The 72,089-nt window shown below is 46.2% G+C and overlaps 1 pseudogene across 1 annotated transcript; it reads right to left on the reverse strand.

Annotated features, from left to right (window-relative positions):
* Positions 1 to 31,137: 31,137 nt before the first annotated feature.
* LOC309556613 lies at positions 31,138 to 31,916 on the reverse strand (annotated as a pseudogene). Its single transcript has one exon. The product of its transcript is annotated as an uncharacterized misc_RNA (transcript).
* Positions 31,917 to 72,089: the final 40,173 nt, after the last annotated feature.

Genomic DNA, 72,089 nt, shown 5'->3' on the forward strand with positions numbered 1-72,089 from the left:
TCAGGGCTCAGGAGGCATGCTTAAAGTGATCCAGGCAGTGGAGTCACCATTACGGGCGGATCAGCTGGTGTTTGGTGAGGAGAACTTACCTGACAATGTGCCTGATAAGGTAAAACCTAGCAAGTCACAAGTGACTGATAAAACTATTTTTGTGCCATTTAACACCTTGGTTAATGCGGATGTTTTGCCCAATGACACCCAGGCTGGTAATTTTGTATCCAGCAATATTTCAGCTGCTGATGTTTCCTTGCAGGAAAAACTGCGTTTAAAAAATGACATTGCAGCAAAGGAACTACAAGAGCCTGAACAACCCATTAACCCCCCTTTTGCTGAGCCCAAGGCTGTTTGTCCAGTCACAGCTGTTGTTCAGGACTCTACACTGCAGCATCAGGCCACCTGTGGTACTACAGCAGAAACTGTGATAATGAATGGTGATTGTTATGATTCTTCTATTTCAGGTGTTCTGAATAGTGCTGCCAATATGTGTGCAATGGACAATCCTGCTGGCTCAGTACAAGAAGTTAATAATAAGGATAGTAATAGTAATGTACCGCCTAAAGTTACAACAGTGTGGGGTCTTGGCCCTGATAAGCCCTCTTTTGCTCAGGTGGTACGCTCTGCACCTGGTAATATTATTAAGCCAGGGCTGCAGCCAATGAGGAACCCTGCTTCCAGGCAGAGACTTACACCACAGACTGCCACTTTGAGCACCCCTGGTTCCGGTCTTGGGTCTCTGGCTTCTGCTGGGGGTCCAAGGCATAATGTAGTCATTCTTAAATGGGAAGGTGGTGCAGTCTCTCTAGCACGGCGTGTGGTGGTGGATATGATTTTGGAGATGGGCTTTGGGGCGAATGACCTTTATGCCCTAACGTAGCTGGGAGCCGGGAGTACACAATCAGCTTCACCAGGCCGGAGGGTCTTGACCTGTTCTGGGAACAATATGAGGCTCGGTGCAGGTCAAGACCCGAATGGGAAGATCTGGCACCAGTTGCTGTTTCACAAAGATCAACGGTTAAAAAAATAACCATCATCCTCACTAACAAGAGTGTTCCTGCTCGGGACTTGGAGGTCTGGTTAAGGAACTATGGTGAGGTTTTGACAACGCCAAATAAAATCCTTGATGAATGTGGCATCTGGACTGGGGGTTGGTCAGTAACGGTCAGGTTGGCCAGGGATGGGAATGTTGTCCGTCACCTGCCCTCCTCGGCTTTCATAGGGAGGGATAGGATGACTGTTTTTTATCCTGGTCAGCCAAAGCTGTGTCACCGCTGTGGAGAAAAGGGGCATTTTAGCTCCTCCTGTTCAGCCTTAATATGTTCGGTATGTCGGGGACAGGGTCATGTGGCCAGGGACTGCACCCAGGCGATAAGGTGCAACCTGTGCCTGCGCCTTGGCCACCCCTACAGCCAATGTCCGGAGGCCTGGCACAATATGGAGAAGGAGGTAATAGATGAGCTGTTGAGGCTGGACGGGATGGAGGATGAGGTCCCTGGTGTACCATCCTCCTCTGCGGTGACTGACCCCCCAGGTCCTGTTCAGGATCCCTCCCCAGTTTCTGTAGCCAACCCTCCTGTGTCTGTAGGTATTCCTTCTGTGGCTGTCTCTGTGTCCCCCCCAGCCTACTGTACCCGCTCCTCTTGTGTCAGAACTTTCCAAGTCTGTGCCCCCCGAGTCAGTCTTACCCCATGAGTCTCCTAGGTCTGACTTAAGGGAAGGTCCCGGTGGCAGGCGCAGAACTACAAAGTGCCTTATGCGCTGTGGCATTAGAAGAATTGGATCTCTCTGACTTCAGTCTAATCAGACTGTCTGTTACTCTATAAATTCCTCTAATACCGTTCTATGGAAAGCAGTAGGTTTAAAGAGCACACCAAACGCTTAAAATATCTTCTTTATTAACTTCAACTTTTCTTCATAGATAACACTGACACTTTGCAGCAGACAGTCCATGTACAACATGTGCTGAATACAGTATAACAAATAGTGGATATATTTCTCTCTCTATTGCTGTTTGAGTTTGTTTGCTTGGGTTTGGTTTTGAGTTGTTAGAGTTGTTTGGGTTTGTTCGATAGTTTGAATTCGATATAACTTTTGAAGTTTGATAGTTTGTTTGTTTGATTTCGTGTTCGAGTTTGTTTGGTGGAACTACAAGTGAACATATAACTAGTTCAGTATACAGCTCTAATCACATTACTAACAATAGGAACATGTATAACTGTTAATTACCTATTTTTGGCCACTTGCTTCCATAAAACTGCTCTGTGGATCTGTGTGTCTATTCAGTTCTCTTGCTCTGTAGTGGAAAATGAGAAGGCTGGCTGAAGCATGAGGCTTCAGAGAAAAAATGGGTGTAAGGCTGGCTGTGATTGGCCAAGACTGTTGCTGAGTGTGAGATTGGCTGTGATTGGCCATAAACTCCTTATGGGTAATAAAGTTTAACTCTGTGCTTTCTGGTTTCAACTCTGCTGTGTCTGAGCTTACCTTACATGCATACAAATGAATCTTACAGGCATATTTTTCCTTTGCTTCTGTGAACACAATATACAATTGTTATGTGACATCCAAACATGAAATCACAGTAAATAACTGCTTTTGTCTCTCACACATAAACATATGCACTGTATTGAGGTTATTAACAGGTCTAGCTGTATATACATGTAGGTCATATTAGCAACCTAGGACAGGTTCTAGCTGGCCAGCTACACTCCCACCAAAATTACCTATAATTCTATGTTCTCTATAGTAGGATTTGAACATGAATTTGGGGAATTTTCTATCAGGTTCTCAACTTCCAAGTGTCTTTTATCACTTTCAAGTAGAACAACTGCCTGCTGTATAGGACGTTCCAACTTGAGTGGAGTAGTGAGACGTTTTCCCTTTTTGTCAAGTTTTGAGTCTCCTATTTGTAACAACGCTCTTCTTACTAGTCTGATTGCAGATTCTGTGGACTCTAGACTTATAAGACCATCATCTACATAGAAGTTTTTATTAAGAAAATTTGCTGCTGATGGGCAATTCCCTTCATTTTTGTTGGCCAGGTACTTCATACCATAATTGGCGCAACCTGGAGACGATGCTGCTCCAAACAAGGGTACTTTTATTCTGTATTCTGCTGGCTCTGTATCTGTATCTCCGTCCTCCCACCATTGAAACCTCAGGAAGTCTCTATCTTCATTCTTCACATGAAACTGGTGGAACATCTTTTCAACGTCACACATGACCGCTACAGGATACTTTCTGAATCTACAGAGTACTCCAGGCAGAGTGTTTGTAAGGCCTGGTCCTTTTAGTAGATGATCGTTCAATGCAACACCATCATACTTTGCTGAGCAATCAAATACTACTCTAATCTTATCTGGTTTCTTTGGGTGGTAAACACCTTGATGTGGGATGTACCACACTTCTCCTTCTTTAGGTTGGTTATTCACCTTCTCTGCATGTCCTTCTTCAAGGATGCCTTCCATGAATTTAAAATAATCTTGCTTGAATTTGGGATCTCTTCCCATCTTTTTCTTCAGGCATTTCAATCTTGCTAGGGCAAGATTTCTGTTATTTGGCAGACAAGGTCGTTCTCTAAAGGGTAAGGGCATTTCAAGATAACCTTGTTGATTCTGCTGAATACTTTCTTCTAGAGTGTGTACGAACTTTATGTCTTCTTGAGATACACTCTTTTCTTCAGAACTTATGTCTGCAAAGTCAGACTCAAGGATCTTGATTACTTTTGCTGAACTTACAGTTGGTAACTCTTGGACGGATATTCGATGACACAATCCTGTCACCTGTCTTGAGTTTGCAATCTGCTGTTTTCCTCCAACAACACCCCATCCTAGATCAGTTCGAACAGCGTAGGGTTCACCCTTTCCTCCTGTGATTACCTCTCGTGGTACCAAAGCTTCGGGACAATCGTAGCCTATCAACAGTCCAACACCAAACTCCTTCAGCGGGGACATTTCATGTGATATGACAGATAGGTGTTCCCATTTATTGTCTGTTTCACAGGTAGGTATGCGATCTCGATCTAGAGGTATATCGTCTTTCGTATAGGCTGGAGGTAGATTTAATGTGAGGTTTGAATGAAGTCCTCTAACTCTCAATCCTTTGACTCTTTGACTGTTCACCAATGTATCTCTCCCCGTCATTGTGGTGAGTTTGAGCTTCACTGGTTGTGTAGCCACTTGTAATTTCTTGCAGATTTCTTGATCAATGAAGGTAACATCGCTTTGGGCATCCAATAGTGCATAGGCATATACCTTCTTATTCCTCCTTTTAGGATTTGAAATGCACACTGGTACGACCATTGATGTGCCGTTGCTTTCTCCTTCCCTTACTCTGCAAGAGAATACAGATACTTTCTTTTCTTTCTCAGCATCTTTAGGTATTGAGGATTCATCCTTCTTTGGACATTCTTCATGTAGTGGTGTCCTTTGCAAACACTGCATGTGGCCCTTTTCTTACACTCCTTAGTAATATGTCCTTTTCTTAGGCATCCAAAACACAGTTGATTATCAAGTACAAATTTTTTCTTTTCATTTGAGGACTTCTCTTTCAATTGTTGGCACTTGTGTATGGAGTGGTTCTCTCCACAGAACATACACTTAAAGGTAGTCTGAGGATTTGTCAGTTCTGTCTCTCTACTGATCCCAGTAGTGACTTTGAACTTGCTCTCGTAGGTATCTAGACCTTTAGCTGCTGTGTTGGTTGCAAAGCTAGCTGCTCTTGAACGTCTTATATCTCTCGCAGGCCTTTCTTCTAAGGATTTTAAGGCATAAAATGCTGTTACTGGGTTACATGCTATTCGTGCTTCCTTATTGACAAACTCAGAGAACTTTTCAAAACTTGGGAAGTCCTTATTTAGATCTAACTGTTCAGTCACATAGCAATTCCACCTAGAAGCCACTCTTTCAGGTAGTTTAGCTAGCATCCTGTGGTTTTCCAGATAGTCGTTCAGTACTTCTAGTCCTCGTACATGTGGGATGGCATTGCTGCATGCTTGCAGGAAGTCACCATACTCTTGGAGTTTGAAATGTTCTTTAGGACCTATCTTAGGCCAGTTATTCAATTTCTCCCTAAAGGCTCTTTGTACTAAGAAAGGATGACCATATCTTGCATTTAACTTTTCCCAAGCTTGTTTGTAGGCTTCTTCGTCTGTTCTATAGAAGTTACCTTCAAGAGCTTTCTTTACTTCTCCACCAACATATTTTTGAAGGTAGAATAACTTGTCAACTGGCCTGGAGCAATAGTGCTCAATGATCATTTCAAAACTCGCCTTCCACTCTATGAACTTCAGTATGTCTCCTGAAAATACAGCAGGTTCTGGAACGGGCAGTCTTGCTGGGACTGTTCTCTTTCGTCTTGCTGGGACAATAGTTGCAACATTTTCCTGATCATTGCAGTGACATCTAGGAATAGGATCATCTAGTTTTATTTTCTCACCTAGTTCTGAATTAGGTAAGTCTCTCTCTTTGTCTTTCTGAGCAGGGATAGAAGGGCATTGACTTTTTTCTTCACTACATACAGGTGATTTCCTTTCATTCTCCTGGGCGTATGAAAGGAAGTAGGAGCCTGTATCTTCACTTAGTACAGATTTGGACTTATGATTACTATTCAGGTCCTCTTCGTGTACTCTCAGTCTGGCTTCTATAATCTTGACTTCTTTCAGCCTTTCCAGACTTTCCATTTTAGCTTCCATTTCAGCTTTTCGTAGGCGCTGTGCCTCAATGGCAGATTCCATCTCAATTTCTGCTTTCTTGACAGCAAGTTGTTCGACCAGTTCCTTTCTTTTGGCTATTAAGGTACTTGAGGACTCTGATATGTTACTGGCACTTCTGCTAGTGAAGGAAGTCCTTCTTTGAGATTGTGGTTCCCCCTAAGGACCTAGCATAGTCTCTCATAAAGAGCTCGTTCATTCTCTTTCTTGCCTTAACTTCATCATAGTTAGCTTCAGATGATAGTTCTCTCATGAGCTTTACTAAATCTTTAGTGACTGCAGTACATGTGTCCATGTTCCTTACAATATCCTGGGAAGGTGTCGTGGATGACCGCAGATTGACACATGCTGCCATGAGCTCTGATTCAGATTCTTCTATCGTCTCTACAATATCACTCAAGTTTCCTTTTATACTTTCTTGCTTTAGCCTTCTACGAACACCTATAATGTATAATTTCCACTTATCATACATTCTGGTGAACTTTTTTCCTTTTAATGCTGCTTCTTGCTCCAAATTTTCCAGCATCTTTGCGGTCGGTTTTCTGATACATTCTGAACGTCTTAGTTGGTCTGGTTGGGATATATCAGTTTGGGGCAAGACTAATGCTGCATCTGACTCTTCTACCTCAGACAGGTTCCCTTGCTTTTCACTTTCTATCTTATCCATCTTTGTATGCTCTAACAGTGGCATAGCAATACTAGACTTAGACATTTTTACTCTAAATGCTATAACACTCGATAAGAATATTAAGAAGACTTTCACTTTAAATGCAATAGCAATAGGTACAGGCAATAAAAATGACTTTCACTTTAAATGCAATAGCAATAGGTGCAGGCAGTAAAACTGACATTCACATTAAATACTTTAGAGTCAGTGTACTACAACTGCCCCTTGTTCTTTACTTACAGTCCTTTTATTCCTGAACACGAAAATGTCTCTTTTCTTGTCAAGCCTATGTGCAATGATAAGTAATAAAGGAAAGTTTTGACCTTATTCCGAAGAGCAGGATACTGCGATCTGTAGGCTGCTGGAACAAATATCAGTCTTAAAGGAGACTTGTCTTTTCTTGATCTGATGCTCTATGCAGACTTGCGATGCTTTGCGCTGACTTGCGATGCTCTGCGCTGACTTGCGATGCTCTACGCTGACTTGAGATGCTCTGCGCTGACTTGCGTTGCTGTGCGCTGACTTGCGATGCTCTGCTCTGACTTGTGATGCTCTGCGCTGACTTGCGATGCTTTGTGCTGCAGGCTTTGGGCCTAGTGGCGGGAAACTAGCTGGCTGCAGTACGTGGTCTCTCCGTGGGTAGCGGTGCAGGCACTCTAGCTCTGGACTTTGGCCTCCCACCATGCGTCTCTTCCTCTCTCTAGGAATCGCAGGAGGGTTGGTGCTCTTTCTGTGTCTATCTTGCCTTTGCCGTTCTGCCACTTTAAGAGTCGGCTGCAGTTTGACTAAAACCACACGTTATGACCTCTATGTAGCTCCGCTGCTCAAATGCGCTCTTTACTCTGCAAGTTGAGGAGCACTATTATTTTGCCCTCAAAGGGCTAAATAGTTCCACTGTGGCAGGCGCAGCACTACAAAGTGCCTTATGTGCTGTGGCATTAGAAGAATTGGATCTCTCTGACTTTAACTGTCTGTTACTCTATAAATTCCTCCAATACCGTTCTATGGAAAGCAGTAGGTTTAAAGAGCACACCAAACGCTTAAGATATCTTCTTTATTAACTTCAACTTTTCTTCATAGATAACACTGACACTTTGCAGCAGACAGTCCATGTACAACATGTGCTGAATACAGTATAACAAATAGTGGATATATTTCTCTCTCTATTGCTGTTTGAGTTTGTTTGCTTGGGTTTGGTTTTGAGTTGTTAGAGTTGTTTGTGTTTGTTCGATAGTTTGAATTCGATATAACTTTTGAAGTTTGATAGTTTGTTTGTTTGATTTCGTGTTTGAGTTTGTTTGGTGGAACTACAAGTGAACACATAACTAGTTCAGTATACAGCTCTAATCACATTACTAACAATAGGAACATGCAGGGCCGCTGATAAGCCAGTACAACCAGCCCTGTTGTACCGGGCCCTGAGTCCTCAGCTCAGCAGGGGGGCCCGGGCAATCTAAAAATCAAACACATAGTGCAGAATAAAAAAAAGCCTTTCTGAATTAAAACCAGGCAGCACCTCCTAATGACTTAGCTAGGTGAGTTTTTCCTTTTTCTGGGCCCCTCTGCAGTGATGTGCTGTCAGGTGTGGGAGGGACTACTTCTCCTATTTCGGGCGCATGTCAATTCAGTGTCTGCTCTGCATGGGATTCTCTGTATATTGCCTTCCCTGCCCTGGCGGAGTGATCTATCTTCCCCTGCTCACAGCACTCAGCTCTCCTCCCCGTGGAAGCTGTGAGGTGGAGAGGAAACAGCTCAGCCGACATTTCTCCACAGGAAGCAGCACTGCAGGAACTGAGGAGGTTGGTGATGGTGGGGCTGCCAGTGCCTAAACAGCAGGTGTGTCTGACTGTCTGAAGACACATTTATTTCACATAAAGTCAGGCAGGGCTATAAAGGAAGGAAAGTCCAGATTGTCTCTTTATTTGTTTAACTTTGTGAACATTTGCAGGATTGCTGTACCTAAATATGTGTTTGCCTGTTATTATTTCCCAAGTCAGCCTAAAGGCTTCTATAGTAAATAGAAAAAAGTTATGCTTTGACATGTGTGCTTTTCAATCAAGCTGTCTGAAAACAGAAACGTTTTTTTTCAGGTGGGAAATAAAATGCTAAATAACCATATAGCAGTGTCATTGAATGCATCCTGTCACTTCTGTTACAAGGGAAAGTATCAGCAATTCAATATGTAATGAATGAAGAAAGAGGGTTCTCTCTGCCAGAGGTGGGAAGCATTGTGACTCTGCCCTAAAAATCACAGCTTTCACTTTATCTAAAAACTCCGATCCCAGACAGAGAGAGATAGATATATAGATGGGGAGAGAGATGGAGAGACAGAGAAAGAGAGATGGAAAGAAAGAGATGGAGAGAGACAGACAGAGAAAGAGAGAGAAATGGAGAAAGAAGGAGAGAGAAAGAGATGGAAGGGGAAAGAGACTCTGAAAGCCACAGATAGAGAAAACAAGATATAGAAAGAATTACAGCTGGAGGGGCAGAGAGAGAGACAGATAGATAAATATAATATATATTGTATAATATAAGATAAAGATGGAGAAAGAAGCAGAGAGGTAGGGAGAAAGAGAGGGACAGAGAGAGAGAGAGAGAGAGAGATAAAGAGAAGAGAGAAAGAGAGAGAGAGAGAGAGAGGGGCAGAGATGAAGATAAAGAAAGAGACAGAGAGATAAAGATTATATAATACAGAATAAAGATAGAGAGAGAGAGACTGAAAAGATAGAGATACAGCAGAGATAGAGAAAATATATATATAGAGCGAGAGAGATGGACAGAAAGGGAAAAAGAGAGAGCAGAAAGATATATGAAGAGAGAGGAAAGGATGAGATAACGAAAGAAAGAGGAACAGAGTGAACAAATAAGGGAGGGAAGAGGAACAGAATGAATGAGGGAGGAAAGAGAGAAAGAAAGACAGAGAACAGAAGAGAGTTCAGAGAGGAGCAGTGAGATGAACTGCAAAATCTATATACAGTATCTGAAGCATCAGCTTTTATCAAGAGAACATGAACTTGTATAGAAGGCTGTATACGGTGGCACCTGTAGCTCCTCGGGTGCAGACATTTTATGCCCAGCTTATTTTTAGCCTCCATGTATATGAGGCCTGAGTTCCCATCACCACTGCTTTAAAATGGGGTAGGGATAGCACTGGCGGCAATTTATTTCAGAGCCACCCCAGTGCAATTTCAAAACAGCTAGCTTACCCTCAGCATTTTCTGTGTGCCCCCCTTTGGATTTAGTAGGAGGCCCAAACAGGGAGGGGGCTTAGTGATGAACTCTTCCTTCAGCAGCTGAAAGCTGGTCTCTCCCTGCTGCCAGCTTTTATCTTCTGAGAAAGAGACAGTTGTCCCTCACTAATCCCCCCTCCCAGCCCTGGCTCTAATGTTAGCTCTGCTCAGGAGTTTGTTATCTCTGTACCTTTGTTTCTCTCCCTCTGTCTCTCTGATCCAGAGCTCTAACTGCCCAGCCTGTATATTATTTTCATCTTCATTTTTATTTATTAACTCAGTTTTTTCTTTTAGATTTAGCTGGAACTCAGTGAGTTATGTTGTATTTGTTTCTGCTAATAATGATTTTATTGTACTTAAAGCTAAATATAGCTTTAATATTTTCTTGGGGGCCCTGTCAGGTAGTCTGTGAGGGGCCCCGCGATTTCTATCAGCAGCCCTGGGAACATGTATAACTGTTAATTACCTATTTTTGGCCACTTGCTTCCATAAAACTGCTCTGTGGATCTGTGTGTCTATTCAGTTCTCTTGCTCTGTAGTGGAAAATGAGAAGGCTGGCTGAAGCATGAGGCTTCAGAGAAAAAAATGGGTGTAAGGCTGGCTGTGATTGGCCAAGACTGTTGCTGAGTGTGAGATTGGCTGTGATTGGCCACAAACTCCATATGGGTAATAAAATTTAACCCTGTGCTTTCTGGTTTCAACTCTGCTGTGTCTGAGCTTACCTTACATGCATACAAATGAATCTTACAGGCATATTTTTCCTTTGCTTCTGTGAACACAATATACAATTGTTATATGACATCCAAACATGAAATCACAGTAAATAACTGCTTTTGTCTCTCACACATAAACATATGCACTGTATTAATATTATTAGCAGGTCTAGCTGTATATGCATGTAGGTCATATTAGCAACCTAGGACAGGTTCTAGCTGGCCAGCTACAGCCCCCCCCCCCCCACCAGGAGTGGTAGCATGTGCCAAAAAGGGTGCTGCTGCTTCTTCTGTAAAGAAGTCTTCTGCAAAGACTTTGAAGAAAAAAACAAGAGATGAAAACATCTCGGAGTCTGACCTGCAGTACCTGGAGGAGAGAAGGAGGGTTGTGAGGCGGAAGAGACAGACGGTGAGGACGGAACAGGGACAGGAAGCCCCAGTGTCTGTCCCTAACCGTTCTAGGGCTTCCGCTCGGGATATTTCCTCATCTGGAGCTTCCTCTGAACAAAATTCTGATTCAGAAATGGAATTGGAGGAGGCCTCAAGAAAAAGAGAGGCTTCTGGTGATGAGCAGCAGAGGGGAGCTAAGAAGCAATCCACTCAATAACCCAAATGGCGGTTCCCCCTCCGTTAAAAGTGGTGACAATAAATGTCGCCAGTATTAAGTCAGTAAGAGCTCGTTCTATGGCCTTCTTTTTGTTCAGCCAATTAGATGCTGAAATTTTATTTTTGCAGGAGACTAGGCTCACCTCCTTGGCAGATATTCATATGGCCAAGAGAGAGTGGAGGTATGGTCCATCTTACTGGTCTTGTGCGGCCGAGCCTTATGGCGGGGTGGCGGTGTTGTTTAAAACCGGCATGGTAACTGTCCGGCGGGTTATTGAGGTGGAGATTGGGAGATGTATGGTCTTAGATGTCCTTGTGGGAGGGCAGGACCTGCGCCTAATTAATATTTATGGGCCGCACACAAAGTGGGACAGGAAATGCCTTTTTACAAGGACCAAGCCATTTCTTTTTACATCCCGGCAAGAGTGGTTTTTGGAGGTGACTTTAATACTGTGACTAGGCCCAAGGACAGGAAGGACTTCAATGACAGGCTGGGATATGATAGCGTTTTTTTAAATAGTATGGTTAGGGATGCTGGTCTTGTGGATGTGCACATTAAGCACCTTCCGGATGACACAGGATTCACCTTTCATCGAGGTAATAGTCAGAGTAGGATAGATAGGTTTTTTTTGAAGGAGGTCTCTGCTTTCTCACCCCCAGTGGTGCAGGCAGTGGAGTTCTCTGATCACTGTATGCTATCTGTGGTCTTGAATGCTTCAGACTTTCCTCAGAGGGGCAAAGGCATCTGGAGATTAAATTCGACTCTCCTTGAGGAAGAACATGTTAGACAATCCTTTGAGGAATTCTTTCAGGCACAGGTGACCATCCTGGACTTTTGTAGCAGCAAGGCTGAGTGGTGGGAGCTGACCAAAAAGAGGATTGCTGGATTCTTCAGGGGCCTAGCCAATAAAAAACAGTTTAATAGATACATGACCTACCAACGTTTGTGGAGGAAGCTGGATATTCTTGTCTCGAGAGGAGGAGATCCTGGGGCAATCTCTGAAGTGAAAATCCTCCTCAGGAAGTGTCAATATGACCGGCATACCTCTTTGGTTCTGGAGCGCGACTATGGGAAATACCACTCGCCTGACCCTTACCAGAACTGCAAACAGGGTGTAGCTGTTAAGATGGTCGTTGGCCTTAAGGATAGTACAGGTTCCTTGACAAAGTCCAGGTCAGGGATCCTGGAGGTCGTGAGGTCTTTTTATGCTGAACTTCTTGGGAGGAAAGAGCTTGACCGAGACAAGATGGAAAGCTTTTTGGACTCTACTCCGGGTCTAAATGGTGGAGATGTCCCTTTGATGAATTTGACAGAAGAGATCACAGTTGAAGAGGTGACGAGGGCAATTGAACAGCTTGCCATCAAGAAGTCACCTGGACCGGATGGTCTGACGGCAGAGTTTTACAAAGCCTTTAAGTCTATTCTGGCCCCACATTTGGTAGAGATTTTTAACAGTTGTCTTGCTGAGGGGGTGCTTCCCCCTTCCATGAGACACTCAGCTGTGATTCTTCTTTCAAAAGGTAAAGATCCTTCGATGATTGAGAATTGGCGCCCCATTAGCCTTCTCAATGTCGATAGAAAGGTGCTGGCGAAGATACTTTTCTGGCGCCTATCGGCAGTAGCAGAGTCTTTGCTTTCTCGCCATCAGCACTGTTCGATCCAGGGTAGGAGCACAGTCACAGTGGTTTTAGCTGTCCGGGAGGCCTTGGAGCAGTGCAGGGCTGCAGGCTGGGGAAAGTATTTACTGGCATTGGATCAGGCAAAGGCTTTCGATCGTGTCAACCATGAGTACCTGTGGTTGCTCTTTAGTAAGTACGGTCTGCCGGGTGGTTTTGTCGATTGGTTAAAAGTCTTGTATAAGGGGGCAGAAAGCTTCCCTCTTGTTAATGGTTGGGTTGGACAGTCCTTTGAGGTTGGTTCTGGGGTGCGCCAGGGTTGTCCCCTGAGTCCCCTGCTCTATGTGTTTGCAATCGACCCCTTCATCAGGAGGCTAGAGAGCAGCATGTTGTGTGGGGTACCAGTGGGAATCCCGGGTGAGCCGCCTTTGAGGGTTGTTGCCTATGCGGATGATGTGTCAGTGATTGTCACTGGGACAGATGAAGCGGAGGAGGTGGTCTCTTTGACATCACGGTACTCTGAAGCATCAAGCTCCAAGATCAATCAGGAAAAGAGTGAAGTTTTTTGGATGGGAAAGGAAGGTGAGGGGTTTGATCTCCCGGACACCTTTCCAGTGCCCCAGGAAAAAATTAAGATATTAGGCATTGAATTTGGACCTGGCGATTATGGCCTCAAAAACTGGGAAGGGAGGCTGGAAGTTGCCAATGCTAAGGTGATCAGCTGGAAGAGATGGAAGTTATCTCTGAGGGAAAGGGTTGATCTGATTAAGACTTACCTGATACCGATCTTCTTGTATGTCAGCCCTGTCTGCATCTTGCCAGTGTCTCTCTATGCTAGGATCTATAGTGAGTTCTTCCAGATGCTGTGGGGGAACAGACTGATCCCCATCAAGAGGAATGTCACCTATCTATCCAGGAGGGAGGGTGGCTTAGGTATGGTTGCGATTCGGCACTGCGTGAATTTAACGGACAATTGCCTGGTCGACGCTGTACCTAAACAAATTTGACGTCCTTTTTTTCCCACTAACAGAGCTTTCTTTTGGTGGTATTTGATCACCTGTGCGATTTTTATTTTTTGCGCTATAAACAAAAAAATGAGCGACAATTTTGCAAAAATAACAATATTTTTCACATTTTTTATATGAAATTCCCCAATAAAAATGTAAATATCAAAATTTTTTAACATTTTTGGCCAATTTCTGCTACATATGTTCGGTAAAAAAAATCACAATAAGCGTATTTTGATTGGTTTGCACAAAAGTTATTTCGTTTACTAACTAAGGGAAAGATTTTTGTCATTTTTGTTGTTTTTTTTTTTAACGAGTAATGGCGGCGATCTGCGATTTTTTTTGAGGGACTGCAACATTGCGGCGGACAGATCGGACCCTTGACTGACATTTTGACACTTTTGGGAGCGGGAGATGACAGTGAAGCAATTGCCCCCTGGGCCGCTATGATGCCCTGCAAAAAGCCTGCACCACTTCTGCCACAGACATGCCTAAAGCATTTCTGGTGAAGAGAAGTAAAAAGTCTGCGGACCTACTGAGTGCAGGATGAAGACAAGGACAGAGCACAGCCCAACCCCCCCCCCCCCCTGTGCCTGAGCAGAGGCCGGTTCCATGCCCCACTGGAGATTCTCCTCCCCCGGGCAGCCCTGACTGGGCTGTCCAAGCTCCCCTCCAACTGCCCCCTGCTGGCCAGGTCGGGACCCTGGATTCGGCCGGTAGGTGGAGAGTACCTGGAGCGGAGCTTCAGCGTGGAATGGGGGTCAAGAGGAGGCGGGGAAAAGGGAGAGTGGGAGCGGGCCGCATCAGCATTATACTCGCGCTCAAAGGGCTGGTTATATCTGTAAGATAAGATGTCCAGAGCACCCCACGCCCCCCTTGCACCCTTACATGAGATGTCTAGAGCCCCCCCACCATCATAAGTCAAGAGTCACCCACCCTTCCTTACATCACAATGCAGCCCCTTACCTGATGCTACTGCCAGGAAGAACAAGAAGAGGGCTGGAGTCCGATTACACAGTCTGCTGAATGCTGAGACCAGGGGAGGCAGAGACAAGGTGGTGTTGTGGCTGCACAGAGAGGTGCAGGATCTTTAGGAGGAGTTCTGCCCTCCTCACTGACTGCTGAGAAGGGGTGGGGGATTGCGCAGTGCCATCTTAAGAGCATTAAAGGGCCCCGGGCAATGCAGTGCACTGGGGCCCCGCCTACATAATCACCCACGAGAATAAAATTGCAAATTATGGATAAGGTGATATTTATTGATACAGCAGTGCCAGGCTAATGACAGCTTCCAATTTCGGTGGCTGGGTCCGGTGAACACACACATGGATGGGAGTCAGACTCAACTGTCCTGTGTGTGCCTCTTCCCGTGGTGGCTACCCCTCCACGGCCCAAGTGGCCTGACAGCAGCGCAGGGCCAACAGGCGCTTGCCACCTGCTAAGTTCGGTGGCAGGATGCACACGCGAATCAGGACTAATGCTTGGCTGGGCAGGTGGGGCCCCCAGGCAACTGCCCAGCGTGCCCATTCGGTAAGATGGCCCTGGAGGTGGGAAAAGACGAGCCTTTCTGCAGCAGCACAGAGAAGCACAGGATCTCGCAAAAGAGTTCTGTCCTCTGCTGCCTACTACTGAGACAAGGTGGGGGCAGAGACAAGGGGGGTGCCAGAGCTGCAGTAGAGGTGCGAGGGCAACATGAAATGGCCTGGGGGGCCGCATTCAGCCCGCTGGTCTTGTGTTTGACACCTGTGATATATACAGTGGTGTATTTTGGTTTTGTGCTTCCCTAGGCAAGACTAAAATTGGGCGCCCCCTCCTATGTAAATTTGCCCCACTCCTTTTTTAATGGATGTGGCTCCCTCCAAAATTGAAGGACTTCAAGTCCCAGCATTAACCCCTGAGATCTCACTAGAGGGGGGGTGGGAGAAGGAGAGGGAGAGAGGGGAGATGAGAGAAAGAGGGGGGGGTGAGTGAGAGAGAGAGAGGGGGGATGAGAGAGCAAGAGGGGGATGAGAGAGCGAGAGGGGGGATAAGAGAGAGAGAGGGGGGATGTGAGAGAGAGAGGGGGGATGAGAGAGAGGAGATGAGAGCAAAAGAGAGGGGGGTGAGAGAGAGAGGGAGGGGGGTTAGAGAGAGGGAGGGGGGTGAGTGAGAGCGAGAGGGGAGATGAGAGAGCAAGAGGGGGGATGAGAGAGCAAGAGGGGGATAAGAGAGGGAGAGGGGGGATGAGAGAGAGAGAGAGGGAGGGGGTGAGTGAGAGAGCGAGAGGGGGGATGAGAGAGCGAGAGGGGGGATAAGAGAGAGAGAGAGAGGGGGGTGAGAGAGAGAGAGTAGGGGTGAGAGAGAGAGGAGGGGTGAGAGAGAGAGAGAGAGAGAGAGAGAGAGGAGGGGTGAGAGAGAGGGGGTGTGAGAGAGAGGAGATGAGAGCAAAAGAGAGGGGGGTGAGAGAGAGGAGGGAATGAGAGAGGCGGCTCTAGCAACCAGTGGCCAGAGAGGGGGGGTGAGAAAGAGAGAGGAGGGATGAGAGAGAGGAGGATGAAAGAGAGAGAGAGGAGGGAGGGTGTGAGACTGAGGGGGGATGAGAGCGAGAGAGAGAGAGAGGGGGGGTTAGAGAGAGGGGGGAATGAGAGAGGTGGCTCTAGCAACCAGTGGCCAATAGAGTCTCAGGTGGAGGGAGGGTGTTTTTTTGCTGCCCCCCTGCAAAGTGCCACCCTAGGCCTGGGCCTTGTTGGTCTAGGCCAAAATACAGCACTGGATATATAGGCTTGGCAGACAGATGACAGGATAGATCGGACAGAACCAGGAGTACAGGAGTGAAAGACTGCAGGGAGACACCAGAACAGATATCAGGGAGAAGGATCAGAGCTTGATTGCAGGGAAGGGGGGTTGGAGGGGGGGGCATAACTGAAGAAGCAGAGTGAGCATAGAAAGAATCTGGAGGGAGGAAGTGGAAAGAAACAAAGTTACAATCAGAGCTCAACAGAAGGGAACATTGAAGGAGTCACATCTTTGAGAGCAGAGTGGAAGAGCTGTAAACATGCAGCGCACTGAGCCGCTCTGTGATAGAATGACAGGGAGCTGTGAAACGGAATGGAGCTTAGTGGCTGCAGATGGGCTTGTGAGCTGCCCGGGCCCCCCTCCCTGGAACTGACAGGGCCCCGGCCCCGTACAACAGGGCCAGTGGTCCCCCCTTATCAGCGGCCCTGGCTGCCAGCACTGGGAAGCTACAGTTCATTGAGGGAACCATGAATGCCAACATGTACTGTGACATACTGAAGCAGAGCATGATCCCCTCCCTTCAGAGACTGGGCTGCAGGGCAGTATTCCAACATAATGACCCCAAACACCTCCAAGATGACCACTGCCTTGCTAAAGAAGCTGAGGGTAAAGGTGATGGACTGGCCAAGCATGTCTCCAGACCTAAACCCTATTGAGCATCTGTGGGGCATCCTCAAACAGAAGGTGGAGGAGCGCAAGGTCTCTAACATCCACCAGCTCTGTGATGTCATCATGGAGGAGTGGAAGAGGACTCCAGTGGCAACCTGTGAAGCTCTGGTGAACTCCATACCCAAGAGGGTTAAGGCAGTGCTGGAAAATAATGGTGGCCACACAAAATATTGACACTTTGGGCCCAATTTGGACATTGTCACTTAGGGGTGTACTCACTTTTGTTGCCCGCCGTTTAGACATTAACACATTATGTGTGTTGAGTTATTTTGAGGGGACAGCAAATTTACACTGTTATACAAGCTGTACACTCACTACTTTACATTGTAGCAAAGTGTCATTTCTTCAGTGTTGTCACATGAAAAGATAGAATAAAATATTTACAAAAATGTGAGGGGTGTACTTACTTTTGTGAGATACTGTAAGTTGCTACATAGTTACATAGTTAGTGAGGTTGAAAAAAGACACCAGTCCATCCAGTTCAACCTATGATGTGTGTGTGTGTGTGTTTGCTTTTAACCGTATATTGTATACCCCTGTATGTTGTACATTGTATACCCCTGTATGTTGTACATTGTATACCCCTGTATGTTGTACATTGTATACCCCTGTATGTTGTACATTGTATACCCCCTGTATGTTGTACATTGTATACCCCCTGTATGTTGTACATTGTATACCCCTGTATGTTGTACATTGTATACCCCTGTATGTTGTGGTCTCTAAGGTGCCCATCTAATAGTTTTTTGAAACTATCGATGCTCCCTGCTAATACGACTGCTTGTGGAAGAGAATTCCACATCCTTACTGCTGTTACAGTGAAGAACCCCTTACGCACTTTAAGGTTAAACCGCCTTTCCTCTAGTTTTAGTGAGTGGCCACGTGTCTTATTGTATCTCCTTTCTCTGAATAGTTTGTTCCTTATGCTAGGGTCACCAGTACAGTATTTGTACATTGATATCATATCCCCCCTCAATCGTCTCTTCTCCAGAGAGAATAAGTTCAGTGCTTGTAGTCTTTCCTCATAGCTGATGTCCTCCATTCCCCTAATTATTTTTGTTGCCCTTCTCTGGACTCTTTCCAGTTCCAGCATATCCTTCCTGAGGACTGGTGCCCAGAACTGGACGGAATACTCCAGATGTGGCTGGACCAGAGTCTTGTAGAGTGGAAGAATAATCTCTTTATTTCTGGAGTGAATCCTCTTTTTTATACCAGTATTTTGTTGGCTTTGCTTGCAGCGGCTTGGCATTGCATGCCACTGCCAAGCCTGTTGTCTACCAGTACCCCCAGGTCCTTTTCCATCCTAGACTCCCCCAGAGGTTCCCCCCTAGTGAGTAGCTTGCTTTCTGGTTTCTGGCCCCCAAGTGCATTACTTTACATTTTTCAACATTAAACCTCATCTGCCATGTAGTTGCCCACCCCATTATTTTGTTCAGGTCTGCTTGCAAGGTTTCCACATCCTGCATAGAAGATATTGGCATGCTTAGTTTAGTATCATCCGCAAATACTGAGATTGTACTAGATATCCCCTCCTCTAGATCATTTATGAATAAATTAAACAGGATTGGTCCCAGGACAGAACCCTGGGGGACCCCACTTTCCACACCCGCCAAATCTGACTACTCCCCATTAATCATCACCCTCTGGACTCTCCCCTGGAGCCAGTTCTCTATCCAGGTACTCACCTTATGGTCCATACCTACCTTCCTTAGTTTGAAGAGTAAGCGTTTGTGGGGAACGGTGTCAAAGGCCTTTGCAAAGTCCAGATACACCACATCCACAGGCTTACCTTTATCTAGGTGGCAGCTCACTTCATCGTAGAAGGTTAATAGATTGTTTTGGCAAGAACGATTTTTCATGAATCCATGCTGATTACTACTTATAATACAGTTTTCATTACTAAAGTCTTGTATGTGGTCCCTTAACATCCCCTCCAAAATCTTGCAGACTACAGATGTTAGGCTGACCGGCCTATAGTTACCCGGGATATATCTCGGCCCCTTTTTAAATATTGGTACCACGTTGGCTTTTTTCCAATCAGCTGGCACCATACCCGTTTGTAAACTATCCTTAAAGATCAAGAATAATGGTCTGGCAATCACCTGGCTGAGCTCTTTAAGAACCCTCGAGTGCAAGCCATCCGGTCCCGGTGATTTATTTATGTTAAGTTTCTCTAGTTTAGTTTTAAGTCTATCTTCTGTTAGCCATGGCGGTATTTCCTGAGGTGTGTTGTTTAGTTTGGCCTTACAAGCTGGGTTAGTGTAGCCCCCCGATTCTTTTGTGAAGACTGAAGAGAAGAAATTATTTAACACTTCCGCCTTTTCTCTGTCCTTCAGTGGCCAGATTTCCTTTGTCATCTTTTATGGGGCCAATGTGTTCTGGCCTCGCTTTCTTACTGTTTATATACTTAAAGAATTTCTTGGGGTTCTTTTTACTCTCCTCCGCTATATGTCTCTCGTGTTCTATTTTAGCTGCCCTGATTTCATCTTTACATTTCTTATTACACTCTTTGTAGTGCTTGAATGCTGCCAATGACCCCTCAGTCTTGTATTTTTTGAAGGCCTTTCCTTTAGAATTAATATGCATTTTTATGTTGGAATTTAGCCACCCAGGGTTTAGTTTTGCTCTTTTAAATTTATTTCCCTTTGGAATGCACTGGCCAATCCCCTTGTTAAGTATGCTCTTGAAGCACTCCCATTTTTCCTCCGTGTTCTTTGTTTCCAGGGTTTTATCCCAATTGATATTTTCTAGCAGAGAGCGCAGTTTTGGGAAATTGGCTCTTTTGAAATTCAATGTCCTTATATTACCCCTGTGCTTCCTATTACTATAATTAATGCTGAAACTTATTGACCTATGGTCACTGTTTCCTAAGTTGCCCCGTATTTCTATATCCGTGATCAGGTCTGTATTGTTGGTAATCAGTAGGTCAAGTACCGCATTGTTTCTTGTCGGTGCATTCACCATCATTGTTCTGCAAAACATTTAGGAACTGCCTAGCCTTGGCTGAGTGTGCGGTTCCTTCTGCCCAGTCTATATCTGGATAATTAAAGTCCCCCATTATAATGACATTTCCCATCCTTGCTGCCAATCCTATCTGTAAAATGAGGTTCGCCTCCCCCTCCTCCCTCTGGTTGGGGGGCCTATAGCATACGCCCAATATTACCTTCCCCACCGTGCCTTCCCTTTGAAGTTCTACACATAGGGATTCTGCCTCGTCCATAGCTCCATTATTAATATCATCCCTCATATTTATCTGTATACATCTAATGCAACAATAATGAGGGGCCCAACTCTTGTCCTGATCCCCTATTCTGCATCCAAAATATAGGTGGTGCCTTTTTTACCACTGCCGTCATGCTGCACTTTTGAGATGTAAATGTCACCTCGCCACAAATGTAGCGGAAGTTATCGGTGTTGTGTAGAGTTTCGAGACATCTTTGCTTCTGAGGGAAAATATCACGCAACTGTTGCTTGGAAATGTTAGGCAATGACACTTTCACACACCACCGGATGGAACTGCATGATACGTAGATCTGACAAAGACAAATGTATCTTGCAATAACTTTACATTGTAGCAAACAGCCTAAGTTAACTCCAAACCCGAATTCAGTCTAAGTTAACTCCAGCTCCGAATTCACTAAAGCACCTAGTTGAAGGTTAAACTCCAGCCACTTCATCTAATTAGGATTAATGAGTTTAGGCTGGAGTTATTTCTGGAGAAGTGAGCAGCTCTACTCCAAACTTATAGTGAATTAGGCCCAAAGTGTCATTTCTTCAGTGTTGTCACATGAAAAGATAGAATAAAATATTTACAAAAATCTGAGGGTGTACTTACTTTTCTCAGATACTGTATATCCCAGGTCACTGAACAGCAGACTTAGCAATCAAGATGGAAAATAGGCAAAGGCCTAAATTGGTCACTCAAAGCTTTTGTCCAAGGGCCCCCAATCCATCCAAAAAGAAAGGAAGAGGTGTTGACTCAAAGGTCCCTAAGAACCTAAAATATAAAAAAGGAAAAGGTAGAAAGTACTGAATGCTTGAGAGGGAGGGGGGGGGGGGGGGGATGTGGCAATATTTATTTTGCCTAGGTCGGCAAAAATCCTTGCACCGGCCCTGGTCTTCAACCACACAATGCGATATTCGGTGTGGAGAAAATAAAGCGTCCTACAACATTTTGTGATGCAAAATACATGGCTCAAATTGCATCGCACAGACATCACATGTGATGTAGGGGTATGTGAAGTGATTGGCGCTGCCTGTGTTATGCCAGTAAAGGTGTAATCTATAAATAAAGTGTTATTCAAAGTGCTATTACCGCATAAATCACAAGTAAAATGAAATAAATAGTATCACATATATCGCATATACACAAATAATATATCATGTGCAACTTGTGCAAAGAAGTGGCAAGTAATAAATATATATATATATATATATATATATATATATATATATATAACCAAATAAATAATAGTAATAAATTTATCGAAGTGGCTCAAAGTGCTAAGTGGTGGTGAAAGGTTGATCAGGTAGGGGTTGAATAAATAGTCTAATAATAATAAAAAGTGAATGTTGTGGAAAAATAATATAAATAGAATGTAAACAAATAAGGTGCAAATACCAAAGCATACAGGTGTTGAGGTGACAGGTATAACCAATGGCAAACAAAAGGCCACAGATAATTGCGCAAATAGCAAAAAATTATTAAGGTGACACTTGTGGAAATACACAGGTAAGTGGCTCAGCATAAAAATAAAAATAAAAAATTGAAATTAAAAATAAGTGCTGGATCAATAGGTGGTACAAATAATAATTAAAAGGTAAAAAAAGTCCATAGGCAATTAATAAGTGCAAAGTCCAAAAAATATTATTAACCACTTTACCACCGGAGGATTTTCCTGCTTTACCTCCAGGCCACTTTTTGCGAATCGGCACTGTGCGACTTTAACTGACAATTGCACGGTCATGCAACGCCGCACCCAAACAAAATTTATGTCCTTTTTTTCCCACAAACAGAGCTTTCTTTTGGTGGTATTTTATCACATCTGCGCTTTTCATTTTTTGCAATATTAATAAAAAAACACAACAATTTTGAAAAAATAACAATATTTTTCTACTTTGACAGTTAAAAAATAGCCAATATATTCAATCTTTGTCATATATTTAGGCCAAAATTTATTTAGCTACATGTCTTTGACAAAAAAATTCTCAATGAGCGTATTTTTAACAGCTTTAAGACCGGAAGATTTTACCCCCTTCCTGACCAGGCCATATTTTGTGATTCGGCACTGCGTTAATTTAACGGACAATTGCGCGGTCGTGCGACGCTGTACCCAAATTAAATTTATGTCATTTTTTCCCCATAAACAGAGCTTTCTTTTGGTGGTATTTGATCACCTGTGCGATTTTTACTTTTTGCGCTATAAACAAAAAAAGAGCGACAATTCTGAAAAAATAACAATATTTTTCATATTTTTTATATGAAATTCCCCCCCCCAAAAAAAAGTAAAAATCAAAATTTTTTAACATTTTTGGCCAATTTGTTTTCTGCTGCATATTTTTGGTAAAAAAAATCACAATAAGCGTATTTTGATTGGTTTGCGCAAAAGTTATCGCAGCTACTATCTACGGGAAATTTATGTCATTTTTATTGTTTTTTTTTATCTAGTAATGGCGGCGATCTGCGATTTTTTTTTTGCGGGACTGCGACATTTCGGCGGACAGATCGGACCCCTGAATGACATTTCTGACACTTTTGGGGGTACCAGTGACATTACTACAGTAATCAGTGCTATACATATGCACTGCTACTGTAAAAATGACACTGGCAGGGAAGAGGTTAACTTTTATTGGTGATCAAGGGGTTAATGTATGCCTGGTGCTTACTGACGTGTGTGGGGGGGAGGGGATTGAGTGACACAGGCACAGATCGCAGGTTCAGCTATGCTGAATCCTGCAATCTGACCCTGCCTGTCACTTAGGAGAACTAAAATCAATAAAATTGTATGTTCTGCTGGTGCCCCACATTAAAATCTATTGTGGGGACACAGGCGGCTCCTTCCGGCTTTCAGCTGGTGTGTAGGAGGAGACACTTGCGGCTTCGTTCAGCCCCGCCGATGCATAGGCGTGGCTATGGCCGGACCTGCTGTATAAATAGAAGTAAAGCGGATGTGTGTCCACACCCTTTGAAAACGGCACCGGATGTGACGAAACGCGTCAGCACGTGGACCGCATAATGTGACGTACATTGGAGCGCAAGCCGGATTCACCTCCGCTCGCCACTCTGCATGGTTGTATTACTTTGTCACAGATTTCTTTGCAATACGATCTTTTGCCATATCTTGCTGAACTATTGTTACTTTGTACTTTTTATGGGAATAAACCCTTCCTTTAAAAAACAATATTATACTATCTGGAGCCTTTTATCTTTTCTTTTTAAAAACAAACATCACAAGCTGCCTTATGGAACGGTGAGGAGAAAATTACCATCAGTACAGCCAGGAGGATCTTAAAGGGGACCTACCAATAAGCGTGATTGGTCTCAATATCGTAAGGTATATGAGGCCCACTACATTCGGTAAGTCACCCATTTCATAAATTGCATCACGGGAAGAAGGAATTCGAGAAAGTGTGAGAGCATAAATAAGAAAAAATGAGTAATTACTGCACATGATATATTATTTGTGTATATGCGATATATGTGATACTATTTATTTCATTTTACTTGTGATTTATGCGGTAATAGCACTTTGAATAACACTTTATTTATAGATTACACCTTTACTGGCAAAACACAGGCAGCGCCGATCACTTCACATACCCCTACATTTACCATGTATCCAGTGGTGGGATTCAAAAATTTTAGTAACCAGTTCCGACTTTCCCAGCAGAATGACCAGCGTGCCCCCTTTAAATGCACAGAGACCAGCGTGCCCCCTTTCAATGCACAGTGACCAGCGTGCCCCCCTTTCAATGCAGAGAGACCAGCATGCCCCCTTTCAATGCACATTGCCCCCAATGATTGCAGAGTGCCAGCCACAGCATTGCCCCTAATGATTGCAGAGTGCCAGCCACAGCATTGCCCTCAGTGATTGCAGAGTGCCAGCCACAGCTTTGCACCTAATGATTGCAGAGTGCCAGCCACAGCATTGCCCCTAATGTTTGCAGAGTGCCAGCCACAGCATTGCCCCCAATTATTGCAGAGTGCCAGCCACAGCATTGCCCCTAATGATTGCAGAGTGCCAGCCACAGCATTGCCCCCAATGATTGCAGAGTGCCAGCCACAGCATTGCCCCCAATCATTTCAGAGTGCCAGCCACAGCATTGCCCTCAATGATTGCAGAGTGCCAGCCACAGCATTGCCCCTAATGATTGCAGAGTGCCAGCCACAGCATTGCCCTCAGTGATTGCAGAGTGCCAGCCACAGCATTGCCCCTAATGATTGCAGAGTGCCAGCCACACATTGCCCCCAATGATTGCAGAGTGCCAGCCACACATTGCCCCCAATGATTGCAGAGTACCAGCCACAGCATTGCCCCCAATGATTGCAGAGTGCCAGCCACACATTGCCCCCAATGATTGCAGAGTGCCAGCCACACATTGCCCCCAATGATTGCAGAGTGCCAGCCACAGCATTGCCCCTAATGATTGCAGCGTGCCAGCCACAGCATTGCCCCCAATGGTTGCAGAGTGCCAGCCACAGCATTGCCCCCAATGATTGCAGAGTGCCAGCCACACATTGCCCCCAATGATTGCAGAGTGCCAGCCACACATTGCCCCCAATGATTGCAGAGTGCCAGCCACAGCATTGCCCCTAATGATTGCAGAGTGCCAGCCACAGCATTGCCCCCAATGACTGCATAGTGCCAGCCACAGCATTGCCCCTAATGATTGCAGAGTGCCAGCCACAGCATTGCCCCCAATGATTGCAGAGTGCCAGAACACAGCAGTGCCCCCAATGATTGCAGAATGCCAGAACACAGCATTGCCCCCAATTATTGCAGAGTGCCAGCCACAGCATTGCCCCCAATGATTGCAGAGTGCCAGCCACACATTGCCCCCAATGATTGCAGAGTGCCAGCCACAGCATTGCCCCCAATGATTGCAGAGTGCCAGCCACAGCATTGCCCCAATGATTGCAGAGTGCCAGCCACAGCATTGCCCCCAATGATTGCAGAGTGCCAGCCACACATTGCCCCCAATGATTGCAGAGTGCCAGCCACAGCATTGCCCCCAATGATTGCAGAGTGCCAGCCACAGAATTGCCCCCAATGATTGCAGAGTGCCAGCCACAGAATTGCCCCCAATGATTGCAGAGTGCCAGCCACACATTGCCCCCAATGATTGCAGAGTGCCAGCCACACATTGCCCCCAATGATTGCAGAGTGCCAGCCACAGCATTGCCCCCAATGATTGCAGAGTGCCAGCCACAGCATTGCCCCCAATGATTGCAGAGTGCCAGCCACACATTGCCCCCAATGATTGCAGAGTGCCAGCCACAGCATTGCCCCCAATGATTGCAGAGTGCCAGCCACAGCATTGCCCCCAATGATTGCAGAGTGCCAGCCACACATTGCCCCCCAATGATTGCAGAGTGCCAGCCACAGCATTGCCCCCAATGATTGCAGAGTGCCAGCCACACATTGCCCCCAATGATTGCAGAGTGCCAGCCACACATTGCCCCCAATGATTGCAGAGTGCCAGCCACACATTGCCCCCAATGATTGCAGAGTGTCAGCCACACATTGCCCCCAATCATTGCAGAGTGCCAGCCACAGCATTGCCCCCAATCATTGCAGAGTGCCAGCCACACATTGCCCCCAATCATTGCAGAGTGCCAGCCACACATTGCCCCCAATGATTGCAGAGTGCCAGCCACACATTGACCCCAATGATTGCAGAGTGCCAGCCACACATTGCCCCCAATGATTGCAGAGTGCCAGCCACACATTGCCCCCAATGATTGCAGAGTGCCAGCCACACATTGCCCTCAATGATTGCAGAGTGCCAGAACACAGCATTGCCCTTAATGATTGCAGAGCGCCAGCCACACATTGCCCCCAATGATTGCAGAGTGCCAGCCACACATTGCCTCCAATGATTGCAGAGTGCCAGCCACACATTGCCCTCAATGATTGCAGAGTGCCAGCGATCCCCCCGCACTTACCTCTCTCGCAGCTTCTCTTCAGTCCCCGGCTCCCCGCGTCTCCGAGTCTTCAGTCCTCCCGCGGCGCCTCCTCCTCGTCCAATGGCACGGTGTTTGCCTTTCGGCCAATCAGGAAGCGGGAGGACCCGCTCCCTGATTGGCCAGGAGGAGGATCCGTGTGACAATAGCGAATTCTCATTCGCTATTGTCACAGAATGGGCGGGTCGGGGAGCACTGCTCCGCTCCTTGGCCACCACGTCTGTGGCTGCGCGGTCCGAGCGCGGGACATTCAATTGTACTGCGCTCAGACGCGCAGAGGGATTCAGCCGGTTCTGCAAACTCGCAGAACGTTAGTAACCGGTTCTATGGAACCGGTGCGAACCGGCTGAATCTCACCACTGCATGTTTTAGGGCTATGTGTTGAAGTGGGCTGCAGCCATTTTTTCCAAATTCCTTTCCTTAGCGCGGATTCCCTCTCTTCCTTTTATATTATCACATGTGTGCACAGGAATGCGGTGTTCAGCATGCACCCAGTGTGACCCCAGGCTATGTTCCATCAACGACACCTCCAAACACAACCCAGGTTTAAAAAAAGCAATGGATTCCAAAAAGTATCAATTTTGCAAAACAAGATCCTTATATTATATTTTCTCTATATTGTATATTGGATCTACAGGAGACTGTGTTTAATGAATTAGTAGAGGCTGCTTGCCCGACAGAAAGTTTCTTGCTACAGCCCCCCTTTTTTGGACACCTCCTGGATGGTCTTACTCACCATACTAAGGTACATCTTATGCATACTTAATTGCATGATGCCCATAAAGGTTCAGTTTTATGATACGCTTTGTAATCGTGAAAGTTTCTTTTTAAAATACATCCTTATACCCTATTTTATGCTTATTTTGGGTTCATAGGATGCTCTGTATCATCTATGACTAGAAGTCGTTTACCCTATAGCAAGCCCCTTCTCACAGGCTTTTTGATTTTTTCGGATGGCTCGAGCTACTATCATATATACGAAGGTTTGTCTCTATTTCCATCTCTATCTGGGTGCGCCTTCTACCTGTCCCTGTCAATTCTAATCACTATATTTAAGTATAGCATATTTTGGTCCACATCTTCTTAAAGTCAGCCCTTTGTGACAAAATTGTCTCATTATTATCCAATATTTATTTATATCTTTTATATTTTTTCTCTATATTTTTACTAATAATCTCTGGGTTGAACCTTAATAGCCCTATACCTATATTTCCATTGTTATAACCTTTCGCTCCCTGTCTCTGCTTACAGGGAATACAGAGCTACTTTTTTGGCACCCGGCTTCTAGTATCTACCTGTACTACAACAGCCAGCTATACTTCCCCGTGACCTCACCTTTATTATTATTATTATTTTTCTAAATATTATTGGGTAAGAGATGTAATATTGAAACCTTTATCAACATATATTCATTATATGATATCCTTTTCTCTTTTGCTCACTATATATCTATATATTTTTTCTATCAGACTAAGGATTGCTATCCTAAATATCCCCCACCTCCTATTTTGACACACCCCCTTCTTCCCCTTGGGGTGAGTCTTTTGGCACGTTATCTTGGACCTTCGCCTTCGTGTCTGCTTCATGACCATAGGCATCGGCATCAATGTAATAGAGAACAGTGTTTCCATACACTGTGTTACTAACACTGCTACCTCGGTAAGATAACAAAAAATGTGACTAACTCAATTAGATGGGTTATGCCATTGATAATGTTGATTTGACATTGATACTTCTGTTTTGTTCTCCTCCCTTGTGTCTTAGGAAGATATACACGCATGTACATATATGTATTTCCTGCTATGTATAAATCCTAAATGCTTCTTTTTTACATATCTTTGTAGAACTGTTTCAGCCCCTATCTAAACTCCTGAAGAAGCGCCAATAGCGCGAAACATGTAGAGTTTGTCCGTGACTGGAATACAGTATTCAATACCGAGCCTCCTCATTCTCACCGCCGATGGATCCGCCTAAAGAGCTTTAATTTACTACATTGGAAATAGTCAGAGGGCCATTATAGCATCTTTGATCTATACAAGTTAAAGTATGGTAATATCTGTCCATAAGGCGGTGATAGAGGCTTCGGCAATTTAGAATATATGTGCCTTTTAAACTGCATGTTGTAATATTTGATTTTTGTTATGTCTTTATGTCTTTCACTTGTGGTGACACACAAATTGTATATATATGTTTTTTTAACTATTTCATAATAAAATATTCCATTTTATGACATTAATGTCCGAGTGTTGGTGCCAATAAAGTCCATTTGTCTCTATTCTCCCCATACATATTTTGATTAGGACATGGCACATGCTATTTTGAAGTGTCCACAGTGTCATCCTGTGTTGACATTTTTTTCCCTCTTTCTTGACAACATGCTGGGGGAGACATAGGAGAACATGCTGGGGGAGACATAGGAGAACATGCTGGGGAGACATAGGAAAACATGCAAGGGAGACATAGGAGAACATGCTGGGGAGACATAGGAGAACATGCCGGGGAGACATAGGAGAACATGCTGAGGGAGACATAGGAGAACATGCTGGGGAGACATAGGAAAACATGCAGGGGAGACGTAGGAGAACATGCAGGGGAGACATAGGAGAACATGCAGGGGAGACATAGGAGAACATGCCGGGGAGACATAGGAGAACATGCTGGGGAGACATAGGAGAACATGCTGGGGAGACATAGGAGAACATGCCGGGAGACATAGGAGAAGATGCTGGGGAGACATAGGAGAACATGCTGGGGAGACATAGAAGAACATGCTGGGGAGACATAGAACATGCCGGGGAGACATAGGAGAATACATGCTGGGGAGACATAGGAGAACATGCCGGGGAGACAAAGGAGAACATGCTGGGGAGACATAGGAGAACATGCTGAGGAGACATAGGAGAACATGCTGGGGAGACATAGGAGAACATGCCAGGGGAGACATAGGAGAACATGCTGGGGAGACATAGGAGAACATGCTGGGGAGACATAGGAGAAGATGCTGGGGAGACATACGAGAACATGCCGGGGAGACATAGGAGAACATGCTAGGGAGACATAGGAGAAGATGCTGGGGAGACATAGAAGAACATGCTGGGGAGACATAGGAGAACATGGAGGGGAGACATAGGAGAACATGCTGGGGAGACATAGGAGAACATGCTGGGGAGACATAGGAGAACATGGAGGGGAGACATAGGAGAATATGGTGGGGAGACATAGGAGAACATGCTGGGGAGACATAGGAGAACATGCTGGGGAGACATACGAGAACATGCCGGGGAGACATAGGAGAACATGCTAGGGAGACATAGGAGAAGATGCTGGGGAGACATAGGAGAACATGCCGGGGAGACATAGGAGAAGATGCTGGGGAGACATAGGAGAACATGCTGGGGAGACATAGGAGAACATGCCGGGGAGACATAGGAGAATACATGCTGGGGGGAGATTATTGGCTGCAGAAAAAATGTCTGACGCCAAAAACAGCCTAAGGCCCTCATGCACACGGGGTGCTTTTGGAGCTCCTTTTAGGAGTGTGAGACATTTTTTTTTCAGCCTAGGAACGCCCCTCCATGTTATCCTATGGCCTCATGCACACACAGACGATTGCAGCTGTAAGTGGCGTTTTCAAGTTGCAAAAAAAACCCAGATCAGTGCGTCCGGAGGACCGGAGTTAGAGCTGTAAAAACGTCTGACGCTGCTAAAGGCGGCTTATTGTTGCTTATACAGTGTTAAGCCACGTTATACATATTTCTTTTTTTATGTGAAAATCAATGGATCCCTATGGGAGCTCACTGATTTGAATGGAAATCGCATCCAAGTCGGATCAGAGGGGGAACTCCAGGCCAAAATGGGAAGAAACGGCGTGGGGTCCCCCACAAAATCCATAGCAGACCCTTATCTGAGCATGCAGCCTGGCAAGTCAGGAAAGGGGAGGGGGCGAGTGAGCGTCTTCTTTCTTCTCCCTCCAGTCTTCTCCCTCCGTTTCCTCCTCCAACGATGTCCCCCGTGATTATGCCAGCTCCACTCTTTGCAGCTTCTTATATAGTCATGGGGGCGTGGCCCCCCCGGTGATGTAACCCAGAGACCCCGCCCCCTTGTGTTGTCATCTGATATAATCCCCATGCATAAATACATAAGGGGGGATATGATCACCATGTATAAATAAATAAGGGGGGATATGACTCCCATGTATAAATACATAAGGGGGATATGATATCCATGTATAAATACATAAGGGGGGATATGATCACCATGTATAAATACATGTTAGCTCATTTATGTCAGGAGGCAATTGCAAGATGATTTTGCATTTAGGTCCCGGACCTAAGACCCTTCAGTTCTAACTCCCCTGTGTAGTGAATTTTCCTTCTGCTGGCCAGGAGATGTAAAGACACACAGCACTTAAGCTTCATGAGGATACATCTGATTTATTTCATTTCGGCTCACATATTTATGGGACATTTGAGAGGGAAAAAACTAGTGTACAATCCATGGGTCAGTTTAACAATAGAATATATCTACTAAAACAATACATGAAAAGGCTTTTGTTTTCCCTAACATATTGCTGTAAATGTGGGGTGTAGTGTGTCTGAAATTGCGTTTGTGGAGAGCCGTTCCATCTCTGCTCAGCTGTCTGATGTGTTAATATGTAAGTAATCGTCAATGTGTTCAGGTGTTGTCTGTAATCCATATGCAAAAGTTAAGTGTCCAGGATGAATGACTGAGATGTGTTTAATATGTAAACACTTATCAATGTGTCTGTAACTCTAATCTGTCTGCGAAGCCTAACTGTTAAGTGTCCAGGATGAATGAATGTGTTTAATATGTAATTGCAAGGGACCACATTCCATTGTAAAGTGGGCACTAGCTGAAATGTATCATGAAATTTAATACTTCATTAAGGCACATTGATACACTCTTTCAACCCAACCTTTGATCCCAACCTTATTCATAAGGGTGGGGTCACCTAGAGTCTGAGAATAGCACTATGTGCCCTCCTGGGATATATGTCCAACTATGAGTCCCACATGATAGTAACCATCCCTTAGGGAGCTGGACATTCTTGACATAACTGGGTTGCATTATTGTATGAGTGCACGTCATATTATTGGTAACTGACTTGCACAGACGAGGTTCTAAACAGGTGACATTATATTCTAAGGTGTATGTAGGCTGGCGACTTGGTTGTGTGCACATAGGGATATAACTTCTATTGTAGGTCATGTTGTAACATACCTCAGTGGAGGTTACATATCCTGTACCTCTACCATAGTTTCTGTGAGTGAATATGAGGATCTGTCACTACGATGAGCATATAGATTTGGATGAGTGTATACATTAGTGTCTTCCATACTTGAGTCAGCCCACACCCCACTATAATAGACTTTTAAAACATTAACTGGGGTAGGAACAGCTAACAGACAGGTAGAGAACAAATCATTGGAATTGTAGTGATCAGAAAGGCAAAAATCGGAAGAGTTCAGTATGTTGGCAGCAATAAACATCCATATATTGTCCTTTGTGTCCAATAGGCTTGACTTCAACTGTAAAGTGGAGACATGAATGTCTCGTGTCTCTCTCATGTCCTGGGGTGAGGAAGGGCATAATGAGGAGAGGTTCTCCTGGTGGTGAGCACATGTTGCAAGTAACCAGACAGTGGCTACTAGTGTTGAGCTTGCTACAAAGAGTACCACTGCTTCACGGATGGGAAGTCTTCCAGGAGTAGGGGTGTCCATTGGCATTGTACCAATGTGTCTGTCTGGATCCAACTGGAATTTGTCTGGTGCTCGTCACAATCTTCGGTCCGCAGTCGTGGGGTCCAGAGGTGGGGCTTCCTTCAGTCGCGATGCATGGATCCAAACCGGGGAGTCATCTGTCAATACCGCTGTTCTGGTCACTGTTTGAACTGTCGCAGGAGGTCCGTAGGGTGGGTCTAGTGACTTCAGCTTATGGAGGGCCTTCACCAGGACTCTGTCTCCAGGCTTGAATGGGTGGGTCGGTGCACCTGTTGGCAAAGGAAACGAGAGCGAAATATCACCATAATCACCGTTTAATTTTTCAATAAATTTTGCCACATATTCCTCTTGTATCTGCTGCAGATCTCCAGGTATGAGAATGAATGGATTAATTGTCCATGGGGTTGGGAAAGGGTCTCCCTATCAAAATTTCAAAGGGAGATAGCTTGGTTCTTGGGTCTGGAGTCATTCTGACTCCAGCAAGAATAACAGGTAAGTACAGAGACAAGAACTTGGATAGCACAGAATACAATATTTACAAGAATGGCAGGAGTATAGTGCGACACTGGGCTTCTGGTCTTACAGGCAGGCAGTAAAATAAATGCTAGTAAGAACCACTTGCAGCACTGGGGTTCAGGGCTTACAGGAAGACAGGTAATTTTAAGACAGGAAGGATACCTAATGGCACTATCTGGGGAGAACACAGCATGTCCACACATGCAACAATGGTGAGGGCCCTTGGAGGGGTTGAGGTGCAAAGTCTAATGAACTGCCTTGTCTTCTCCAAAGGTGGAGATGGGTTAACTTGCAGTCCTCTTACTCACCCAAGCAGGCAGCTACCTAGAACTAAAGGCCAATAGACAAATGAGAATCCCTTGCATGGCTAAGGTGCTGTGATCACTAAACCGTAGGGAGTAAAATTCAAGCTGTCTTGTGTACATGGACACTTAGAGACACACAAAACAGCTAGAAGTGAGTACCCATGCAAACATAAATTTATAAGAGATGGTACAGTTGCCTAGTGACACCAAACAGGAAATTGAAACCAAATAGGTTTGAAATAGCCTTGGAGACACAAGGCTTGACTTCAAGGACCATTTATATGCAAAGCCTGGGGCAATGAGTCACCTTAGAATGAAAAGAGAGGGCTTAGCTGGCCATGCAGCTAATTGAATTAACAACAGGAGGTTACCTAGTCTTAAACTTGAATTAGCAATACCAAAGTAACTTTAACAATTTGTAGTAACACTGACATATATTCATTGTAATTCTTAGCACACTATAGGTGTAATAATAGAGCAACAATTTATCCAATTCCATCCTATTCTTCCATCTCACAATATAATAAAAACTTTAGAAGACAGGAGATGCTTAATTATCTAAGGCATAGAAACTCATTAATGCCAGAGCTCATATGTGTCAGATTAGAACACATCAAATATCTGACGCCCAATAAATAAGAACTTAGAAACTGCTACAAGCAGTACAACACCCATAAAAACAGTCTAATAAACCAGAAAAAAACAATTTGGAAACAATACTCCCATTGGTGAGTTGTCTTTGAAGGCTGTGATCTTCCTTCGTTCTGAAAGTCTTAAATCAATAAAACCAGGGCATAGAATTTATCTGAGAAATAAGCATCAAAAAAAAAATTTAGTAACAAAACATTATATTTTCCTCCTAAAAATAAACCAAAGGTTAGAGGAATTCAGCATACAGTAAGCATGTTAAACATTTTCTTTCTTAACCACTTTACCACCGGAGGATTTTCCTGCTAAAAGTGTTTTTTTGTGCGATTTTTTACTGCGTGACTTTAACGGACAATTGCGCGGTCGTGCGACGCTGTATCTAAACCAATTTCACGTCCTTTTTTTTCCACAAACAGAGCTTTCTTTTGGTGGTATTTGATCACCTGTGCGATTTTTTGATCACGCGCTATAAACAAAAAAAGAGCGTAATTTTTGCAAAAACAACAATATTTTTCACTTTTTTTTATATGAAATTCCCTACCTATGTTTGGTAAAAAAAATCGCAAAAAGCGTATTTTGATTGGTTTGCGCAAAAGTTATCGCGTTTACTAACAAAGGGAAAGATTTTTGTCATTTTTGGTGTTTTTTTTTTAACGAGTAATGGCGGCGATCTGCGATTTTTTTTGCGGTACTGCGACATTGCGGCGGACAGATCGGACCCTTGACTGACATTTTTGACACTTTTGGGGGTACCAGTGACATTACTGCAGTAATCAGTGCTATACATATGCACTGTTACTGCAAAAATGACACTGGCAGGGAAGGGGTTAACAGTATTGGACAGGGAGGGGTTAAGTGTGTCCTAGGGGCGTGATTCTAACTGTGCAGGGACAGGTCTACTAGTGTAAAAACAAAGGTCAACAGTTCTACATAGTAGAACTGTCTGATCTTCACTTTTACACAGGGAGAACTGACAGGCGGCTTGTTTACATAAGCCGCTCTGTCTTTCTCCCGCTGTACCGGCGATCGTAGTGTGACCGGCGGACATCGGGTCCGCCAGTCACACTCCCGCACTCCTCCGTGAACGAGCCGAGGCGGGCGCGCGCCTCAGCGGGCGCGCGCCTGCCCGCTATTGGCTCTAGAAGGACTGACAGGCGAGCGACGTAGACCTACGTCACTCTGCCTGGCCGGGGCCGACTGCCGCAGTAAATATACTGTGCGCAGTCGGAAACCGGTTAACAGTGCACTTTTCTAATACCAAAAATGGTTGACGTCAAATTAATTATTACCACGTGGATTTCTATTTTTTTTTGTTATGGTATACCATAAATTTAAAAAAAATTATTATTGTTCACCATGGTTAAAAAATGAGCAGCTCAAAAATAAACATTAGTAATTTCCCATTTGGCTACATGAAAATTATACTTCACAATATTGAACCCATTTGGAACATTCTTCAAAAAACAGTTTTTTTCTACAAAAGCAAAAATTATAGTTAATACACATCTGTATATACAACTAACATATTCTTTTGTACTTTCCTTTTAAAATGTACTCGGCTCAGTCAATTTGCATGACAATACAGCTGTTTACACTCCCTAAACTTGCAATTACCTGTGTCAAGGACGGGAGGGGGGAGGGAGGGGGGTTGTGCCCATGGTGGGCTGAAAAGCACCAACTTTTTGTTTTAAAAAGTCAGTAGTTACCTCAATGATAAAGTTCAAATTGCTCACGATTTAAGAATAGAAATACAATTTTAGTCCTTAAGGTCACACTTTACACACCAAATATATTTTCTTGCTTCTAAAAGTTGCCATGACCAGCATAGCACGGATTTGTTACATTTAGTTGTATTTGTGGCAAAGTCACATCACTTTAAAACATAAGTAATAAACACAAAACAAATCATTATGCAACCAGTATTCATTCAGTGTTATCAAATGTTTTGCTGATACAGCACTTTTCGAACATTATTAAAACTAACACAACATAACAATCCGTGGATCTCACACACCTCTACACGACTAAGGTTGCCCATACACGATACAATTCTCATACAATTTTCTAAACTTAAATTTCATTTTTTTTTTCTTGGGATTCTCCATACCTTGAGAATTGCCCATTATTCTAAGCTCAGAATATGAAGTGAGATTAGCTGAATTTGAAGGTTTATCTAGGGATGTTGATGTCAGTATTTTAGACTTTACTGGCAAACCTAGTTTTCCAGCTTATGTGGTTTCCTGCGTCTTTCTAATTAGATTTATCTACACCCAATTTATGGTTTGCTTTTAACTATTCTCAGTGGGCAAGTTTGTACCTTCAAGCTCAGCTTGATCTCACATACAATCTACATATACATCTGTACAATGGCATGCAATCATATATAACGACTAAAAATACACTTAAGTGTCTATACAGCAATATACAATGATTAGAGGGAAAATTCACTATCACACACAGTACTGCTTTGTAACCGGGGCATCAGACCCTCTATTATCTTTCTAACTGGGGCATCAGACCCCCTATTATCTTTAGGAATATCAGATTCCTGGGAGGCGCTACAGTAGCGCTAACCGGGTACTGCTAATCTGCTCTGACAGTATAGGGTGGCAATAATAAAAAAATAATTACTCACCCGGTACTGTATATGGAAGATCCCACTTCTGACACCAAACTGTCATGAAATTTAATATTTCATTAAGAGACATTGATACACTCTTTCAATCTCCATGTATAAATACATAAGGGGGGATATGATCTCCATGTATAAATAAATAAGGGGGGATATGATCTCCATGTATAAATACATAAGGGGGGATATGGTCTCCATGTATAAATACATAAGGGGGGATATGATCTCCATGTATAAACACACAAGGGGGGGGATATGATCTCCATGTATAGATACATAAGGGGGATATGATCTCCATGTATAAATAAATAAGGGGGGATATGATCTCCATGTATAAATAAATAAGGGGGGGATAGGATCTCCATGTATAAATACATAAGGGGAGGATCTCCATGTATAAATACATAAGGGGGGGATATGATCACCATGTATAAATACATAAGAAGGGATATGATCTCCATGTATAAATACATAAGAAGGGATATGATCGCCATGTATAAATACATAAGGGGGGGGGGATATGATCACCATGTATAAATACATAAGAAGGGATATGATCTCCATGTATAAATACATAAGGGGGGGATATGATCTCCATGTATAAATACATAAGGGGGGATATGATCTCCATGTATAAATACATAAGGGGGGATATGATCTCCATGTATAAATACATAAGTAGGGATATGATCTCCATGTATAAATACATAAGGGGGGATATGATCTCCATGTATAAATACACAAGGGGGGATATGATCTCCATGTATAGATAGATAAGGGGGATATGATCTCCATGTATAAATACATAAGGGGGGATATGGTCTCCATGTATAAATACATAAGGGGGATATGATCTCCATGTATAAACACACAAGGGGGGGATATGATCTCCATGTATAAATAAATAAGGGGGGATATGATCTCCATGTATAAATACATAAGAAGGGATATGATCTCCATGTATAAATACATAAGGGGGGATATGATCTCCATGTATAAATACATAAGGGGGGATATGATCTCCATGTATAAATACATAAGGGGGGATATGATCTCCATGTATAAATACACAAGGGGGGATATGATCTCCATGTATAGATACATAAGGGGGATATGATCTCCATGTATAAATACATAAGGGGGGATATGATCTCCATGTATAAATACATAAGGGGAGGATCACCATGTATAAATACATAAGAAGGGATATGATCTCCATGTATAAATACATAAGAAGGGATATGATCACAGTGGCGGAGCCAGAGGGTTAGCTGGGGTGGCAATTGACACCCCAGAAGAAGCCCTTGCCACCCCTGTTGCCACCCCAATCCTGGGCGGGTGGCCGGGTGCATGGCAGGGCAGCGGGAGAATAACAGGGGATCGCCATACGGCCGGGAGCTGCGGAGGGAGGTGGATGGAGAGCAGGGAAGACTGGACTCCTGCTACTTACACAGCCAGTGGTGTCGGCGGGGGGGGGGGGGTGGCTGAACGGAACTTCAGCCCCGAGTGTGCCCCCTAAAAAGCCCCAGGTCTCGTGTGGATCGTTAACCTCCTTCCTCCCTTCGGCTCTCAGCTGCAGCGCTGCAGCCAGAAGAAGACGGAGGGGGGTGGAGGCGGAGCCAATGCTAGGCGGCAAGGAGAGGAATTTGAAATCCTCCTCCTCTCGTCATGACAGCAGAAGAGGTTCTTGGAGCGGAGGAGGATTTCAAATTGCTCTCCTTGCCGCCTAGCATTGGCTCCGCCTCCACCCCCCTCCGTCTTCTTCTGGCTGCAGCGCTGCTCTGAGAGCCGAAGGAAGAAGAATGTGAGTGCCCGAGGGGGGGGGGGAAGAATGTGAGAGCCCGAGGGGGGGGGAGAAGAATGTGAGAGCCTGAGGGGGAAGAATGTGAGTGGCGGGGGGGAAGAAGAATGTGAGTGCCACTGCCCGAGGGGGGGGAAGAAGAATGTGAGTGCCACTGCCCGAGGGGGGGGGGGTGGAAGAAGAATGTGAGTGCCTGAGGGGGGGGGAGGAGAATGTGAGTGCCGGGGGGGAAAAAGAATGTGAGTGCCCGGGGGGGGGGAAGAATGTGAGTGCGGGGGGGGGAAGAAGAATGTGAGTGCCACTGCCAGAGGGGGGGGGGGGTGGAAGAAGAGTGTGAATGCCCGAGGGGGGGGGGAGAAGAATGTGAGTGCCACTGCGAGTGCCCGAGGGGGGGGAGAAGAATGTGAGTGCCCGAGGGGGGGAAGAAGAATGTGAGTGCCTGAGGGGGGGGAAGAAGAATGTGAGTGCCACTGCCCGAGGGGGGGGGTGGAAGAAGAATGTGAGCGCCCGAGGGGGGGGGGAGAAGAATGTGAGTGCCCGAGGAGGGGGAAAGAAGAATGTGAGTGCCCGAGGGGGGGGGGGACAAACCCCTTGCCATTAGCCACAAGACAAACCCCTTGCCATTAGCCGAGGAGGAGGCGGAAGGACTCGTGGAGACGCGCCGCCGGTCACCGGGACTGAGAAGAAGCCGCCCGCTGCCGCTCCAGGTAGGTAAGGGGGCACGCACGCTGATCTCTGCATTGGGGGCATGTACGCTGGTCTCTGCATTGGGGGCATGTATGCTGGTCACTGCATTGAAGGGGGCATATACGCTGATCTCTGCATTGAAGGGGGCATGTACACTGGTCATTACATTGAAGGGGGCATGTATGCTGGTCACTGCATTGAAAGGGGGCATGTACGCTGATCTCTGCATTGAAGGGGGCATGCACGCTGGTCACTGCATTGAAGGGGGCATGTACGCTGGTCACTGCATTGAAGGGGGCATGTACGCTGATCTCTGCATTGAAGGGGGCATATACGCTGATCTCTGCATTGAAGGGGGCATGTACGCTGATCTCTGCATTGAAGGGGGCATGTACGCTGGTCATTGCATTGAAAGGGGGCACGCTGGTCTCTCTGCATTGAAAGGGGGCACGCTGGTCTCTCTGTATTGAAAGGGGGCACACTTTACCTTAATTACTGAAGGCCCATTTCACACTTTTGCGACCTCAAAGTCACGCAATTTTTTACAGCATTTTTTGCCGCAATGCAATGCCTATTACATTTTTCTGTTTGCGCCCCCCCAAAAATTGTGAGCACCAGCCGCCACTGTCCCCAATATACCTAGAATAATGTGCAAGTATTCACAGATATGTATAGGTCAGAGTGTTTAACTGACAAAGAATGATGTGCCATAGAACTGCTGATGTTGATGTATTTTTCTTCTCTGTATCTAATAAATGCATACTTTACACCCCCCCTTTCCAGTACCCCCCAGAGCTCTTCAGCCCCCCCCACCAGTGCTCTTTAGTCCCCCCTCCCCCAGGGCTCTTCAGCTCCCCACAGTGCTTTACAGCTCCCCCCTATTTTCATAAATTTAGGCTAATATGTATTCTGCCACATATTTTTTGTAAAAGTGTATTTTGATTGGTTTGCAAAAAAGTTATTACATCTACAAACTATGGAACTTTTTATTTTTTAATTGTTTTTACTAGTAATGGCAGCGATCAGCGATTATTAGAGGGACTGCGACATTGCGGTGGACAAATCTGACACTAAATGACACTTTATATATTGACCCCCCAAAATAATACCTTGCCACCCCTTTGCCACCCCTGTTTTAAAAGTCTAGCTCCGCCACTGTATGATCACCATGTATAAATACATAAGGGGGGGGGGGGGGAATATGATCACCATGTATAAATACATAAGGGGGGGATATGATCTCCATGTATAAATACATAAGGGGGGGATATGATCACCATGTATAAATACATAAGGGGGGATATGATCTCCATGTATAAATACATAAGGGGGGATATGATCTCCATGTATAAATACATAAGGGGGGATAGGATCTCCATGTATAAATACATAAGGGGGGATATGATCTCCATGTATAAATACATAAGGGGGAATATGATCTCCATGTATAAATACATAAGGGGGGATAGGATCTCCATGTATAAATACATAAGGGGGGATATGATCTCCATGTATAAATACATAAGGGGGAATATGATCTCCATGTATAAATACATAAGGGGGGATAGGATCTCCATGTATAAATACATAAGAAGGGATATGATCTCCATGTATAAATACATAAGGGGGATATGATCTCCATGTATAAATACATAAGGGGGGATATGATCTCCATGTATAAATACATAAGGGGGAATATGATCTCCATGTATAAATACATAAGGGGGGATAGGATCTCCATGTATAAATACATAAGAAGGGATATGATCTCCATGTATAAATACATAAGGGGGAATATGATCTCCATGTATAAATACATAAGGGGGGATATGATCTCCATGTATAAATACATAAGGGGGGATATGATCTCCATGTATAAATAAGGGGGGGATATGATCTCCATGTATAAATACATAAGGGGGGGATATGATCTCCATGTATAAATACATAAGGGGGGATATGATCTCCATGTATAAATATATTAGGGGGAATATGATCTCCATGTATAAATACATAAGGGGGGATAGGATCTCCATGTATAAATACATAAGGGGGGATATGATCTCCATGTATAAATAAGGGGGGGATATGATCTCCATGTATAAATATATAAGGGGGGATATGATCTCCATGTATAAATATATTAGGGGGGATATTATCTCCATGTATAAATACATAAGGGGGGATATGATCTCCATATATAAATACATGGGGGGGGGGATATGATCTCCATGTATAAATACATAAGGGGGGGATATGATCACCATGTATAAATACATAAGGGGGGGGATATGATCTCCATGTATAAATACATAAGGGGGGGATATGATCACCATGTATAAATACATAAGGGGGGATATGATCTCCATGTATAAATACATAAGGGGGGGATATGATCTCCATGTATAAATACATAAGGGGGGATAGGATCTCCATGTATAAATACATAAGGGGGATATGATCTCCATGTATAAATACATAAGGGGGGATATGATCTCCATGGATAAATACATAAGGGGGGGATATGATCTCCATGCATAAATATATAAGGGGGGATATGATCTCCATGCATAAATCACTTACTGAGGATGCTTCACTAGCATGGCTGATTAGGACACTGAGGAGGCTACACTATATCTGTATATCGGCTATAAGGTGGGTGGCAAGTTATTAACCCAAAATTAAACGAGTGCTGTGTAAATTGTCAGTTCTATAGAAATATCTGGAATAATACATTTATAGAAAATAATTAAATATCATCAGTAAAAAAACAGAAGAAGAAGATGTGAAAGTAGAACAGGGAAGGATGTTGCCTCATCTGTAGGTTCGGATCCCGCAGCCGGCCGGTGCCAGGAAGAAGGGGGGGAGGGGAAAGGTGGTATATAAGAACTGCTATCAGCACTGTGCAGTATACAGAAGGTGGGGGTCACACATTGTACATCTTTCTGTCTTGTTGCTGTAGTGAGGATCGGGGTGCAGTTATAAAGACTCTGCTGATCTTGGGAGCTCTCATTGTCTGTGTGCTGCTGGTGGATGGAGGAGGAGAGGTAAGTTCCCAGGAGGGGATTGTATGGTGTGGGGGCTCCACACATCTGGGAACATTCCATCCACATCATAAGACCTTCTATAGACACAACTAGAAATGTCCATATATATATATCAATTCCTAGTTATTATTGTGCAATACTCTGCAGATCTATAATGAGGACAATGTATCAATACGTATCTATAATAACAATTACAATGTTATGTGTTTGTGTGATTGCCTCAAACATTCGCACTGCCTTTGCAAATAATTGCCGTAATCATTCTATTATGTGTATTTCCTATGAGCGTCAGCTCCATGTAGTGGCCAAAATGGGGTATTTTCCTGATTGATGCATTTCCAGGAAATTATTGCATTAAGGCCACAAGGGGGAGCTGCCTTATGATATTGTTTTCCAGCAGATCCTCTTGTGTACGGTCATTGGATGGGTGTAATCCGTCTTCTCCAGGCGTTTAAAGCGGATTATTTATCCCATCCACTGTTAAATTACATCCACACCAATGTGGTAGACTGCGGCGTCATCTTCAACTCTCCCCTTTAGGTCAGTAATGGTGAACCTTGGCACCCCAGATGTTATGGAACTACATTTCCCATGATGCTCAGGCACTCTGCAGTGTAGTGGAGCATCATGGGAAATGAAGTTCCAAAACATCTGTGGTGCCAAGGTTCACCATCACTGCTTCAGGTGCTCGGTACCCCCGGGCTATTAGATACATGAAGTTGGGGGTAAGTTGCAATTGCCATACAAATTTATTTTAAGGTTTCTTCCTCTGGAGGTATTCAATGATGTTGGGAGATTGAAGGGTAATTGTGAATGGAGGGGGGGGGGGCATATTTTGGATATTAAGTTGCCCAGATGACAGCGCAGACACTGCTCCTGAGGAAGTCGTATTCTAGGGAAATGTGTTGGGGGGAGGGGCAATTTGTGATGACGTCATATCCAGCTGGGAATGTCGGTTCACCGGTGTTCCGTGAAAAAACCATACCCGTGAGAAAACCATACCCTCGTCACTTCCGGTGCACCTACGGAGGGTATGGATTTCTCACAGTAGTGTGTATAACGTTACACTTGCCGCCGTTACATTAAAACAGCTCATCTGCAACATGACTCATCTCCGCTCCTACCAGTGTCACTTCCCTGATCTCGGCTACTAAATATAAAAGCGGATCACGGAGCCGACATCTACATTTCATACACCCGCCACCGCTTTTCTATTTACTAGCCGACATCTGGGAAGTGACAGGGATAGCAGAGGAGATGAATCATGTTGCAGCTGAACTGTTTTTATGTAACCGCCGCAAGTATAACATTACACACACTATCGTTATAATTTCATTCCCTCCGAGCATGCGCTCTTGTCATCTTCTCTGCTGTTCTATGACGGATCCGGGACTCTGAGCATGCGCACTGCTACGCTGCTCAGCTGTTTCTAACAGGAAGTGACGAGGGTATGGAATTCTAACGAGGTATGGTTTTCTAACGTTACACCGGCTCCTGATGTCCGGAGGTCAGGTGATCGTCTTGTGTATATGATTACAGCAGATTCTGATTGTTACAATTTCATTGTATCATTTGTGATGTGCTTTGTAGTTGGATGGATTGGATACTTTTTACACTACTTTAGATAGAGAAGGATGGGAGCGCCGGGATGGGAGCACGAGGGATGGGAGCACCAGGATTGAGGCATCGGGATGGGAGCACCAGGGATGGGACCGCCAGGGATGGGAGCGCCAGGATAGGAGCGCCAGGCAGGGAGTGCTGGGATGGAAGCGCCAGGGATGGGAGCCCCAGGCAGGGAGCACCGGGATGGAAGCACCAGGGATGGGAGCGCCAGGATTGAGGCGTCGGGATGGGAGCACCAGGGATGGGACCGCCAGGATAGGAGCGCCAGGCAGGGAGTGCTGGGATGGAAGCGCCAGGGATGGGTGCCCCAGGCAGGGAGCACCTGGATGGAAGCACCAGGGATGGGAGCGCCAGGGATGGGAGAGCCAGGGATGGGAGCGCCAGGGATGGGAGCGCCGGGATGGAAGCACCAGGGATGGGAGCGCCAGGGATGGGAGCGCCGGGATGGAAGCACCAGGGATGGGAGTGCCAGGGATGGGAGCTCCAGGCAGGGAGCGCCGGGATGGAAGCACCAGGGATGGGAGCGCCAGAGATGGGAGCGCCAGGGATGGGAGCGTCGGGATGGGAGTGCTAGGGATGGGAGCGCTAGGGATGGGAGTGCCAGGGATGGGAGCGCCGGGATGGGAGCGCCGGGATGGGAGCGCTAGGGATGGGAGGGGAGCGCCAGGGATGGGAGCGCCAGCTGTGCACCAAAACCTAAAGATCAGCAATGGGGGAATTTACTAAGACTGGAACAGACACAAAGTGGAGCTGCTGTGCATAGTAACCAATCAGCTTCTAGCTTCAGCTTGTTCAGGTAAGCTTTGAAAATTAAAGTTAGATGCTGATTGGTTGCTTCAAATTTTGGCTTCTGCAGTCTGAGTAAATTCCCCTCATTGTGTTCATTGCACCCCCTGGAGGCGGGTACAGGGGTCAGACTGGAGGCGGGGTCTTGGCATATCGGCCATTACTCCCTATGACCCTGAGCCCTCCTGTTCTGTCATCAGACCTGTCCATGTGTGTGCGGTGTCACCGTGCCGCACAGGTGACAGGGACATCATTGGATATAAGATGATTATATATCTGTGGAGGGGGGGAGGGGATGGAGGGTTGGTTATGGTGATTTCCATTGTAGAAGAAAAGCCGGTCCTGCCCGGTCCTTATCCTCACCGAATGATAAATCTGTGTTTTATTCTGTAGAAGAAGTCGATGGATTCCGGAGATTGGACAGTCCCAGCAGAACCCAGCAAAATTCGCATAAAGGAGAACTCCGCACCACTCCCGTGCTGTCGAGGGCGGAGAAGGGACAATTGCAGGGTAAGGGAATGGAGATGACACTTTGGGGTCTATTTATAAAAGAATATCCATAAATATTCGTCCAGCGATACTCCATGTACATTCGTTCTGTACGAGGGATCCAGCGGGTGTGAGAATGGGGAAATATTGAATGTTCTTCAGGAGTTTTCTCTTTAGGACGATTGTTCTTATGAATATAAATAACAGAAATCAGTGGGCGTGGCCTCTCACCTGCAGATGAAATGAGCGCTAATAGATTATAAATAGTCAGTGCTGATAACAGTGCGATACAAATAGAGGGATAAAAATATATAAAGTGCAGTGCAATTTCACAAAGCTCCTCTAATGCTAAAATTGATAAGAATGCTCTTGTAAAGTGCAAATAAATCCATCACAGAGAGTCCAATGATTCCAGATGAAACGGGTGTAACAGACAAGTCCTTAATATAACCCAGGTGCTGGAACAACTTGAAGTCATGGAAAAGGACATACATGAGGTGTAATCAATCCCATCACCACAGATATCTCTGCCTCTCACCTCCAGTAAGCGACCCTGCAGGGTCTATGAGCATGCAAGCATGTATAACAGAAAACGATCCTCCAATAATCCTCTATTGATTCCAATGGGTCCAAAACGAACAACACTCCACACCATATATATGCATGGGGAAACAATAAAGGGAGATCTTAGTGCTCTCTGTTTAATCTGCACACAATTTATCGGTAAGAAAAAGACCTTATGCACTCACATAATAAAAGAATAGTTCATGCGTCTCACATAGTGAAGCTATCAAATGGCGTTGAGGTCGGCGTCTCCCTGCCGCTCTCCTGCATGCTTCCGGGATGGCTGGCGGGTCATGCGGCGTCCCCCCATGCGCGTTACGTCCGGAAGGCGGGACTTCTTCAGTGGGGATGGGGACAGCCAATAACGAGCCAGCATAAATAACCCTAACTCCGCCCATATGCTAATAGCGGAAGCCGTCGCCTCGCAACCGCCCGCTCTCCTCCCGATCCGGAAGTCAGCAGATGGGACGTCACTACCATGTTAAACATAGAGTCCGGGTGTCATAGCAACACCCTAATTCCTCCATATATGGGAAGACGCTCTGGTAGTGTTTAAAGTACATCAATCAATAAATCAATACTCCAATCGGAACACTCCTATGGGGCAGATTTTATTACAAATAACCTTTATCCATATGTAAAAACAGCATATAATATGGACAAATATGCCACAAAACCCAAACCATCTCGGGATGGCCACTAGATGGCAGGAGTACCTCGACCTCTTACATATATAATATAAGATTACAAATATAAATGTATAATAAAATGTATAAAAAACTCCACAATAGCACGACAAACATTAAAATAGTCAATATAATAATAAAAACAGCAATGATTTGAATTAAAATATTCCTAAAATCCTAAAAAAAACGCACAAAAACTAAAATATATTTATTTATCAGAAATAAAACAATTAAGATCAAAATCCACGTTAAGTCCCAATGACGATAATACCTTGGCTTCATAAATCCAAAACGACTCGCGGCGGCTTAATTGCCGTACATAATTCTCTCCTCTCCAATGTCGATTAACTTTTTCTATCCCCCAGAATTTCAATCCGATGGGATTTTTTTGGTGACATTGTTTAAAATGCCGGGAGACGCTATGGGTAATTAAACCCTTCTTTATATTGTTCACGTGCTCTCCGACTCGCAACATGGAGGGCCCTTGACGTTCTACCTATATATTGTAGGCCTCACTCGCATTCTAACATATAAACTACCCCCTGGGTGGTACAGGTAATCAAGTTCTTAATACTGTATGTTTTTTGCGTAGCCGTGGACATAAACTCCTTTCTCCTCTTCACGTTTCTCCTACAGTTCCTGCATGTGGCACATTTGGCACACGCATAGAACCCAGAGAGAAACGAAAAGAGGCGGCTTTCTCTAGTAACCGGGGGGTCAACCACACCTGGTGTGATTTTATCCCTCAACGAGGGTGCCTTACGATATACAAATTTTGGATATTCTGATATGGCTGGACTAAGGATTTTGTCATGCTTCAGAATTTCCCAATGTTTCTTAATTATGCGCTCTACTTTTTTGTGCTGGATATTGTAGTCCAACACATTGCGGAAATCAGACTTAACTTTTTCTGTTTTTTCATCACTGATCAAAGTTTCTCTATTGATGTTACCGACATTAGCTAACTCTTTCTGGATGTCTTCCTGTATGTAACCTTTCTCTAGAAAGCGGCCTGCCAATATTGCTGATTGCGATTTGTAATCCTCATCAGTGGTACAATTATGTCTAAGACGCATGAATTGACCCCGGGGTATGTTGCAAAGCCATAATTTATGGTGGCAACTCTCCAGCCGGCCGTCTTCTTTATATATCTCTAGATCAAGGAATATTACTTTTTCAGTTTGTACATTCCAAGTCAGAATGATATTCATGTCATTATCATTCATCCGGTTCATAAATGTTTGGAGACTATCCATGTCCCCTTCCCAGATTAGGAACAGATCGTCGATATATCGCCTATAACAGGCTAACTGAGGGGGTGGGCTGCTGAAGATGATATCTTCCTCCCAGTGGGCCATAAAGAGGTTGGCCACACTGGGAGCGAATCTAGCTCCCATCGCTACTCCCCTCGTTTGTAGATAATATCGACGATTGTACCATGTGACAGTATTCACCGTCACTGGAATTTAAAGACAGATAAGTAATGGTTTGGATTGCTTCATATTTGCCAGCAATATCTCCATGTAGAAATATAAAGATTTATTCCCATTTGCCATGAAATCTGTAATTCCTAAATGCTGTGTATATTACATATCTTTCAATGTCAGACAGGTTCCTTTTGTTGTGTATTGGGAGGGAATGTGGATTGCCCTGTCTCATTGTTAAGTGCTAATGACCTCCCATTTTTCTGTGTCTGGCTATTGTGTACATTGATTGCCTCCTGGGGGCTTCTGTCTCATTGCACATGGCAGTCCTTCTGGTCAAGCTATCGGACCAATCCCTGCTGATTCATTTTCAAGTCCTCATTTGCATGGCTAAGGAGGACCTGAAGGAGGACCACAGGTACTTGACCAATAGGAAAGCGGTTGTTGGGGGCGGGATGTTCCAAATTCTGTATATAAGTCTTGTTCAATAAAGTTGTTCTGGAGTTCCTTCACCCTCATCTAGAGTCCTGTCTCTTATTGGGGGAATCTGCTGCAAGGGATTGCTATGGTCTTCCATACTCCCTTAGAGAATCACTAAGCTCTTGTAAGAGTTTGTGTAAGAGCTTGTTCTGCTGCACTCTCTGGGGAAAGAGAGGTTCACCCACGGGAACCTGGAGCCTTGTCGTAGGTCCAGGGTGGGTAGGAGATTGCGAGACCCTAACCAAGCTGCGGCGGTTTGTGGGGTCTGAAGTGGTTACGGTGTCTGGTGGAGTGCTTGGAGCCCCTCGGGAAGCACTAGGAGCATCTGTCAACGGAGGTACCCAGTCTGGGGTGCCCTGTTCCGTTACATACCAGAAATAGTTTTTACATAAACAAAATCTGAGACTCCGTAAGAGAAACTTCTTGTGTCTCCTAGAGAACTCTGATTTCATGAAGGACAATTTTACTGCATCCAACGCATCTGTGTGACTAATAATTGTGCATAGTGATCCGACATCAGCCGTGACCAATATACTTGCTGATGTGCTGGATAAAGTACTCACAATTTGTATGATATGTTTGGTATCTTTTAAGTACGATTTCGTTTTTTGAACCACAGGCTGAAGATGATAGTCAATATATTGCCCAAGTCTAGCAGAGACCGAATCGATCCCGTTAACAATTGGGTGACCTGGGGGATTCTCTGCATTTTTGTGTACTTTGGGCAAACAATAAATGATAGGGGTTCTACAAAAAAGGGGATCTAAATAAAGGGCCTCTTTTTTGTTTAGAATTCCACTCTGCTCACCTTTAGTTACCAAAGCATGCAGTTCCTCCTTGAACTCCAACATAGGATCAGTCGGGAGGATCTGGTAAGTACCTTGGTCACTAATGGCGCTTTTCCACTGCATGGAACCGAACGGTTCGGCTCGCTTTTGTGCTTTTCCACTGCTGGTACCGCATGGCACGGTGTAGGAACGGTTCGGTACGGTACGGTACGGCGGTGCTTTTCCACTGCATGGAACTGCACGGTACGGCTCTCAAAAACAGTACCACCTCGATTGTGGTTCCAAGAGGTACCATACCCGGTACCATATCCCACAATCCTTTGCATGCAGTCACTACTAGCCACTGATTGGTCAGAGAATCCCACCCACCCCGTTGTTATCCCACCCACTTAACTTTAGTACTACTTTAGTGGAAAAGCAAACCATACCGTACCGTACCGAACCGTTCCAACACCGTACCATGCGGTACCAGCAGTGGAAAGCAAACAGGCCAAGCAGGGCCAAGCAGGGCCGAGTAGAGCCGAACCGGTACTTGCAGTGGAAAAGTGCCATAAGCAACCTCGACATCTCCTCTCTGTAATAAACTCCACTGAGGATCACCAGTCCTCCTCCCTTGTCCGCAGGGCGGATAATAATATCGCTCCGTTTCTCTAGTGATGAAATACCTCTTTTTATGTATTGCGGATCAAAGACTTTTCGCACATTTAATTTATCCAAATCGTTACAGACCATAGTCTTAGACACTTCCAGGTGTTTCGTGTCCAGGCCTGGTGGATTGAATGTTGATTTGTTCCGCAAATTGGAGTAATTATTAGCACTGGGAATTGAATTTTTTACAATTGGGTTGGAGAGAAAATATTTCTTTATGCTAAGTTGCCTTGTGAATTTTTGTGTATTCACATATGTTTGAAATTTGTTTAAATTCCGAACGGGAGCAAACTTTAGACCTTTATCTAATACCCTCAGTTCGTCCTCTGTAAGAGGAACACCGCTCAGATTGTATATTCCAGTGCCTAGCGGGGTCTTTGTCTTTTTTGTCCCTCTCCCTCCTCTGGATCCTCTTTGTTTTTTCTTTTTCTGTTGCTGTTGCTGATATTGCTCAACTGGGGGTAATTGCCCCCCCAATCTGGGTCTTGATTCGGAGTCCTCGTGGGGGGGCTTGGTCCCCTCCAGGGGGACCTCCCTTCCTCTAAAAATTTTTGCTGTTCATTAGAATGAATGGCAGCATCATTCTGTAAAGAGTAGAACCTATTGTGGGTAGGAACCTCAGAATTTCCATTATACTGGCCCCGACCTCTGTTTAAAGACCCCCCCCCCTATAATTTCCTCTGGCAACTTGCCAGGTACCAGGGTTTCTTTGGGGTGGTCTTTGACTAGAAGGGGTGTTATAGGTATTATTAGGGGGGTAATCATGACCATAATTACCCCTACCTTTACCTCTTCCCGTTCCTCTCCCCCTTCTACCATTACCCAGTTTTCCCCTGAACTGGGGGGGTGGGGTATCTAGGTGTTGGGGCTATTATTTCAAAGGTGGGTTGGGTACTATGCTCAGTTTCCATACCCTCTACATTGTTAGCATCAGTCTTCTTGGGTATTTGCGCAACACCCGACTGTTGCCATCTGTAACCACTTTACCACCGGAGGATTTTGCTGTCTTACGTCCAGGCCACTTTTTGCGATTCGGCACTGTGCGACTTTAACTGACAATTGCACGGTTGTGCGACGCCGTACCCAAACAAAATTTACGTCCTTTTTTTCCCACAAACAGAGCTTTCTTTTGGTGGTATTTGATCACCTATGCGATTTTTACTTTTTGCGCTATAAACAAAAAAAGAGCGTAAATTTCAAAAAAATAACAATATTTTTCACATTTTTTTATATGAAATTCCCCCCCAAAAAAATTTAAAAATCAAAATTTTTTAACAGGCCAATTTGTTTTCTGCTACACATGTTTGGTAAAAAAAAATTGCAATAAGCGTATTTTGATTGGTTTGCGCAAAAGTTATTGCGTTTACTAACTAAGAGAAATATTTTTGTCATTTTTGTGTTTTTTTTTTTAACGAGTAATGGCGGCGATCTGCGATTTGTTTTGCGGGACTGCGACATTGCGGTGGACAGATCGGACGCTTGACTGACATTTTTGACACTTTTGGGGGTACCAGTGACATTACTACAGTAATCAGTGCTATACATATGCACTGTTACTGTAAAAATGACGCTGGCAGGGAAGGAGTTAATTTTTATTGGAGAGGGAGGTGTTAATGTATGCCTGGTGCTTACTGACGTGTGTGGGGGGAGGGGACTGAGTGACACAGGCACAGATCGCAGGTTGAGCTATGCTGAATCCTGAAATCTGACCCTGCCTGTCACTTAGGCGATCCGCCCGCTTTGTTTACACAAGCGGGCGGATCTCCAGACTCAATTCCGCGACGATCGGGGAAGAGCAGCGGCGATTGCCGCCGCTCCTCCCCTGGCCCAACTCCCGCTGTGACTGAATACAGCGGGAGCGAGCCTCCGGCGGCGCGCGCGTGCCGCCCACAAAGGTCTACGTCGCTGGACGGGAACGAGCCACTTTGCCGCAGTACAGTCAACGTGACCGGTCGGCAAGAGGGTAAACTGTGTTTGATCCAAAATCATTAATGTCCCTCATATATTTAGATCTCTTTTTCTCCTGAGTCTCTTTATCCCACTTGTTCATTTTAATTTTGAGTTCCCCAGACAGTCTCTCAAAATCAGTATGTTCTTTCATTGTTTCCAATTTATCTTTAATTTCCTTAATGAGCATTTCTACATTTTCCATTTTTTTACGTTTGCGGTTTAATAAAAATACCAAGAGTTCCAGACCCTTACTGGTGAAGAACTCCCCCCATTCTTTAAGGGATTCTTCATCCAATAAGCCATCGTTCAGGGGGATATCCCACCTCAAACGTCGTGGGATAATTCTGGCTGATAAATAGTGTTCAAAAGACAATTTGTTTTTCAAATAAGCGACCCAATTTCTTAAACAATAAGAAAGGATCTCCAGGATCTTTACGTGTATGGGTCACTTTTGAAAAGACTTCTTTAATCACAACCTCTCGTTTATCTAGATACGTGAATACATCCATGTTCTGCAGCTGAATAAATATAGATTTTAAACGATGTCACCAAAAAAATCCCATCGGATTGAAATTCTGGGGGATAGAAAAAGTTAATCGACATTGGAGAGGAGAGAATTATGTACGGCAATTAAGCCGCCGCGAGTCGTTTTGGATTTATGAAGCCGAGGTATTATCGCCATTAGGACTTAACGTGGATTTTGATCTTAATTGTTTTATTTCCGATAGATAAATATATTTTAGTTTTTGTGCGTTTTTTTAGGATTTTAGGAATATTTTAATTCAAATCATTGCTGTTTTTATTATTATATTGACTATTTTAATGTTTGTCGTGCTATTGTGGAGTTTTTTATACATTTTATCATACATTTATATTTGTAATCTTATATTATATATGTAAGAGGTCGAGGTACTCCTGCCATCTAGTGGCCATCCCGAGATGGTTTGGGTTTTGTGGCATATTTGTCCATATTATATGCTGTTTTTACATATGGATAAAGGTTATTTGTAATAACATCTGCCCCATCGGAGTGTTCCGATTGGAGTATTGATTTATTGATTGATGTACTTTAAACACTACCTGAGTGTCTTCCCATATATGAAGGAATGAGGGTGTTGCTATGACACCCGGACTCTATGTTTAACATGGTAGTGACGTCCCATCTGCTGACTTCCGGATCGGGAGGAGAGCGGGCGGCGGTTTCCGCTATTAGCAAATGGGCGGAGTTAGGGTTATTTATGCTGGCTCGTTATTGGCTGTCCCCATCCCCGCTGAAGAAGTCCCGCCTACCGGACGTAACGCGTACGGGGGGACGCCGCATGACCCGCCAGCCATCTCGGAAGCGTGCAGGAGAGAGGCAGGGAGACGCCGACCTCAACGCCATTTGATAGCTTCACTATGTGAGACGCATGAACTATTCTATTATTATGTGAGTGCATAAGGTCTTTTTCTTACCAATAAATTGTGTGCAGATTAAACAGAGAGCACTTAGATCTCCATTTATTGTTTCCCCATGTATATATATGGTGTGGAGTGTTGTTCGTTTTGGACCCATTGAAATCAATAGAGGATTATTGGAGGATCGTTTTCTGTTATACATGCTTGCATGCTCATAGACCCTGCAGGGTCGCTTACTGGAGGTGAGAGGCAGAGATATCTGTGGTGATGGGATTGATTACACCTCATGTATGTCCTTTTGCATGACTTCAAGTTGTTCCAGCACCTGGGTTTCTGAGTGTTATATTAAGGACTTGCCTGTTACACCAGTTTACATAGTTACATAGTAGATGAGGTTGAATAAAGACAATAGTCCATCCAGTTCAACCGGTGTAGGTGTGTGTGGCTGTAATCATCTCACATACCCCTGAATGTTCTGATCCTTGAGATGTACGTCTAAGAGTCTTTTGAAAGCCACCATACTACCCGCAGAAACCACCTCTTGTGGTAGAGAATTCCACAATCTTGTAGCTCTAACAGTAAAGAACCCCCCACGTTGCCTGAGGTTAAAACGCTTCTCCTCTAATCGCAATGTATGCCCTCGAGTCCTCATGCACTCTCTACGACTGAATAGCGTTTTTTTTATGTCGAGATCACCATTGAGATATTTATAAATCGCTATCATGTCCCCTCTCAGGCGTCTCTTCTCCAGGGAGAATAAATCAAGCGATTGCAGACGCTCTTCATAATTAAGGTCCTCCAATCCCCTTATTAGTTTTGTTGCCCTTCTCTGGACTCTCTCCAGCTCCAACACATCCCTCCTGAGGACTGGCGACCAGAACTGGACAGAATACTCCAGATGCGGTCGGACCAGAGTTTTATAAAGTGGAAGGATTATAGTCTTATCTCTGGAATACATCCCTTTCTTTATGCATGCTAATATTCTGCTGGCTTTGGCAGCTGCCGCTTGACATTGCATGCTATTGCCTAGTCTATCATCAACCAAGACTCCCAGATCTTTCTCCATTTTTGATTCCCCCCAAAACTGGACTTATTTGCACTATACAAGAGCATTCTTATCAATTTTAGCATTATAGGAGCTTTGTGAAATTGCGCTGCACTTTATATATTTTTATTGTTCTGGAAGGAGTGTATAGATTACCCTTTAGGCTTCAGCTGCTGATTTCACTACATTTAGTTTTGTTTGGTTCAGCGCTGAATATTCCTATTTTGATACAAATAGAGGGGCCACAGAAGTCCTGGAAATAATAATCCCATAGACTGGGGATGATGATGATAATTCCATAGATTGATGATGATGATCCCATAGACTGGTGATGAAGATGATGATAACATAAACCGGTGATGATAATGATGGTCCCATAGGCTGGTGATGATGATGGTGATGATGCTAAGGATGATGATAATCCCATAAAATGGTGATGAGGATGATGATGATAATCCCATAGATTGGTGATGATGGTGATCCCATAGACTGGTGATGATGATGATGGTGATGATATTCCCATAGATTGCGAGTGGAAAATGATTGAGGGCGAGAGAGGAGAGGAAGAGGTAAGGCGGCCGTATAATCAGAGCGGGGATCGCTGCACTGTAACATCTTTTATTTGAATTGCCGGTCGCTCGCCTTCACACGCAGTCCCGCCTCCTGGTTCGGCTCCTTTGATAGACAGAACACCAGTCCAATGCCGGGACATGTAACGTCTATCATAAGAGCTGAGCCAGGAGGTGTGACTGTGTGAGAAGCTGAGCGCCCGGCAATTCAAATGAAAGATGTTAGAGCACAGCGATTCCCGTTCTGATTATCCGGCCGCCTTTCCTCTTCCTCTCTCTTCCCCTGCACTGGTGGGGCACAGGCGAGACGGCGTAGACAGGGCACAGGCGAGACTGCATTGGCGGGGCACAGGCGAGACTGCATTGGCGGGGCACAGGCAAGATGGAGTAGACGGGGCACAGGCGAGACTGCATTGGCGGGGCACAGATCAGACTGCATAGATGGGGTACAGGCGAGACTGCATTGGCGGGGCACAGGCGAGACTGCATTGGCGGGGCACAGGTGAGATGGCGTAGACAGGGCACAGGCGAGACTGCATTGGCGGGGCACAGATCAGACTGCATAGATGGGGTACAGGCGAGACTGCATTGGCGGGGCACAGGCGAGACTGCATTGGCGGGGCACAGGCGAGACTGCGTAGACAGGGCACAGGCGAGACTGCATTGATGGGGCACAGGCGAGACTGCATTGACAGGGCACAGGCGAGATTGCATTGATGGGGCACAGGCGAGACTGCATTGACAGGGCACAGGCGAGACTGCATTGGCGGGGCACAGGCGAGACGGCGTAAACAGGGCACAGGCGAGACTGCACTGAGGGGGCACAAGCAAGGCTGCATTGATGGGCACAAAAATAGATCCCTTTATGTCTGCCCCCATCCCCCGACACATCTGTCACTTTACTAATTCTGCTCATCTCTTCTCTCTCCTCAGCTCTGTCCAGGAAGACTTTCATTTCCTCTGCCCCCTCGCCCTCGGACCAATGACATCACCGCCGATGATCAGGTAATTGGGGTTCTATGTGTTATACCGGGGGGGAGGGGGCATCAGGAAATTCTGCCTCCTCCCCCTCGGAGTGATATTTCATTGTCTAGTAGACTGAACCCTTCACAGTGGCGTACCTAGAGCATTTGGCACCCGGGGCGGATCCTATATCTGGCACCCCCCCCCCACTTTAAAATGTAAAAACACCCGCAAAAAATTGTAATGTCTCCAAGAATATTTATTGCACAAATTTCCCAGCCCCCCTATCACAGTGCCCTTTGCAGTCTGCCCCCCCCCCCTGTCTCTCTAATCACAGTTCCCCCTTTTGCACTCTCTGCCTCCCTACCTTTGGCATAGACAGATAGCTAATACTATTATCAATGTGTTTAAGTTTGAGTAGGAGATTGGAGACATGCTAAAGGAGATAGTCAGAGACTGAGGACATGATGCAAGAGATGGTAAGAGACTACGGACCTAAAACAAAAGAAATCAGATACTGAGGACATGATACAAGAGATGGTCAGAGACTGAGGACATGATACAAGAGATGGTGAGAGACTGAGGACATGATACAAGAGATGGTCAGAGACTGAGGACATGATACAAGAGATGGTCAGAGACTACGGACCTAATACAAGAGAAATCTGATACTGAGGATATGATACAAGAGATGGTCAGAGACTACGGACGGGATACTAGAGATGGTCAGAGACTGCAGAAAACACACAGGAGATGGTCAGAGACTGAGGACATGATACAGGAGATGATCAGAGACTGTGGACATGATCCAAGAGATGGTTGGTCAGAGACTGAGGACATGATCCAAGAGATGGTCAGAGACTGAGGACATGATCCAAGAGATGGTCAGAGACTGAGGACATGATCCAAGAGATGGTCAGAGACTGAGGACATGATCCAAGAGATGGTCAGAGACTGAGAAGAGCATTAGGGGGGCCGGAGAGCACAGGGCAAGCAGAGAGCACTGGAGGAGCTGAAGGGCGCGGGGGGGGGGGGGACTGGAGAGAATTAAGAGGGGTTTGAAAAGCATTGTAGGGGGGTTGGAAGGCGCAGGGGTGGAACTCACTGAGGGGGGAGGCAGGGAGCACAGGGGGGTGGAGAGCACTGGGGGAGCCAGAGAGCATAGGGGGGAGATGAAAAGCACTGCGGGGAGCTGAAGAGCACTGGGGGGCTAAGGAGCGCTGGGGGGCAAGAGCACTGAGGGGTTAAGAGCACTGAGGGTGTTAAGAGCAAGGGGGGTGTTAAGAGCAAGGGGGGTGTTAAGAGCAAGGGGGGTGTTAAGAGCAAGGGGGGTGTTAAAAGCAAGGGGGGTGTTAAGAGCAAGGGGGTGTTTAGAGCAGGGGGGTGTTTAGAGCAGGGGGTGTTAAGAGAAGGGGGGGTGTTAAGAGAAGGGGGGGTGTTAAGAGCAGGGGGGGGGTGTTAAGAGCAGGGGGGGGGTGTTAAGAGCAAGGGGGGTGTTAAGAGCAAGGGGGGTGTTAAAAGCAAGGGGGGTGTTAAGAGCAAGGGGGTGTTAAGAGAAGGGGGGTGTTAAGAGAAGGGGGGGTGTTAAGAGCAGGGGGGGTGTTAAGAGCAGGGGGGGTGTTAAGAGCAGGGGGGGTGTTAAGAGTAGGGGGGGGTGTTAAGAGCAGGGGGGTGTTAAGAGCAGGGGGGTGTTTAGAGCAGGGGGGGTGTTTAGAACAGGGGGGGTGTTAAGAGCAGGGGGTGTTAAGAGAAGGGGGTGTTAAGAGAAGGGGGTGTTAAGAGCAGGGGGGGTGTTAAGAGCAGGGGGGTGTTAAGAGCAAGGGGAGGGGGGGGGGCTGGAGAGCACTAGGGGGCCAGCAAGTTGTATAGGAGAGGGGATGGGACAGCTGCATATAGATGATTTGATCTTTACATATTCCTTCTGCTGCCGCTAACTGACTGCAGGAGGGAGAGGAGAATCGGCCATTCAACGGCAGCAGGAGAAATACAGAAAGATGAATCCTTCTATATCCAGCTGTCCCATCTCCTCTCCAGTCCAGACAGTCACACAGACACACAGGAGGAGGCTGCTCAGTGCTCACCTTCTTCCCGCCGGCCGCCGCCCCCGCGAGCAGCGCGGACTTTAGAAACTGCAGCTCCTTCACACTGACATATTCCGAGCAGCCTGACACCCCCCCAGTGCGTGGCACCCGGGGCGGCCCGCCCCCCCGCCCCCCCCCGTAGGTACGCCACTGACCCTTCATACATCCCTACCTACTACTTCCTGTACAACACTGGGCTGAGGGGAGATTTCCCTTCACTTCCTGTCCCATATCCACAACAGGAAGTCACAGGATGCGGGGAATATGGGGTTACTGTAGGACGCTCTCAGTGACACATCGTGTATTTACCAAAAATGACACCCCGGAAATATTCCAACCGAACCAGGAAATAACTTCACATCAGAGCCCCCCCCGATCAGGGTCCCAATGTTCTCTCTATATCAGAGTCCTCATCAGAGTCCCCCCCCTATATAAGGGTTCCCCTCATAGAGTTCCCTCATATATCAGTGTCCCCATCAAAGTCCCCCTTACAACAGAATTCCCCCCAGAGTCCCAACATCCAGGCCACCATCAGATTCCCCCCTACATCACTGTTCCCATCAGAGTTCCCCTTTACATCACTGTTCCCATCAGTGTCCCCCCTTACATCAGTGTGTCCATCAGAGTCCCCCCCCTTACATCAGTGTTCCTATCAGAGTCCCCCCTTACAACACTGTTCCCATCAGAGTCCCCCCTTACATCAGGGTCCCCATCAGCTGTACATTGCATACACTGGCCTGCCTTGCTCTGAGCATTGTGCTGTATATTACATGTAAATCCCTTTTTATTTACCGCCCCCCCCCCTGTGATTGGCTCCTCAGAATGAATCTAGTGTCACCCTCACGGCAGTAATTTCACTAGAAGGCGGTGCAGTAAAGTGCAGCCTCTGTGTAATGCTGCAAACCAGGCCGCTGTGTGCGAGTCCAGGCCGTTCCCATGTAGCATTAGGCAGCCCAATCATTGGCGGTCAAAGCGTGAAAACATAGGCTGGGCGCAGCGCGGCGCAATGCCGGAGAAATCTGCCCGTGTGTGGTGATGAGGAATGACGGAGGTGCAGTGCACTGTAGGGGTACATTGATGTCAATGCGCCACAATGGACAATGGTGGGCGCCACCCAACAGCAGTCTTAGAGCTTTTCTGATGTCTCCACCAGGGAGGATCTCACAGGGAAATACCAGGAATAAAATCCATATAGAAATCTCATAGGAAGATTGGTGGTGAAATGAATGGTCCAGTGACCGGTTCTCTTTATGGAACAGCACGATTTTCATGGACAGCCTCAGTGACACTCCGCCTCTCACTTCCTGTTGTGTCTCCAGGACAGGAAGTGAAAGAAAATCTCCCCAGAAGCAAACAATCACCTGATAGAGGGTTCCCCCTCCCTATTCGATCCCAAACTATAGAGAAACCTTTTGCCCCCCCCCCATCCCCCCGAGGGGGTCTATTTATAAAACACAAACATCAGAAACATTTCTACAAGTGGAACCAAACCTCCCCATAATTTCTGTAATAGATGAATGCCGGTATCATCAGCCCCCACCTAGTGGCCAAAATGTGGTATTTCAGAAAGGTCCCCTGCCACAAAAATGTAATTTTTGGTGAGATACTCCCAATAGGAACATGTTTGAAGGGATGCAGGCCCTGCCCCTTCCCTCATTAGAGCCCTGCAGGTGCAGCAGCTGATTGATAATTATAAAGTCATTCCCATACAGTTTGCATATGGACACAGAGAAACAAACCGCTATTTCTTCAGAATAACAGAAGGTCGGTGTAGCGGAATGGACACCGAGTGTGGTTTGTGTTGAAAGAGTGAGGGACTCTTTCACTTGGGACCATAATATTTCTGAGCAGTAACCCTCAGGAGATGTTTGGGGATGCAGATTGCTAGAATAGGGCAGAAGTGTTTCATAGACCCATGCTAGTTGGGTGGGGTTTGTTATTGTGAATTCCTGCATTCCATTGTCCTAATGTTCCTGTCTGGCTAGAGTAAGGTTATTATGGGATGTGTAGGTTTGTGTGTGGAATGACTCGAAGAGGAAGGGGTTTTCCTAGATTGTAGATCTATTGTGTTGGTGTTTTGAATAAACTCATTCATTCTAGTTTGACTCCCAGAACTGTGTGTCGTCCAGTTACTGGGGGGATTTTGCCTTGGATATTTCAGTACTTCCTCAGCTCCAAGGATGATACAGCGGAGATACCTAGGCTGGGTATTGGAGCTCCGTTACAGTTGGAATCTGCAATAAAGTTGGTTACAATCCCTCCAATGTCCAGAGATCACCCAGAGGGGGAGGGGTTTATTTCCAAAGAAATCAGAAGCGTGTGTAGATGTGCCACAGGACCCGGCAGAGACCTGCAATATCTTTACATTCCCAACACCCTGAGACCCGGGACCTCCACACCTGACCTACAACATCTGTACATTCCCAGCACCCTGAGACCCGGGACCTCCACACCTGACCTGCAACATCTGTACAATCACAGCACCCTGAGACCCGGGACCCCCACATCTGACCTGCAACATCTGTACATTCCCAGCACCCTGAGACCCGGGACCTCCACACCTGACCTACAACATCTGTACATTCCCAGCACCCTGAGACCCGGGACCTCCACACCTGACCTACAACATCTGTACATTCCCAGCACCCTGAGACCCGGGACCTCCACCCCTGACCTACAACATCTGTACATTCCCAGCACCCTGAGACCCGGGACCTCCACACCTGACCTGCAACATCTGTACAATCACAGCACCCTGAGACCCGGGACCCCCACATCTGACCTGCAACATCTGTACATTCCCAGCACCCTGAGACCCGGGACCTCCACACCTGACCTACAACATCTGTACATTCCCAGCACCCTGAGACCCGGGACCTCCACACCTGACCTACAACATCTGTACATTCCCAGCACCCTGAGACCCGGGACCCCCATACCTGACCTGCAACATCTGTACAATCACAGCACCCTGAGACCCGGGACCTCCACATCTGACCTGCAACATCTGTACATTCCCAGCACCCTGAGACCCGGGACCTCCACACCTGACCTGCAACATCTGTACATTCACAGCACCCTGAGACCCGGGACCTCCACACCTGACCTGCAACATCTGTACATTCCCAGCACCCTGAGACCCGGGACCTCCACACCTGCGCTGTCTTGGTGTGCGGATGTGCCACATGTCTCTGTCGGTTCCAGAAGCCCCATGGCATGTCTGCATGGAAGGAACCAGGAGCGCAAAGTCAAGTCCTTCTCTCCTAGACACAGAAAAAGTCAGAACACTTAAAGCAGAGTTCCACTCAATAGTGGAACTTCCACTTATCCATCTCCTGTCCCCCCCCCCCCTCCGATGCCACATTTCGCGCATGTGCAGTGGGGACTCTGCCGTGAAGCTGCAAGGCTACACTGCCGGGTTCCCTCACTGGCAATGGCGGCGGCAGCACCCGACAGCAGATGGAAACATCAGCTGCGGTGCCGACTTCGCTGGACTCCAGTACAGGTAATTGTCCTGATATTAAAAGTCAGCAGCTATAGTATGTTTCTTTTTTTGAACTAGCTGCTCATTTTGGGCATGCTACACATGCCCCCCCCCCAAACAAAAAGCATATTTATACACAGGGCATGTGTAGCACTTCCAGTATCTCTGAACTGCTTCTAGGACCCCCCCCCCCCGAGCCACCCTTTCTTCCGCTTCATGGTCCTACTGTAGAAATGTAGCCACCCTCTCTTCCGCTTCATGGTCCTACTGTAGGTAGGAATGTAGCCTCCCTCTCTTTGCTTCATGGTCCTAATGTAGGTAGGAATGTAGCCTCCTTCTCTCCCCCTTCATGGTCCCACTGTAGGTAGGAATGTAGCCTCCCTCTCTCCCGCTTCATGGTCCTACTGTAGGTAGGAATGTAGCCTCCCTCTCTTTGCTTCATGGTCCAAATGTAGGTAGGAATGTAGCCTCCTTCTCTCCCCCTTCATGGTCCCACTGTAGGTAGGAATGTAGCCTCCCTCTCTCCCGCTTCATGGTCCTACTGTAGGTAGGAATGTAGCCTTCCTCTCTCCCGCTTCATGGTCCTACTGTAGGTAGGAATGTAGCCACCCTCTCTCCAGCTTCATGGTCCTACTGTAGGTAGGAATGTAGCCACCCTCTCTCCCGCTTCATGGTCCTACTGTAGGTAGGAATGTAGCCACCCTCTCTCCCGCTTCATGGTCCTGCTGTAGGTAGGAATGTAGCCACCCTCTCTCCCGCTTCATGGTCCTACTGTAGGTAGGAATGTAGCCTCCCTCTCTTTGCTTCATGGTCCTGCTGTAGGTAGGAATGTAGCCACCCTCTCTCTCTCCCGGAGACATAGGAGAACATGCCGGGGAGACATAGGAGAACATGCCGGGGAGACATAGGAGAACATGCTGGGGGAGACATAGGAGACATGCTGGGGAGACATAGGAGAACATGCTGGGGAGACATAGGAGAACATGCTGGGGGAGACATAGGAGAACATGCTGGGGGAGACATAGGAGAACATGCCAGGGGAGACATAGGAAAACATGCTAGGGAGACATAGGAGAACATGCTGGGGAGACATAGGAGAACATGCTGGGGAGACATAGGAGAACATGCTGGGGAGACATAGGAGAACATGCTGGGGAGACATAGGAGGACATGCCGGGGAGACATAGCAGAACATGCTAGGGAGACATAGGAGAACATGCTGGGGAGACATAGGAGAACATGCTGGGGAGACATAGGAGAACATGCTGGGGAGACATAGGAGAACATGCTGGGGAGACACAGGAGAACATGCTGGGGAGACATAGGAGAACATGGAGGGGAGACATAGGAGGACATGCTGGGGAGACATAGGAGGACATGCTGGGGAGACATAGGAGAACATGCGGGGAGACATAGTAGAACATGCCGGGGAGACATAGGAGAACATGCCGGGGAGACATAGGAGAACATGCTGGGGAGACATAGGAGAACATGCTGGGGGAGACATAGGAGAACATGCCAGGGGAGACATAGGAGAACATGCTAGGGAGACATAGGAGAACATGCTGGGGAGACATAGGAGAACATGCTGGGGAGACATAGGAGAACATGCTGGGGAGACATAGGAGGACATGCTGGGGAGACATAGGAGAACATGCCGGGGAGACATAGTAGAACATGCTAGGGAGACATAGGAGAACATGCTGGGGAGACATAGGAGAACATGCTGGGGAGACATAGGAGGACATGCTGGGGAGACATAGGAGAACATGCCGGGGAGACATAGTAGAACATGCCGGGGAGACATAGGAGAACATGCTGGGGAGAAATAGGAGAACATGCTGGGGAGACACAGGAGAACACGGAGGGGAGACATAGGAGGACATGCTGGGGAGACATAGGAGGACATGCTGGGGAGACATAGGAGAACATGCGGGGAGACATAGGAGAACATGCCGGGGAGACATAGGAGAACATGCTGGGGAGACACAGATGAACATGCTGGGGAGACATAGGAGAACATGGAGGGGAGACATAGGAGAACATGCCGGGGAGACATAGGAGAACATGCTGGGGAGACATAGGAGAACATGCTGGGGAGACATAGGAGAACATGCTGGGGAGACACAGATGAACATGCTGGGGAGACATAGGAGAACATGCGGGGAGACATAGGAGAACATGCCGGGGAGACATAGGAGAACATGCTGGGGAGACACAGATGAACATGCTGGGGAGACATAGGAGAACATGGAGGGGAGACATAGGAGAACATGCCGGGGAGACATAGGAGAACATGCTGGGGAGACATAGGAGAACATGCGGGGGAGACATAGGAGAACATGCTGGGGAGACACAGATGAACATGCTGGGGAGACATAGGAGAACATGGAGGGGAGACATAGGAGAACATGCTGGGGAGACATAGGAGAACATGCTGGGGAGACACAGATGAACATGCTGGGGAGACATAGGAGAACATGGAGGGGAGACATAGGAGAACATGCCGGGGAGACATAGGAGAACATGCTGGGGAGACATAGGAGAACATGCTGGGGAGACATAGGAGAACATGCTGGGGAGACACAGATGAACATGCTGGGGAGACATAGGAGAACATGGAGGGGAGACATAGGAGGACATGCTGGGGAGACATAGGAGGACATGCTGGGGAGACATAGGAGGACATGCTGGGGAGACATAGGAGAACTTGCTGGGGAGACATAGGAGAACATGCTGGGGAGACATAGGAGGACATGCTGGGGAGACATAGGAGAACATGCGGGGAGACATTGTAGAACATGCTGGGGGAGACATAGAAGAACATGCTGGGGAGACATAGGAGAACATGCTGGGGAGACATAGGAGAACATGCTGGGGAGACATAGGAGAACATGGAGGGGAGACATAGGAGAACATGCCGGGGAGACATGGGAGAACATGCCGGGGAGACATAGTAGAACATGCCGGGGAGACATAGGAGAACATGCTGGGGAGACATAGGGGAACATGCTGGGGAGACACAGGAGAACATGCTGGGGAGACATAGGAGAACATGGAGGGGAGACATAGGAGGACATGCTGGGGAGACATAGGAGGACATGCTGGGGAGACATAGGAGAACATGCTGGGGAGACATAGGAGAACATGCCGGGGAGACATAGGAGAACATGCTGGGGAGACATAGGAGAACATGCTGGGGAGACATAGGAGAACATGCTGGGGGAGACATAGGAGAACATGCTGGGGGAGACATAGGAGAACATGCCAGGGGAGACATAGGAGAACATGCTAGGGAGACATAGGAGAACATGCTGGGGGAGACATAGGAGAACATGCTGGGGGAGACATAGGAGAACATGCCAGGGGAGACATAGGAGAACATGCTAGGGAGACATAGGAGAACATGCTGGGGAGACATAGGAGAACATGCTGGGGAGACATAGGAGAACATGCTGGGGAGACATAGGAGGGCATGCTGGGGAGACATAGGAGAACATGCCGGGGAGACATAGTAGAACATGCTAGGGAGACATAGGAGAACATGCTGGGGAGACATAGGAGAACATGCTGGAGAGACATAGGAGAACATGGAGGGGAGACATAGGAGGACATGCTGGGGAGACATAGGAGGACATGCTGGGGAGACATAGGAGAACATGCCGGGGAGACATAGTAGAACATGCCGGGGAGACATAGGAGAACATGCTGGGGAGAAATAGGAGAACATGCTGGGGAGACACAGGAGAACACGGAGGGGAGACATAGGAGGACATGCTGGGGAGACATAGGAGGACATGCTGGGGAGACAGAGGAGAACATGCGGGGAGACATAGGAGAACATGCCGGGGAGACATAGGAGAACATGCTGGGGAGACATAGGAGGACATGCTGGGGAGACATAGGAGAACATGCCGGGGAGACATAGTAGAACATGCTAGGGAGACATAGGAGAACATGCTGGGGAGACATAGGAGAACATGCTGGGGAGACATAGGAGGACATGCTGGGGAGACATAGGAGAACATGCCGGGGAGACATAGTAGAACATGCCGGGGAGACATAGGAGAACATGCTGGGGAGAAATAGGAGAACATGCTGGGGAGACACAGGAGAACACGGAGGGGAGACATAGGAGGACATGCTGGGGAGACATAGGAGGACATGCTGGGGAGACATAGGAGAACATGCTGGGGAGACATAGGAGAACATGCTGGGGAGAAATAGGAGAACATGCTGGGGAGACACAGATGAACATGCTGGGGAGACATAGGAGAACATGGAGGGGGAGACATAGGAGAACATGCCGGGGAGACATAGGAGAACATGCTGGGGAGACATAGGAGAACATGCTGGGGAGACATAGGAGAACATGCTGGGGAGACACAGATGAACATGCTGGGGAGACATAGGAGAACATGCGGGGAGACATAGGAGAACATGCCGGGGAGACATAGGAGAACATGCTGGGGAGACACAGATGAACATGCTGGGGAGACATAGGAGAACATGGAGGGGAGACATAGGAGAACATGCCGGGGAGACATAGGAGAACATGCTGGGGAGACATAGGAGAACATGCGGGGGAGACATAGGAGAACATGCTGGGGAGACACAGATGAACTTGCTGGGGAGACATAGGAGAACATGGAGGGGAGACATAGGAGAACATGCTGGGGAGACATAGGAGAACATGCTGGGGAGACACAGATGAACATGCTGGGGAGACATAGGAGAACATGGAGGGGAGACATAGGAGAACATGCCGGGGAGACATAGGAGAACATGCTGGGGAGACATAGGAGAACATGCTGGGGAGACATAGGAGAACATGCTGGGGAGACACAGATGAACATGCTGGGGAGACATAGGAGAACATGGAGGGGAGACATAGGAGGACATGCTGGGGAGACATAGGAGGACATTCTGGGGAGACATAGGAGGACATGCTGGGGAGACATAGGAGAACTTGCTGGGGAGACATAGGAGAACATGCTGGGGAGACATAGGAGAACATGCGGGGAGACATTGTAGAACATGCTGGGGGAGACATAGAAGAACATGCTGGGGAGACATAGGAGAACATGCTGGGGAGACATAGGAGAACATGCTGGGGAGACATAGGAGAACATGGAGGGGAGACATAGGAGAACATGCCGGGGAGACATAGGAGAACATGCCGGGGAGACATAGGAGAACATGCCAGGGAGACATAGGAGAACATGCTGGGGAGACATAGGAGAACATGCTGGGGAGACATAGGAGGACATGCTGGGGAGACATAGGAGAACATGCGGGGAGACATAGTAGAACATGCCGGGGAGACATAGGAGAACATGCTGGGGAGACATAGGAGAACATGCTGGGGAGACATAGGAGAACATGCTGGGGAGACACAGATGAACATGCTGGGGAGACATAGGAGAACATGGAGGGGAGACATAGGAGGACATGCTGGGGAGACATAGGAGGACATGCTGGGGAGACATAGGAGGACATGCTGGGGAGACATAGGAGAACATGCTGGGGAGACATAGGAGGACATGCTGGGGAGACATAGGAGAACATGCGGGGAGACATTGTAGAACATGCTGGGGGAGACATAGGAGAACATGCTGGGGAGACATAGGAGAACATGCTGGGGAGACATAGGAGAACATGCTGGGGAGACATAGGAGAACATGGAGGGGAGACATAGGAGAACATGCCGGGGAGACATAGGAGAACATGCCGGGGAGACATAGGAGAACATGCCAGGGAGACATAGGAGAACATGCTGGGGAGACATAGGAGAACATGCCGGGGAGACTTAGGAGAACATGCTGGGGAGACATAGGAGAACATGCCGGGGAGACATAGGAGAACATGCCGGGGAGACTTAGGAGAAGATGCTGGGGAGACATAGGAGAACATGCTGGGGAGACATAGGAGAACATGCTGGGGAGACATAGGAGAACATGCCGGGGAGACATAGGAGAACATGCCGGGGAGACATAGGAGAACATGCCGGGGAGACATAGGAAACATGCTGGGGAAACATAGGAGAATATGCCGGGGAGACATAGGAGAACATGCTGGGGAGACATAGGAGAACATGCTGGGGAGACTTAGGAGAACATGCTGGGGAGACATAGGAGAACATGCCGGGGAGACTTAGGAGAAGATGCTGGGGAGACATAGGAGAATATGCCGGGGAGACATAGGAGAACATGCTGGGGAGACATAGGAGAACATGCTGGGGAGACATAGGAGAACATGCCGGGGAGACTTAGGAGAAGATGCTGGGGAGACATAGGAGAATATGCCGGGGAGACATAGGAGAACATGCCGGGGAGACATAGGAGAACATGCTGGGGAGACATAGGAGAACATGCCGGGGAGACATAGGAGAACATGCCGGGGAGACATAGGAAACATGCTGGGGAAACATAGGATAACATGCTGGGGAGACATAGGAGGACATGCTGGGGAGACATAGGAGAACATGCTGGGTAGACATAGGAGAACATGCTGGGGAGACATAGGAGGACATGCTGGGGAGACATAGGAGAACATGCCGGGGAGACATAGGAGAACATGCTGGGGAGACATAGGAGTACATGCTGGGGAGACATAGGAGAACATGCTGGGGAGACATAGGAGAACATGCCGGGGAGACATAGGAGAACATGCCGGGGAGATTATTGGCTGCAGAAAAAAACATCTGACGCCAATAACAGCCGCTGTAATAACGTCCCGTGTGTGTGAGGCCTAAGGACTAATATTGCTCAAAAAAGAGTTTTTGTTTAGTTTTCTAACATTTTTATTGTGTAAGGATTGTAAAAAAAAAAAACATGATTGTTGCAAGACGATATTATGAAACAAAAGTCTTGTTTGTCCCTAAAAACCAATGTATGTATTTCCTGGTTATCTTTAGTATGGAAGTAGATTTTGCTGACCAATCAGGTCCATAGCAGAAAGGTAAAAATTGCTCTGCTTCATAGGCGGTGAACAAGTGTGAGAGGGGGAGGGGTTTAATATAATTGTTTAGGAGGAAGGGGGTGGAGCCAGGTGCAAGAAACCTGTTCAATTGGGTGAGGATTCACTTTAAGTAACCTTCTTCTTCCTTTCCTACCAGGAGTTGAATCCGTGACTCCGCCCCCTCCAGGCTGCTATGATCCTCTTATTGCTCTTCATGAATCTGCAAAGCTTTTCAGGGACCGACATCCGGAAATGACGAGTTGGCGGTTTACTAAATGTTCTTTTTTTTTAACATAATAAAACATTTTATTGGTGCATACAGATCGGCGTTCATTGTGTCCTTTCTATCTGCCCGGAGTTCAGGATGGTATCTGACATAAATGTGAAATGTTTCCATGCTGATTGTACAAAGAAAAGGAAATAATAGCACAAGGGACAGAATGGAGCGAAGGTGATCACATGAAGAATATAGGAGTCCACAGGGGCATCTCCCGCTATTGTGCAGGTTGAATATTCCACCCCAGAGATATGAGGGTCTATTTATAAAATAATTCTCTATACCAGTGATGGCGAACCTTTGCACCCCAGATGTTTTGGAACTAAATTTCCCATGGTGCTCAAATATACTGCAGAGTGCATGAGCATCATAGGAAATGTAGTTCCAAAACATCTGGGGTGCCAAGGTTCTCCATCACTGCTCTATACCAATGTCTCAAGCATTGGCACAGCTGTCACGAATCGTTTCCTGTAATTTGCTCCATCTAGTGGCCACAATGCGGTATTTCCCTGATTGGGGTATTTCAGTAAAATACTGCAATATGGCCACTAGATGGAGCTGACAATCACAGAGAATAAATGTAGACTTTGGTTTAGGGCAAGGGTCTCCAAACTTTCCACACAAAGGGCCAGTTTACTGTCCTTCATACTATAAGGGGCCAGACTGATGCCAGTGGGACCAGAAAATGCCCCGGTGTCAGTGGGAATGAAAAAATTATTAATCGGGCCCCATTTGGTGTCAATCGATGGAATCTTGCCCTATGGTTGGTATGAGTGGAAGGAATAGGTCCCTGTCATTGGTGTCAATGGATGGAATCTTACCCTATGGTTTGCATCAGTGGAAGGAATAGGTCCCTGTCATTGGTGTCAATGGATGGAATCTTGCCCTATGGTTGGTATCAGTGGAAGGAATACGTCCCTGTCATTGGTGTCAATGGATGGAATCTTGCCCTATGGTTGGTATCAGTGGAAGGAATAGGTCCCTGTCATTGGTGTCAATGGATGGAATCTTGCCCTATGGTTAGTATCAGTGGAAGGAATAGATCCCCGACGTTGGTGTCAACAGGTGGAATCTTACCCTATGGTTAGTGTCAGTGGAAGGAATAGGTGTCAAGGACACACATTAATTACACAGGTTCTGTGGCTGATTAAGGTGGTAATTAAACTCACTTAGTGCTTTATGTGCATTATATCAGCCTCAGAACTCGTGAAATTCATATGTGTTCTGGTTTATAGAATATTTGACACAGTCCTGACCTCAGTATCTGAGGAAAGGGATTTAGGAGTAATTATTTCAGAAGACTTAAAGGTGGGAAGACAATGTAATAGAGCAGCACGAAATGCCAGCAGAATGCTTGGATGTATAGGGAGAGGTATAAGCAGTAGAAAGAGAGAAGTGCTTATGCCGCTGTACAGAACACTGGTGAGACCTCACTTGGAGTATTGTGCGCAGTACTGGAGGCCATATCTCCAGAAGGATATAGATACTCTAGAGAGAGTTCAGAGAAGAGCTACTAAACTAGTACATGGATTGCAGGAAAAAACTTACCAGGAAAGGTTAAAGGACCTTAACATGTATAGCTTGGAAGAAAGAAGAGACAGAGGGGATATGATAGAAACTTTTAAATACATAAAGGGAATCAACTCGGTAAAGGAGGAGAGCATATTTAAAAGAAGAAAAACTACCACAAGAGGACACAGTTTTAAATTAGAGGGGCAAAGGTTTAAAAGTAATATGAGGAAGTATTACTTTACTGAGAGAGTAGTGGATGCATGGAATAACCTTCCTGCAGAAGTGGTAGCTGCAAATACAGTGAAGGAGTTTAAGCATGCATGGGATAGGCATAAGGCTATCCTTCATATAAGATAGGGCCAGGGACTATTCATAGGATTCAGATATATTGGGCAGACTAGATGGGCCAAATGGTTCTTATCTGCCGACACATTCTATGTTTTTATGTTTAAAGGGATGAGGTGGCAACACTAGTCGGCAGGGCTCACTAAAACAGCAGACGCAGCCATCTCAGTGTCTCACAGTGTGGAGAGTTGCTGTTCTTTCAGGACTCATAAGAAGGACATCAGGATTGGCGAGAGAGCACCTGCTCAGAGTCTAGTTACCAGTAGGGTTTCCACCTAATTCCTTTAATCCAGGACACATATTAATTACACAGGTTCTGAGCCTAATAGAATGCACATAAGAAACTAAGTGAGTTTAATTACCACCTTAATCAACCACAGAACCTGTGAAATTAATGTGTGTCATGGTTTAAAGGAATGAGGTGGAAACCCTACTGGTAACTGGACTCTGAGCAGGTGCTCTCTCGCCAATCCTGACAACCTTCTTATGAGTCCTGGAAGAACAGGCAACAGCAACTCTCCATGCTATGAGACACTGAGATGGCTGCGCTCTGCTGTTCTAATGAGTCCCGCCAACTAGGGTTGTGCCTTATGTGCATTATATCAGCCTCAGAACCTGTGTAATATGTGTCCTGGTATACCACTTACCGACCAACCACTGCAGATCTACAGCGGCAGGTTGGCAGGTTCCTGTACGGCGCATTCGCAGGAGAGATAGTGGTGGGGGGGAGGGGGGCGCACACAAATTCACCAGTGGGGAAGCTGATCCCTGGGGCCGGGCACCCGCGATCGCTCCCCGTGGAGAGAGAATGGCGGTCTGCTGTTGTAAAAAACAGCAGACTGTTGTTCTCTCAGCAATTAACACAGAGCTCCTGTGTTCCTACTATTAAGGAACACAGGTCCCTGTGTTGATTCCATAAGCCCATCCCCCTCAAAGTTAGAAAGCAGCCCCCTAGGTATACATTAAACCCTTTGATCGCCACTAGGTTAACCCCTTCCCTACCAGTGTCATTAGTACAGTGACATTGTATATTTTTAGCACTGATTATTGTAGTAATGTCACTGGTCCCCCCAATAGTGTAAAAAATGTCAGTTAGGGGTCCGATCTGTCCAATGTCGCAGTCCCGCTAATAATCGCAGATCGCCCCCATTACTAGTAAAAAATAAATAAATAAATAAAAATGACATAAATCTTTTCCCTAGTACAATACCTTTTGCGCAAACCAATCAAAATACACTTATTGGGATTTTTTTTTTTCTACCAAAAATATGTAGCAGAATACAAATTGGCCTAAAATAATTAATTTTTTTTTTGGGGGGGGGGAATGTTATATAGCAGAAAGTGAACAATATATATATTTCTCTAGCGCTCATTGACAGACGTAGTCCTCGGTGATACACCACCTTCGGGTTATGTTGCCTCCACAGGAGCAGGACTAGACAGGAAATTAAAAAGCTCTGGCCACACCCTAGGGGCAGTCCCAGAGGGTATATCCTCTCTCTCTCTGCCTCAGCAAATCAGTTATTTTCTGTCTAGTTAGGAGTAAGGACCTAGATACCTTGCTGGGATCTTAGGTCCTGGCAAGAATTTTTTCTTAAAGGATTTTTTAGACAGCTTTTTTTCTCCAGTGTTCCTGTGAGATCTTCAAGCAAGAAAGCTGAACTGGGTGACGGGCTGGATGTTGAGATCCGGTGGTCACCCCAGTTCAGCCTACGAGCGCGTGCAGGTCATAGCTCCGCGCTGGGTCGGCCGCGACAAAGTCCCATTAAAGGACTGTCCACGCGAGTTAAACGTCTCGCTGAAACGCCAAAGACCATGAGTCACGGCGTCCGTATCGGTCGACAGCCCTCCCGCCCCGGTGGAGAGGGGTACTGTCAGGAGTTGGTGCCCGCCTGGTTCCGGTATGGTGAGTAGTATGTTCCCCCTTTTCCCCTGACGGGTCTTGTGGTGAACGCGGGCCCCTCTCTGTATGGTAAGATAGAGTCCCCCTCTATCCTATAACATGACACAGATCCTCCTACTTTGAGTGTGATTTTATGTGCAAAAAGCCAGGAGGCTTGGTTTGGGAGCTAACAATCTAATTGTATACATGTTAAAAAGATGTAATCTGTGGCATTCTGGGAATCTTACGGTGTTAAGAATAAGCTACCTACCAGTCAGAAGCCACGGACATGTAGACTGCCTTCCTAATCAGATCTCCAGCTATTTGCAGGCCTCCCGAATGGCCATGCGGTCCGCCAGGGCCGGTACCGCCAACCACGCCATATCCCCATGCAGAGAGAGTGTTGTGTGCCCTGCAGCACACCGCTATTCAGTACAGGCCGCCGCCATTTTTTTTGCTGGATCGCACGAGCCGCCATTTTGGCGTAGCCTCGTGTCTCCAGCATGGGGGCGGCCATGTTTGAGGTGATCCAAACACCTCGTGGAGCTTGGGGGAGGCGCCGGAAGGCGTGCAGAGGGGCGGAGCCGCC

This window comes from Pelophylax lessonae (assembly GCF_965119305.1).
Source record: "Pelophylax lessonae genome assembly, chromosome: 5".
In the NCBI taxonomy this organism is placed as follows: domain Eukaryota; kingdom Metazoa; phylum Chordata; class Amphibia; order Anura; family Ranidae; genus Pelophylax; species Pelophylax lessonae.